We start from the raw sequence: 71,349 nt of genomic DNA on the forward strand, positions 1-71,349 counted from the left end.
GAGTTCTCCGTTGACAGAGAACGCACCCAACGATTCCGCCCTGGGTGTTACTAGTATCGTGTCACTTGCGTCGGTGGTAATGCCCGTGAGCTCGCGATCCTTAAGTGAACGGAATGGTCTGCTGGAACTTGGCTTCAGTCTGACCATTCCACAGGCTCAGATGCCCCCTCTACCTTCTGGTCATCTATTCAACGAAGCTACTATTGGCCATTTTACTACTTACCATCTCTCGGACCTCGAGCACGTCATTAAACTTGAGCCTCTCTTATTTGTAAACTGTGGAGGGTGGTTAATGCCTGCCTCACAAGGTTGTGTCAGAAAGAACTCAGATGAGAAAATATGGAACCCCTTACACGGTGTGTGGCACCCAGTGGGTGAACAATGGGGCTTTTACGAGTCTTAGGACAACTCAAAAATAATGCCATCCCGTGGACTAAGCCTGTGGAGAAGAGAAATAAATCGTGGGATCTCTCCCTGACAGCTCAAACGGTGACAATTCCCATTTCAAACAACAAACCCCTTTATAGAGTTTCCTGCTTATTTTCTTCCTATTTCTGGGGCTCACCTGTCTCATGTCAATGTCCTGGTGCAGGAGAAGCAAGCAGAGAACTGAATTATCCTAGGTCAGCATCCAAGTTATTAATTCGAGAACGCAGAAATGAAAATGATTTCCAAACAATTCTTGTGACCAATTAGTGAATATTAAGCGACCTTTTTTTTTAAGGAGGCTCCACAATGAGCACGGAGCCCAATGAGGGGCTTGAGTTCACGACCCTGAGATCAAGACCTGAGCTGAGATCAAGTTGGATGCTTAACCGACTGAGCCACCCAGACACCCCAAGCAACCTAGTTTGTATTTATTTAATATTTATTTTTGAGAGAGAGAGGGAGCGAGCAGGGGAGGGGCAGAGGATCTGAAGTGGGTTCCGCGCTGACAGGAGAGAGAGCCCGAGGTGAGGTTCGAACTCCTGAACAGCGAGAAATGACCTGGCCTAAAGTTGGACGCTCAGCCAACCGAGCCACCCAGGCGCCCATAATTTTTAAACTTCATATTAGATAAAATCTTGAGGAAAAATGCAGGTTTTAATATGAATAATAAAACAGGAAAATGTTGTTAAACGCCACTATCCAGCAGTTAAACTGAGCTCCTGGAATAGAAATCTCTTGACTGCCATGCATTTTATACATTTATTTATTTTTTATTTTTTTTAACATTTATTTTTGAGACAGAGAGAGAGCATGAACAGGGGAGGGTCAGAGAAAGAGGGAGACACACAGAATCTGAAACAAGTGCCATGCATTTTAGAAGCACTGATGCTTGACTAAAGTCATTTATTTTGACTTTTACACGGTTGTCGACAGTTGAAGTAAATTCTACTAGTGAGCTCAAGCACACCGATAACCTTCATGACTAAAGGTGAACAAAATTAAACTCTAATATAAACACAATTTGAGGGACGCCTGGGTGGCTCGGTCAGTTGAGCGTCCGAGTTCAGCTCAGGTCATGATCTCGTGTTCGCGGGTTTGAGCCCCACACTGGGTTCCGTGCTGACAGCTCAGAGCCTAGAGCCTGCTTTGGATTCGTGTCTCCCTCTCTCTCTGCCCCTCACCTGATCACGCCTTAGTCTCTCTCAAAAAAGAAAACGTTGAAGAAAAAACTTCTTTTTAGGGGCGCCTGGGGGGCTCAGTCGGTTAAGCGTCTGACTTTGGCTCCGGTCATGATCTTGCAGTTCATGAGTTTGAGCCCCGCATTGGGCTCTGTGCTGACAGCTCAGGGCCTGGAGCCTGCTACACATTGTGTCTCCTTCTCTCGTTCTGCCCCTCTCCCACTTGCGCTGTCTCTCTCTCTCAAAAGTAAATAAACATTACAAAAAATTAAAAAAAAAATTTTTGTTTAAACACAATTTGAAAACATCCTGCTTTCATCCCCACCAGAGCATCTACAACCGGGTCTGAAGCTACTGTGCGTCAGTCGTTGGAGTCCGGCATCTTTCTGGATATTCAGACTGAAAACCAACCTTCGTGAACAAATAAGCAAGTTCCAGGGAAAGAGCTCTTGAAAGACCATTGGTCTTACCCGCCTTCTGTATTGCTTTTTGTCCCTTATTAAATTTCCTTTAGAAGCGGGAAGTGGTGGGGGTGCCTGGGTGATGCCTCAGTTAAGTGTTCAACTCTTGATCGTGGCTCGGGTCGTGAGCTCACAGTTCGTGGGTTCGGGCCCCATCAGGCTCATGCTGGCGGCGCGGAGCCTGTCTGGGATTCTGGCTCCTCTCTCTGCCCCTCCCCTACTTGTGTGTACTCTCTCTCTCAAAACTAAATAAAGTTAAAAGAGAAAGGGGGAGTGGTGACTCAGTGTGGCTAAAATTCTGGTAATTTGTCATTTCTAGGTGTTTAATTTAAAAAAAAAAAAAAAAAACATTTAAATACACCTCTTGTTAAGAATAAAGTGAACTCTCCAAGGGGTGGGCACGCAACCCTGTGTCAGGTTCTTCCCCTCCAGTTCTAGGGAACCAAGAACAGGGTTAAAGACCTGACAGGAAAGGTCTATTACTCACCAGATTCCACATTCACAGCCGACACTTAACAAGGTACCCGGGCTTGACCAGGCTTAACTTCTGGAAATAGGTCCAGGAGTAAGGCAATTGGTACACAGTTCGTTAAAACTCTTGCCTTTGGTTCAAACTGGGGATAAAGGACAGCTTTAGAAACATGTTCACAGTCTAAAACATTTGGTGGCAGAAAGTTTTAATTAATTTATTTTTTTTTTGACTCAGTAGCCTGAAAGCTTAAATTATCAATCTGCACGAGACTTGGAAATGTATAGAAAAGAAAAATGGCTGGGAAGTCTGTCCTGGTCCACCCAGTGCCACCAAAATGTGACACCTCTTACTGTTCAGCAGTGTGGCTTCAGATTACGAAACAAGTTGGATTCTGATTTTACAGGTTCTCTCTGCATTTCTAGGGTTACATTTCACTAAATTCCTCAGCCATAGTTTATAGCACAGTGAACATAAAAAAAGGACACAAACCAAATTTATACTGAAATTAAATAGCATGATTTAATTTAGCTGCTGCTCAATCCTGAATCCTCTTAAGTTAAAAAAAAAAACAAAACAAAACACCAAAGTGATAATTAACTATTAACGTTAATGAATTTAAACCTTCCAGAAAACACGAATCCAAAAGGAAATGTCCGACAGGTGATACGAGCCACAAATCTTACGGCCTTTCCTGTTTCCGTCCCAAACGTTCTTAAACATCAACGGAAAAAAAAATTCTCTAGAGTTTTTCAATTTTATTCTAGAGCACAATTTTCTGGCCTCTTACTGAGTACGGTCTTCTAACAGGTACACAATTAACTCATAGGTAGACAACACGATGGCAGTATTCGGTATCTGCCGGATGAGCTGGGCAAAGAGTCCCCTGTAAAAGGCAAGGTAACCTTCTTCCCGGAAGACCAGCCGAGCGGTCTGGATGAAAGACTTGTACTTGGTGCCTTCCTCCCGGAGCCGTGTCCTTATGACTTCTGCAGAGAGAAACACATACTTTATGCTACGAACGGACCGCATTATCAGGCAATACGATGAGAGAATTCAAAGCACACGGCCCCAGGACTGTCAACGTACATCTCCGGCTATTTGCCATCTCGGCTCTGTTTGGACAGCACGGTCACTTCGGAACAATGAGAAGTCACAATCTTTTTAGAACCTTTTCTGACTCTGGGAAATGGTCCATTAGGGACATTGCATGTAATACAAAACTACAAAGTAATTTTTAAGGGATTAAAAAAAGCTTGGTTTGAATGGGACTTCATTTAAAGACAGTCTGTGGTTTTCTACTCTCAATTAAACCAACACTGTAATTTCACGGAAGGTGTAATTTTTATTAAGTGTGACAGTATCATTAACACGATTTTTTTTTTCATGTACTCCCCAACCTTCTCTCCTACTAAAATCCTTCTCCACTCTGTCCAGCTTAAAAGCCGCCTCCTCCATTCTCAAACCTTTGCACACCTGGCCCTCCCCCGCCCAGGCACCCCCAGCATGACACCTGTCACTGCTTGTCTCGCAGACCTCAGTGCACACGCTTCTGTCTCCCTACCCCACCGGAGGTGTCCCGCCCTCTTCTCCGTGAGCCCCGTGGGGCTGCTTCGTGCCCTAGTATGTGATGGGAACTCAATTACCTGCTTGTGAAATGACAGGTACATTTGTCATAGCCGACAGTGTAGCAGGCTTTTGAAAACAAAACCTGTTTTTCGCGGTACAATAAACTAAGCTATTTTTTTAAGTAGGTCAGTGGAACATTACGTCTATAATTCCTTAAAAAATGGACTTAGCAGAGTAGCCTTACTCAGCACAAAGTGGAAGCTGAGAGGTTTGTTGTTTTGTTTTGTTTAGTTTGGCACTCGTATCATTTTTTTAAATCGAGGAATGTTAAATAAAATCCAGATTTTTGGCTTCTTTGAAAACATCTCAAGTTCTACAACACAGGGCCCACATTCTGCACAGTACATTTTGGCCACAATTAGCTGGAACGGAGTAGAGCTGAGTTCCTGCCACTCGTGTAACCTACAGACAGCTGAAGCCAGTTCCACACGTCCCCTGTTACTTAGCACCCGCAGGTGTCTGCACTTCAATGTGAGCTGCGGATACGCTAGATAATACCGCCAAACGCCACGAACCTCACGGCTGTTCTACTGTTTGGGAAGAAAAAGCAAAACACACCGTGTGGATAAGCAATGCAGGAAGCACATCCTTTAGAAATAGCAGCGGCTGCCATAAGTCCAAAAAAACTCGTGGAATTTTTCTCAGTCCCATTTGTAGAAGAGGCTAATGGAGCTTCTTTCAGATACTTCTTTAAACTTTCATAAATAGCAAAACAGATGATGGTTTCTGAAATCCCGGCATACGAGGCGGTTAATCCCCTGTAGAAGCCACGAACGCCTTCCGTCTGGTAAACGTAGCGAGCACACTGGAGTGTGTTCATCTGCTTGGAGCCTCTCACTCTGTGGACACAAGACCAGCGAAAGCCGTTAAAAGGCACACTCACGAGCCCGGTTCCCGTCCCGAGCCGCAAAAACTGAGCGCTGAGCATAAAGAGAAATGATACGCACGGCAGGTGACATGTGTCTTCCTTCTTCTGTGTTTGGCTGAGCCCTAGCCCACCAGATGGGACACCTGATAAGCCCAGAGAACACTACGTGCATCTGTACCAAGAGTCCTAAAAACATGTCCAGAGCTTCTGACCTAATTTTGCAAAGAGCTATACAAAGGAAGATGTTCATCACAGAGGAAAACACAACCGCAATATAATCAGAACAATCCAAATATCTAAAAATAGAAATAGATAAGTAAACCATGATACACACACCAGATTGAAATAGTTGTAAAGGCAGGAAGCTAGGCGGAACCGCGTGAGCAGAAAGCAGGACAAAATTACATGCAGAGTGAAATTACAATCATGGTACAAACAGGTTTTAAGAAAATGCTGAAGGAAACCTCACCAACATTCTGACTGGGCAGTGAGTGTAAGGGAGTGCTTTCTTAACCTGAGTCTCCAGATCCCATTATTTCTCAATTTATGAAATTATGAACATGGAAATGCTGCCCAATAACTAATAAAAGGCCTTAGGCTTGGCTGCTCTTGGCTCATGATAGAAAGCATCCTAAACTGCCCGATGCAAGCCGAATCCTGGGACCTGACCCTGTTTCCACTGGCCCCCATCAAAGACCCCTCCCTTGGGGCTAAAGCCCACCGCTTCCAACCGGTCACAGCAGGCTCTCTCGCTTCTTCACTGTGTCTTTCCACATCCTAGCTGGAGCGACCTTTCTAGCACTGAGCCAACCACACCACTGCCCTGCTTAAAATCCTCTAATGCAGGGCTTCTCAGCCTGGGCACTGACACTCTCAGCTAGATGATTATCTGTTGTGGAAGCTGTCCTATGCATCATGGGAAGTTTAGCAGTACCCCGACCTTTACCCAGTAGATGCCAGCAGCACCCTACCTGAATCGTCACAAGGTCTCCACACACTGTCAAACGTCCCCTGGGGGACAAAGCGTTCCCCACTCCTGCCCTGAACCATGGCTCTAATGGCTCTCCATGGCCCTCAAAATACAGCCCAAGGCCAAATTCCAAGCCCTCCCAGGGTTTTTAAGAATGTGTCCCCCCCCCCCCCCCCCCGCATTTCTGCAGCCTTGGCTCCTCCCCCTGCTTTAGCACGTGCAGGCGCAGCATACTCCAGATGTTTCCCTTCTTTGAGCTCCCTGCGAACAAGGCTTCTCTAGACATTCCCCACACTCCGTTCTCTGCCCGATGCACCTGCCGTGCGGCCCACCCCCAGTTATTTTCCAGAAGGTAAGGGGCCATCACTGCTGGAGGAGGTCCTCCCTGTGCCCACCCTGCCTGGAGTGCACTAGGGACCCTTTGGGGTCCTTACCATTTCCGGCCCCTATCTCGTTAGACTCTAATGCTCTTTATTTCTGTAAAGCTGTGAGCTTCTGGAAGGCAGGGCCTAGGTCTTAATCCCTGCTGTTTCCCCAGTGACCAGTGCACAGCAAGCATCCACGCTCGTTGTTGCAGGACGTGTTAGCAGAGCCCATCCAAACAAAGCTTTAAAATGTCCTCAACGTGGAGCGTTCCCAGGCGGATTTAAAAGAGCGCACATAAAGGCTCTGAGCTGACTTGCACACGGACGTGCGACTAAGCAGGAGTGACTCTGTGTGGCACACCTGAAGTGCGGAGTCATCACCAAAGGTTTCCAGGAGAGGATGCGGCTCAGAAGCCTCAAGGACGAGCAGGTGTTCTTGAGGGACCAGAGGGGGAGAGGGAGTCCTGGCGAGGGACAGCACACGGGGAGACGGACGCGTAAGAGCACACGACAGTTTTAGAAAACTGCAAAGGACCTTGGATGTTAAGCCCAGCAGTTAGGATGTGGCCGTGAGAGAAAACAAGACTCCTGGAAGGAGTGAGCGAGTGATCTGTCCAAAATAATGAGATCTGATACATTCTAGAAGGTTCTTTCGCACAGAATGGCTCGGGGGCAACATGGAATCTGAGACCAATTCAGAGGTTTTTGTGGTCACTAGAAAAGCTAAGGCAGACCCCTAGCTACGCTTCCAGGGGATGTTCTAGTTCTCCCTTTAGAGGTGGCTCAGAGTTAGACTAGACTAGCTGAAAGTTTCCAGAGCCCACACGCATTTCCCCACGACGCAGTCACACAAGAGTTCTAAGAATTCTAGTACAGGGGCGCCTGCGTGGCTCCGTCGGTTAAGCATCTGACTCAGGCTCAGGTCATGATCTCATATCCGGCTCTGTGCTGGCAGCGTGGAGCCTGCTTGGGATTCTCGCTCTCCCTCTCTCTCTCCTCCCTCCCCCCACTCTCTCTCTCTCTCAAAATAAATAAAAATAAACTTAAAACATTTTTTATTAGCTCCCTGGAGGCCTGACAGCACTTGCTGTCCTACCCTTGACCCACCCTTGTCCTACCCTCTGCCCACTTGAGAGAGAGGCCATCTGGAGGAGATCCCTCAGGGCTCCAACTGGGGGTGGGGTCGGCCTAGAGACCCACCAACCATCCGAGAGGAAGTCAGGAGCACCTCAGGGGCCACGGGTGAGTGAACTGCTAACCTCTGTTGGGTGTTGTTTCTGTTGGCCTTCACCTCCCCACGGTGCCTGGCAACACACATCTCAAAACAAAAGGGGTTTCTACATAGGCTTATGTTCAGAAAAAAAACCAGGATGGGGATGGCTAAGGACTCCGTACTCATCACTTCACCACTGGAATCGGGAGGAAGAAAAAGATCCCAAGAATATTAAGGAAGGAACAATTGGTAACTTACTTCCGTTCCAGCTGCATCCGGGTTTTAACCATCCATATAGGATTCATTAAGGTATTTGTGACAAAAGCTGGAAGATAAAATCCAGAAGATATCATCATTGAACACAGTCCGTGTTTATTAAAGTTGTCTATTTCATATGATAAACTTTGAGGTCAGGAGTTAAATGGCTTAATACTAAAAATAGATACGGGCACCGGGATGGTTCAGTCGGTTGAGCATCGGGCTTTGGCTCAGGTCATAATCTCACGGTGTGTGCATTCGAGCCACACATCGTCCCCCATGCTGAGTGTGGAGGCTGCTTGGCATTCTCTCTCTCTCTGCCCCTCCCCTGTGCTCGCTCTCTCTCTCGAAATAAATAAACTTAAAAAAAAAAAAAAAAGGAATAGTAAGAAGCAGTTCTATACTGCAGATGGAAGTTACAGTCCCCTAAAATGTAACATCCATTGTTATGCTGGACCTAAAAGAAATCTCTCAATTTTCTAGAGCCCTGTCAAGTCTCTCCAACCTGTAGGTGGTGCTGTTGATATTTTGGTAAATCTAATCTCTACGGTAAATACGGAAACTATTCTAAACCTCAATTTATAAATTTCAGGTCCAGAAGTATGTTTTAAGAAGCTGGTGATCTAACCCAAAAAGGTCACCTTATATCAAATGTAAAACAGAAGCCACGAAATCTCCACTTATCTGAATTCAAACACCTACATTTTAATACCCAACTCATCACTTCAAGAAATTGAAGTTTTAAGACTGATACGCTTTTAGGAACCATTTTTTTAAAGTCGGTCTTCCTCATCTTAATACTACTGACTGTTCCAGACCAACCAAGACGCACAGTGTCGCGGTGTCAGCCTGACACACAGCGAGTTCTGAATTCCTCGTCCTCTCCACGGTCCGAAGCGGGTTCATTAGGAACCCAGACAGTGGTTTAGAAAACTCCTCCTGGGTCCGCTTTCCTTACCAAAGGTTCCTCTGAGTTAATGTGGCAAAAGTTACAAAACCGATGACAGGGTGGAGCTCCGGGCTCGCTACCGCCCTCGGAAGTGAGGACCCACTGGCTCCCGCTCCGCGTGTCCCCCCGCCCCGGACCTCCATGTTCAGTGGGGTCCCCTTTCTCTTGTGAGAAGCAGCTCTGCGTTCACTATCCTCCTGCTTGGGGTCCAGTAATTATTATCCGTGACTACTCAGATGGGCTACTAGAACTTCGGTCTGGAGCGACAGAGGCAGACAAGACTGGTGGACGCACACCTCACAGGCCGGCAGAAGGCAGAGATTTTTCACAGAATGCCAATTTAGGTTCTCCGAAATACCTTCTATCTACACAAGTCATCAAATGACACTCAGGGGCTCCTGGCTGGCTCGGTCAGTGTAGTGTGTGACTCTCGATCTCGGGGTCATGAGTTCGAGCCCCAGGCTGGGGGTAGAGATTACTTAAAAAAAAAAAAAAAAAAAAAGATCTTTAAAAACAAAAAACGAAAACCGCATACAATATCCGTAAAGACGTAGCCTTCCCTCAGCAATCTGCAAGTCCGTGGTCTTTTCCAAGTATTTCCTGGGGGAATAAATCCTGTTACGAATTTTCTAGAGTAAGTGCAATGACTCCCTCAAGAGAATAGATACTATCTGATCTGGTAGGAGCCTTACTCAAAGAACACTCCACAAGCCCCAAGCCCCCGTCACAGTGTCCAGTTGTTAAGGCCAGAAATGCCAATAGTACACAGGGTAACACTGGACACCGTGGGGAGTCACAAAAAAGCCCTCGAATTTTTCAAATAATTTAATGAAACAGAAAGACATGAAAATGCATTAATATGCCTTTATTTTTATTTATTTTTAATTTTTTTCATGTTTCTGTATTTTTGAGAGAGAGAGAGACAGAGAAAAAGAGTGTGTGTGGGGGGGGGAGGGGCAGAGAGAGGGAGACACAGAATCCGAAGCAGACTCTAGGCTCTGAGCTGTCAGCCCAGAACCCAACGCGGGGCTCGAACGCACAAACCGAGAGATCATGACCTGAGCCGAAGTCGGATGCTTAACCGACTGAGCCCCCAGGCGCCCAATATTCCTTTAAAAGAAACAGAACACTGACCAGCAGTACGCATGGGCACATGTAAATTCTGAGGGAGAATAAAAGTTTTAGTTATTGGGGAAAATGGAACCAAGTTACAAACTATTCTCGAACATTCATGCTTCCTTAGTTCTAACATGAAGCGCCAGAAAAATGGTTTGAGGCAAAAAAGGAAGAGAGCGAATTTCGAATTCCTGGACAAAGCTGCATGGCACAACACGTGCTTCAGGAAAGCGAGAAGCTTGTCTCCACTCACTGGGGGTGACCTACCTGCAGAGCCGGCTGAGAAAATATGCACAGTATTACTGTTAGGCACGAAAATGCCATTGAACTGCTCTTTGGCTTTGGAGTAACACGCAAAGTACACAGCCCTGGTGGAAGAAAGAGAGAACACTACAGACATCGGCATGGCACTATATGCGTCCCTCCATGACCTCTGAAAAGTTTAGGAAATTAGGAGAGAGAAGGTTAACGTGTAACCAAAAGCTGGACCTTATCTGTCAAACCAAAAGCTGCTGCAGGCACCTGCAGAAAGCTCCTGCGTGTCCCTCCAGAAAGTGCCCGGTGATGGTCAAGTATCCAAAATAACTGAGGCCGGTGAGATTTGGGTAATATACAGGGTCCGTTTATATTCTTCATTGTGGATAAATGTCAATCCTTTAAGCATCAAAATACACACCAAACCTTCTAAAATCTCTAATACTACTTCTAAAATACAGCACGCTTGTCCTGTCTTACACCACAATGAGTATGTCCAATGTAATTTGACCGGTTTTTGAGGACTCAGGGTCAGTAGGAACTACCAGCATAAGTGTTTTCAGTGCAGAGCTTCCGCCATCGGACACGCACACCCCCCACCCCCACCGCCACCCCTATAGGTGGAGTCTGGCCTCCCCCACGGCTCTCTGGTCCGGTCTCTGCTTTCCCTCTTCTGACTCGGCTCTTACTGGGGCTGGGGAGTAGGCGCTGGTTGGTATCTTCCCCGCTTCTTCACCAGCAATGCCAGGGAAAAATGCTTCTTTAATTTGGCCGGCCAGTGCATCAATCATAGAGTGTATTTTTCAACTTAGGATCCGGACTACTTATCTGTTATTTAGCATTAGTCTGCTTTTTATAGGTCCCCACTGTTCTAAACGGGTGTGGCAGCCAGGAACCTACAGCAGGTTAACAGGCGTTACCAAACTATCCACAAGGAGATACAACTCAATTTTCTTTATTTGCTATATGTATCCACCATCTATTAATAATGCAAACCCCATATAATCTCACAGACTAGTCCTTGTATTTCTTAAACAGCTTATACACCTATGCTATAAAATTCTGAAGGAACAAAGGGTTTAATAAGAATCTGAATTGTTACAACATTCTCAGGTGATTTGTGTATAAGTTGGGAGCACTGATCTGCAAGAATTCTAGGAAGCTTTTAGTCTTTACCTTGTATAAGACATTTTTGTTTTTTGATCTAAAAAATAACTCCCTTTAAAGTCGACCGGAGTATTATATGAAATAACAGAAGTACCTTACTCGTCAGCCAGCTCCCCGCCGGGCCTCCAGGCCTTTTCTAGAAGCAGTTTCTCATCTACTTTTCACAGATATGCTATACACACACTCACCTATTATTCAGTCTTGTCAAACAGACTTTACAGGGCATTAAGCCTTGTGCTAGAAAGGAGGGTGTTTTAAATCAAGTAAAGCCTAGAAGCCTTGAGAATTGCTTCAGATCAGCGGTTCCAAGCGCATATGAATCACCAGGGGATCTTGTTAGGATGCAGATTATGATACAGGTCTGGGGTACAGTCCGAGCGTGTGCAGTTCTAACCGGCTCCAGGAGACGCCCACAGTGCTGGCCACGCACCATACTTGATGTCGCAAACACTTGTCTAGAGAAGATCCCAGGTGACGTGAGCAGATGAATTTTCATTTAAGAATAAAAGAACTAGATTCTTTCACACACACACAGACACGCACACACGACACACGTGCACACATACCCACACTAAAAGACACACCAGCACTTAGCACTATTCCACGTGTCAGATGTTTATAGGCAAATCCCATACTGAAAAAGACACTGGCCATCTAGAAGCAATGCGCTTCAGTAAGAAAGGAGTCAGTATTATATACTACAGGCAGCGAGCCAGCTGAAAAGTTTAAAGCTTACCTTGATGGTGCCACTCCGACCAAATTTGGACCCAAGCCTCTGAAAAGTGACTTTGGTCCCTCCTTCTCCAAGATCGACCTAAATGATAAGAGAAGATCTTTAAAATCCTGAGGCAGAGCCTAGGCAAAACAATGAGGCGTCAGCCCGCACAGCTCCTTGAAGAAAGAACAGAATGTTTACAAGACCCCAGACTCTTATCGGATTATAGTACAATACAGCATCCGAAATCTGAAGAATACTGCTTTCATATTACAGCGAAAAAGCAGGTTTCAAAAGCATCAGTCTGACGTGTTTTCAAGGAGCCTTTTCCCGGGCTCACACGGGACCGAGATATTCAGGGTCCGTACTCCACACTGCACTCCTACTAAGGTAGGACAAGCATCCGGCAGAGCATCTCATACAGGGAATGATGCCCTCATTGTAGCAAAATTCACTGAGAAACGGGTTCAGAGATCTCTCTGGATGATATTTCTTTGGGATTTTTTCCTGATTTCTAATAATCCTATCTTCCAGATATTGACTTATTGTAGAAGAGCCCCAACCAGGGATCTACAGAATGGAAAAACCTAATGATTTTCATAGGCTGGATGAACGTTACTTAATTTTTCTTCTTGAACATTTATTTATTTTTGAGAAACAGAGAGAGACAGAATGTAAGTAGGGGAGGGGCAGAGAGAGAGAGGGAGACACAGAATCCGAGGCAGGCTCCAGGCTCCCAGCTGTCAGCACAGAGCCCGATGCAGGGCTTGAACCCATGAACCGTGAGATCATGACCTGAGCCGAAGTCAGACGCCCAACCGACTGAGCCACCCAGGCGTCCCTGGATGAATGTTATTTAAAGCCAAAGCATAGTATCTCAGGGTCAAAGAGAATATCCCTTTTGCTTCTTAATTTTTTAAATTCACGGTGACATATACACAACATAAAAATTTACCATTTTAGCCATTTTTTAAGTGTACCGTTCAGGGGCATTACGTATCTCCACAAGGTTGTGCGACCGTCACCATCCATCTCCAAACCTTTTTCATCTCCTACAAACAGAAATCCACACCGGGTTAAACACGAACTCCCTGGGGCGCCTGGCTGGCTCAGCCTTCAACTCAGGTCATGATTTAACGGCCTGGGGCCTGCTTCGGATTCTATCTGCCTCTCTCTTTCTCTCTGCCCCTCCCCTACTTGTGGTCTCTCAAAAAAATGAATAAACATTAAAAAAGAAAAACCACCCCATAACTCCCCATTCTCCTCTGCCAGCCCTTGGCAACCACCGTCCTGCTTTCTGTCTCTCTGAATTAGACTACTTCAGGGACCTCATAGGAGTGGAATTGTACAGTATCTGTCCTTTTGCGGCTGGCTTATGTCACTCGGCAGCGTCACTGAGGTTCACCTACGTCGCAGCAGGTGTCAGAATGTCCCTTTTGAAGGCCGAGTGATACTCCATTGTGTGCCTACCACGTGCGGTTTACCCATTTATCTGTCAACTGCCTCCACCTCCGGCTACGGTGAACCAATGCGGCTACGAACGTGAGTGTCCCAAGTATCCGTTCAGGTCCCTGGTTTAAACGCTTAGGGGAACATGCCCAGAAGCGGAATTGCCGGCTCGCGTGGTAATTTCGAGGTTTGATTTTTTGAGAATCTATCTACCACAGCGGCTGCACCATGTTCCATCCCTACCAACAAGCACAGGGGTTCCAATTTTCCCACACCCTTGCCAACACACTTAAAAAAAAAAAAAAGTGCCAATGTGTTTTCTTCTTTTTCTCTTAAGTAGGCTTCATGCCCAGCGCAGGGCCCAATGCGGGGCTTGAACTTACAACCCTGAGCTGAGAGCAAGAGTCAGACGCTTAAACGGAGCCGCCCAGGTGCCCCGTGTTCTGACTGCAAGCGACTAAGGAAGGACTGTGTAGAACATTCTTTAGAGGCATTTTCCCACTCCAACATAGGATTCAAATTGAAGAATAAATTTGGTTAAATGTATTCTTTTTAATGGCTCGATTTTCATGGTGTCCAAGAGAAATTTACAGTTACATTGAGGTCTTCTCTAATTTAATCTCCTTTTCTTACTGCAGATTTTTCTGCACTCGGTAATTAGGGCCTCCGATCCGACAGCATTCTGAGTTTATCTAGAATTGTCGTCAACAGTTTATATAATGCTTTACCTTCATTATGACATTGAGAGTAAAATAAAAAGGTGTCTTCCCACTTCATGGAAAAGCTATTGGTAAAGTGAATCCTGCCAATTCTATTTCTGCTACCTTCCACTTTTCCCATAGAGAAAGTCTCTAAAAACAAAGCTGAAATTTTTGGTAAAGAGGTTAAATTGATGTTTTGGTCCCTGGCACGCTGGAAAATGTTCAAGTTTTATCCATTCGTAGCCTTCTTTCCTTTTTCAGGTCAATGTAATTTTTCACGGTCTAGAGTCCTTGAATGTACAAACTTAAAAATAGAAATCTTCGCTTCTCGTCTTCAAATTTTTAGATGTTTATAAAACATTTCAATTGCTTAAAAATGAAAGAATATTTGTACCTGTAAGAGCTGCCCTCAAAAGTAGCAGATCAGCAGTTAGGTAAGAAAAAAGAAATACAATATCTAGACTGGAAAGGAAAAAGCAAAGCTATCTTTATTCATACAGACTACATAATCTTATTACATGGAAATACTAAGGGGCGGCCGGGTGGCTCTGTTGGTTAAGAGTCCAATTCTTGGTTTTTGGCTCAGGTCGCGACCTCACAGTTGGTGAGATGGGAGCCCCACGCCGGGCTCTGTGCTGACACCGCGGAGCCTGCTTGGGATCCTCTCCCTCCCTCTCTCTCCCTCCTTCTCTGTCCCTCCCCTGCTCTTGCGTGGGTGTGCTCTCTGTCTCAAAATAATTAAGTTAAAAAAAATACTAAGGAATACACTAAAAAAATTACTATGGTAAGTTCAGCAAGGTTACAGGACACCAGATCAACATATGAAGCAACTGTATTCAAACACAGCGGCAATGAACAATCTGAATACGGAAATAAAAAAACAATTCCATTTATAACATCATCAAGAAGGGTAACATCCCTACCCAGAGAGATGAAGCAGATCAGTGGTCGCCAGGGGAGGGGTGTGGGGCGATGGGAAGGACTATTAATGGGTACATGTTTCCTTCTGGAGTGATGGAAAAGTTCTAGAATTAGATAGTGGTGGTGGTTACAGAACTCTGTGACTACACTAAAACCACGTGTACACTTTAAGAGGATAAATGTTATGGTATGTGAATAATAACTCGATAAAGCCATTATTTTAATCTTTATTTATTTTTGAGAGAGAGAGAGAGAGAGAGAGAGCGTGAGAGCGTGAGCAGGGGACAAAAAGAGAGAGAAGAAGACACATAATCTGAAACAGGCTCCAGGCTCCCAGCTGTCAGCACAGAGCCCGACGCGGGGCTCGAACTCACGAACTGTGAGATCGTGACCTGAGCCGAAGTCGGACGCTTAACCGACTGAGCCACCCAGGTGCCCCAATAAAGCTATTATTTTAAATAAGTAATAAACTAGACCTCGGTTCCACCGAAATACTTAAATTACTTCAAAATATTAGGGAGACAATAGTCTTATTTTCTAATCATAGAATGTTTTCCTTACTGGCAGTTATCAACCCAGGCCCTTTTAAGGGATCCCATGACATACTCTGGTTTGTGTGCAGCCCAGTCTAAACCCTCTGGCCACCCCTGAGTATCACATGAAGGGCCTCTGACACACTGGACAACCAGACAGCACATCTCGCTAGAAGTACAATGGACATTTCTTTCTTTTTTTTTTCTTTCATGGCATCTGGGGAATGTCAGAGCAATGCATTTAAAATGAGACCTAGTTACACAACGTAATATTACTCGGCAATAAAAAAGGAAGGAAGTACTGTTACACAACACCAAGGCTGAACCTTCGAGGCACATTAGGTTACATGCAAGAAGCCAGACACCAAAGGCCGTGTGTTGTATGATTTCACTTATGTGAAATGTCCAGAGGACGCAAATCTGGAGATAGAAAGTAGACGGTGATCGGTTGCCTAGGCTGGGGGCAGGCGATGGGGAGTGACTACAAATGGGTGAGGGGTTTCCTTTTCGTAGGGATGAAAACGTTCTAAAATCAAATTAGGGGTGTTGACCGCACATCCTAAACACAGTTGAATGGTATTCTTTAAGCAGGTAAATTGTATGGTATATGAATTACATCTTCATAAAGCTGTGTTAAACCAAAAAACAACCCAGCGAGGAGGAATGAAAGGCTCACTGAAAAAGGTCTGGGAAGCAGAAAAGATCTTGGCGGGAACAGAGTTTTAAAATTTTGTTCTTCTGTGAAATCAATCACTTATGGTGACTGCTTCACCGGGAGTATGGACTGTAGATCACTTAAAAAGCAGTATATGAATACTGAATGTCTTGAATTTGAAAACCAATTTGAAAATTGGTGACTTGAGGTATAACCAAGTTATTCGTACCGTTTCTGTAACTCTTCCAGAAGTCTGAAATTCTTTCAAAGTAAATAGTTCTTTAAAAAAAAAAAAAAGGTATAGGTCATAGGTTATAAAAATACCAAACTCTTGACGATAGCTCATAAATTCACAGAAGCAAGGGTTGGGGTAAAGCTGGGTTTCTGTAAAGCTAATCCACCAAATGAAGCTCATGCCCTCCGAGTAACCTTTCACACTGGCTGAGAGATAACCGGCTCTTAATCGAGACGTGGCAATTTAGTGTTTTCAACTGTAAATACTTTTCCTCTTTCTCAAAACAGCCCTGTGCTTTTATTTTACTTTTTTTTTTTTTTTTTTTTACTAAGCGCAGCAACTTTTCATCCAGAGAAATCAGGACCGTGCTTTTAAAAAGCCAAGCTGTCTGAACAAAAACTTCTCTCAAGCAACACCTTGAAGTGACCTACAATTCAGAATACAGTATGTAAAAGATTTCAAATGGTCAGTGTGTTCAGACATTTTGAAAGTTTGGACTCGGTCTGTGGCCCCCGTTAATGTGCCCTGGGCAGCCAGGCCCGGGAGTCAGTCAAACACAATTAAGGGCGTCTCTGGCTCCAGGAAGCTGGAAGCCCTCATCTATAATGCAGCAGAGAACGCGTGTCCTCAAGTGACTCAGGCCTTTTAAGAACTGCAGAAAAACGGTCTCCATAGTGACGCATATTAACAGTGGGCAAAAAGTCAAATCTGTTACATAATTCAAACTTCTAACCTATCGGGATGTTTACAAAATTTTTCTGGAACAATCAAGTTTCTACTATAAATGGCACACTTCAAGCTTCATAATAAAGCATGTTGGGATCCAGACTAACTTTCCCACAGTCATATAAACTTTCACGTAGAAAAGAGATACAAAAGGAAATTAGGGTCTTGTTTGGAACATTTCCTTGTCTTCACTAGTTTTAAATCACAGCACGCATACTACGGACTAATCCAGAACAAAGATCTCATCGGAACAGGTACCTAAGTTTTTACAAGATCGAGACTAGCTCGCTAATAAATTACTTTACAGATTAAAAAAGGTACCTGAAAAAATAAAAATAAGGTAATGATGGCATAGTTTACAGAATAGGAGCTCTGACTGAAAAGAAAAAAAAAAGATTAACTCACACGACTGTTTTAAAAGCAGACCTCAGAGATAAAACGGATATATTAATACTCCCTTTAGCAAATCTAATAGAGCCTAAATATGCTAGCATCTTGCCTTTTTTAACTATGAAAAATGTGAAGGTTCCTGGTGCTCAACGGAGGATTCTTTCTTTCCTTACACGAGACACACGCAAACACTGACTTGCAGCTTGAAAAATAAACTCCCCGTAAACAAAGTCTGTTGGCTGTTAAGTCTTCTAAACTGGCACCGCCTGAGAGAGTAAGACTAGAGAGAAGGTGCTGAGTTTTAAATGAATAACCATTTTATTCGTTTGGGTTTCCGGTAGCAGTGCTTCTAAAACTGCGAACCTTGCCGGGCTTTGTGGTCTAGAGAAAAGGCCGGACACCTGTCACTTAGCAGGTCAAAAGCCCAGTCTGCGGACCATCATCGCTGCCCTTAGCTCAGCCGCCCTTAGCTCAGGCGCCTCAACAGAGGAAGGAGGAAGCTACCTAAAGATCTAGGTGCAGGAGGAGGGGGAGCTTCGACCAGGGTGGAGGCGGAGAGTGGCGGAGAGCAAAGTCGTCGGGGTCTCCTGCGCCACCCTGAAAGACCTCTCAGGCCGGCGCTCTCTCTCTCTCCACGCCAGTGCTGAGCAACAGACTGCTTTCGGAACGTGCAACAGGGAAAGACACACACTTCCCCCGAAGAGCAAGTATGCTTTCTTCAGACGAGAATTATGTAATACGATAGATATTTCCCTTTTTGCCTTGGCCACCAAAAAACCCAGTCGTAAATCATGTTAAAAAAGCACAGGAGGTACCTATTGTGACAGCAGTCGGTATTCTTTTTTTTTTAATTTTTAATGTGTGTTTTGTTTTTTGTTTTTTTTTTTTTGAGAGAGAGACAGACAGACACAGCATGAGCAGGGGAGGGGCAGAGAGAGAGGAAGACACAGAATCCGAAACAGGCTCCAGGCTCTGAGCTGTCAGCACAGAGCCCGACGCAGGGCTGGAACTCACAAACTGTCAGATAGTGACCTGAGCCAAAGTCGGACGCCTAACCGACTGAGCCACCCAGGCACCCCAGCAGTCAGTATTCTTTACAAGGCGGGACGTGTGTGTGTGTGTGTGTGTCTGTTGAGCACTTTATACTCCGTATCTTCCCAACAGGCCAAAATTCATTCATTTGATTTGTACTGAAAGCTTAAGCTTACTACGTGACAGGCAACATTCTAGGTGAGTGGCGACACCTCAGGGACCAAAACAAATCAAAGTTCCCTTCTGGTGGGGGTAGAGAGAGAAAATAAACAATATAAATATGTAAACCACACTGTTGGATGGAGGTGAGCGCTGTAGATAAAAATAGAGCAGGAAGAAGGGATGGGGCGTGAGGGGAAGCTGTTTTAAATAGCATGGTCACGGCAAGGCCTTCCCGCAAAGGTGACTACGCGAGCCAGCCATGCAGATGACGTCCGGTACAAAGGCCCTTCCCGGAAAATGTTCCAATGTTCCCAGTTGAAAAGACTGCGAAGGAACAGCAAGGAGGCCAGGGTGGCGGGGTGCGGGCGGGCGACGTCAGAGGTGAAGTAGGAGAAGTCATGGGAGCGGTGGCACCTGTGCGGAGCCTCGTGACGGGGTGAGGGGCGACTACAACTTTGGCTTTTCCTCGGAGGGAGAGGACAGCCCCTGGAGGGATCTGAGCCAAAGACCTCCCGACTGCTCTGTGGAGCACACACTGAGGACTGGGGTAGGGGCGGGGGTGGGGGAGACCACCAACACCGGTGAGATACGGCGGCTTCCATCAGGACAGTGGCGGAGCGAGGGGCGCAAAGGGGTCAGAGCCCGCACGCACTCTGAAGGCGGAGTTGGGAGGTCTTCCCGTGGGACGGCGAGAACACTCTCAGGATGACTCTGGGCTTCAGATCCGCACAGAAGGAAGGATGGACACCGCCTTCGATGGACACAGACAAGACTCTGGGAGCAGCGGGTTTGGGGAAGTTCAGTGGTGCACAGGCTCCGCTCTGGACGCCCGCTAAACACCCGAGCAAACAGGCAGGGGGACTAACGTGCGAGGCTCGGAGGAGAGACACGGTCAGCTTACAGATGGCACTTAAAGCCGCAAGACTCAATGCGATCCACTCCCGGAAGGAGGGGCTGCCGCTCGGGCAGGGCCCTCCAACATCAAGAGGTCACCGGGAGACTCGGAGGCGGAGCAGAGGCAGCGGCCGGCCAGGCGGGACTGTGGTCCCGGGGGACTCTGGCTGGAACTCGGCCGTCTCCACGCGGCAGCGGCGTAGCGTCAGGGGGCCTGCCGTTGTCTACTCTTAGCTGCTTCCGGTCGTTCTCAGAAACAGGTGAATGTACACGGAACGACACTGAGCAAGTTGATTTGCCTTTCCTCATCATAAAACAGGGGTAACACCACGCCAGGGTGCTAACCTCAGGGTTCTTGTGAAAAATCGATGAGATAATACCACATAAGCATAGTCATTTTTTAACTTGAGAGCTAATAAATATCAGTTGAGAATCTTAAAACTATATATACACCAAGTTGAGGGCATAAAGCTTAACGAAACAGCTCTTGGGTAAAAAATGCCACTTTACAAATACTTTTCTGACAAAATATCACTATGACAAAAATTTTACTTAATACTTCCATTACTCCTATTTTGATGTGAATATAGAATAAGCGGTTTTAAAAAGTATTCACGTGTCGAGGCGACTGGGTGGCTCAGTGGGTTACGCGCCGACTTCGGCTCAGGTCATGATCTCACGGTCCATGAGTTCGAGCCCCGCGTCGGGCTCTGTGCTGACAGCTCAGAGCCTGGAGCCTGCTTCCCATTCTGTGTCTCCCTCTCTCTCTGCCCCTTCCCTGCTCATGCTGGGTCTCTCTGTCTCAAAAATAAATAAACATTAAAAAAAAAGAAAGTATTCACGTGTCAGTGATGGCTCTTTTCTGTGTAGCTGAGGCTGCACAAACTGATGGCTGCTTTGGGTCCACAGTGAAAACAAATTGTCTTGTGTGTAGCGTGATGTGGGCACTGTTCCTGTATTTTACAAGATGGACAGGCTTTTTTCCCTTTGATTTACATTTTAATACATAATTGTGCCCATTTTGGGAGGGGGGGAGGACATACATATAGAGAGACAGGCAGACAGAGACAGAGCAGAGATTTACAAGAGATGGAGAGACAGATACCCGAGATATAGAACAGACACCCTAGAAACTTCAACTAGAGAAACATCCTCATGCCACATGCGTGGCCCTGCTGATACCCACAACTTCTGGGTAACAGTTTCCCAGTTACTGTAAATATATAAATCTACTTGTCATGAGTTATTTGGCAAGCACCTAAGAGGAAGTTCTTTTTGGATGTCAGTAAAGTTGGCAAATTACCTGTCTGTCTCATTATGTCCAAAGCACTTTGTGTTCCTCAGAAGAAAGGTGTCATCTGAGACACTGCCACCGCCCAAACATATAAGAAGGCAAACCAGGATGGGGATGTTTTCACAGCCATGGATTTAAGGATGCGGGCTTGTCTCTCTCTCTACTGATCTCGAAGTGTTACCTCCACGTCTCTGTGTTTCTCTTTCCCGGGCCTACCTCCAGGCAGGCTTTCCGCCTTTCCCGTCTCCACTCCTGTCCTCGGTGTTTATCTGAACTAGCTGATCCTCCTGGAGTCTTGGGGACCAGCCTCCTTTTTCTCTAGCTGATTCTCTCACTTGGGTCCTTGCCCTCAGCGGCTGGTTTTGCTGTCCAGTTTTGCTCAATAAACTCAGAGGCTCCTTCATACACATGTCTGGCATGGACACCTGGGTGACTCATCGGTAGACTTTACAAACAAAATGTCCCTAAAAATAAATGAACCACTTTCCAATTCATTCCACCTTATCTGAAATGTGACTGAATTCTGTCCAAAGTGCTAAGTGATGGGGTTATTAAGACAGAACATTTCCATTTTATGGCATCTTTTTCTGATGTTTCCCCAGTAAACATCTACATTGATAAACAGCATTGTCTTCCTTGAACACACCCTTTCCCAGTGATGTCTCAGAGGTCTGACAACCACGTTTAGCTCAGTTCAACGGCACCTCTTTTCAAGTACACAGCCCCCCGCTAAAACGCCGGCATTGCCAGGCGCCCTTCTGAATTTCTGCTTCTGCCTTAAGCATAGAGACTAATAAGCCAAATTCAGCCGATGAATGTTCAGCCACTTTGTAATCAAATAAGACATATTTAATGCAGTAAAAATAATACACCACGAAGGCAGCCTCAGTATTAAACAAACACGGGAAAAAACAATTTCACCAAACAGGTGTTGCAACTTTTCTGTAAATGTAAATGATCTCCAAACAAAAAGTAAAAAACCTGAAACATTCTGTTTCTGTGTTGTTTTCTCTTAAAATAGTCACAACACTTCTCTGGTGCAGCTTTAACATTTTTAACTTCACTCTGCCACCCCAGATCTTGCTGGCCCTCAAAAGATCTGGGGCAAGAGCAACTCTGATGCAACACTTTCAACACGGATTTTTGGTTTGCTCTCTTAGGTTTACTCTGACCATCGCCGGATGATCACAGGCAGCCCCGCTGCCAGGGGAGGTCAGAGCTCAAAGGTTCTGGTACAGAAACCAGATTCTTCAGTTTGGACAGAGACTGCAAGCGGACCGTCTCATCTGACGGGCCCGATGAGAGCGGGGGCAGGGGTCCAGAAGGGGAGGGAACTTACTTCAGAACCTGGAAGAGCCCAGGCGTCACCGATGCTGGTCTCACCATTCCAGCCCCACTAATGGTCCCCAGATGAACCTGAGGATAATAGACTGTCCGAAGAGCTAATCTGGAAGACTGCAACCGTGTCTTAATGACTTCCAGCGGACAAGTGAAAATAGCACCAACCGTGCCCCCACACCTGTCAGAGAAGAAATCACAATCGCATCAGAAATGCTATACCATTCCTTGTACAAAGAAAATGTAAAATTTAATGTTCCCCTATTAAGAGAAAAGGCACCGAGGTTTATTTCATAATTAGAACATGCTGGGAGGGCAAAAGAATTTGTTGAAATCCCAGCAGGTAAAGAGAGAACCATGGTTAACACATTAGCGCATCCTTTAGGGTTTTCATTACTGACTTTTTAATCCCCATGCCGCCCCCCCCCCCCCTCAACTTACCTGGATGCCGTGACCGTCTCTGTGTGTCACATCCACACCTACATCATCACTTGTAATGACAACGTACTATCACTCTGTGCCAATGTTTAACATTTTAGCCTGTTACTGTTAGTCTTTTCCAACTTCACTTCCATGCTGCAACGAATATTCTAGAAAATGCAGCTTTTCACAGTCGAGTATTATTCAGGTAATGCTACTATTTTGAAAAATCAACGTTTACCACAACACAGACTTCTAATAAAATAGGATTGATTTGGGGGTGCCTGGGTGGCTCAGTCAGCTAAGTGTCTGACTCTTGGTTGATCTCACAGTTCAGGAGCTCAGTCCTGCATTGGGTTCTGTGCTGACAGCGTGAAGCCTGCTTGGGATTCTTTCTCTCTCCTTCTCTCTGCCCCTCCCCTGGTCATGCTCTCTCTCTCAAAATAAATAAACTTAAAAAATGAAAAGAAATAGGATTGATTTGAGGGCGCCTGGGTGGCTCAGTCGGTTAAGTGTCCAACTCTTGATTTTGGTTCAGGTCATGATCCCAGGGAGCTTTAGTTAAGTTCCTTTTTTTTTTTTTTTTTTAATGTTGTTTTTTTTTTTAACATTTATTTATTTTTGAGACAGAGAGAGACAGAGCATGAACGGGGGAGGGTCAGAGAGAGGGAAACACAGAATCTGAAACAGGCTCCAGGCTCTGACCTGTCAGCACAGAGCCTGACGCGGGGCTTGAACTCATGAACCGTGAGATCATGACCAGAGCCAAAGTCGTACACTTAACCGACTGAGCCACCCAGGCACCCCATAAAGCTCCTCTTAATGATGAAGTCCTCACGTGTCCTTCAGTCTCCCTGAATCAGGGCTCTCCTAATCACCCTTTACCATTTGTTCAAATCAAAATATTACCGCAATTAAGAATTTAAGTATTTTTCTTCAAAACAACTCACCTGTTTATCCTAAAATACTCACTTTCACTTTTCTTAATAATATCCATGAAATTAGGAAACAATCAGCAAAACTAAAAGGCAACTGACGGAATGGGAGAAGATATTTGCAAATGACATATCAGATAAAGGGTTAGTATCCAAAAATCTATAAAGAACTTATCAAACTCAACACCCAAAAACCAAATAATTTAGTGAAGAAATGGGCAAAAGACATGAATAGACACTTCTCCAAAGAAGACATCCAGATGGCCAACCGACACATGAAAAAATGCTCAACATCACTCATCATCAGGGAAAGACAAATCAGAACCCCAATGAGACACCACCTCACACCTGTCAGAATGGCTCACATTAACAACTCAGGCAACAACAGATGTTGGCGAGGATGCGGAGAGAGAGATCTCTTTTGACTGTTGGTGGGAATGCAAACTGGTGCAGCTGCTCTGGAAAACAATATGGAGGTTCCTTAAAATCTAACTACCCTACGACCCAGCAATTGCACTACTAGGCATTTATCCACGGGATCCAGGTGTGCTGTTTCGAAGGGACACATGCGTGTTTACAGCAGCACTATCGACAATAGCCAAAGGATGGAAAGAGCCCAAATGTCCATCGATGGATGAATGGAGAAAGAAGATATGGTGTATATATATACAATGGAGTATTACTCGGCAATCGGAAAGAATGACATCTTGCCATTTGCAACTATGTGGATGGAACTGGAGGGTATTAGGCTAAGTGACATTAGTCAGTCAGAGAAAGACAAGTGTCATATGACTCCACTCATATGAGGACTTTAAGAGACAAAACACGAACATAAGGGAAGGGAAACAAAAATAATATAAAAACAGGGAGGGGGACAAAACAGAAGAGACTCTTAAATATGGAGAACAAACACAGGGTTACAGGAGGGGGTGTGGGAGGGGGGATGGGCTAAATGGGTAAGGGACATTAAGGAATCTACTCCTGAAATCATTGCTGCACTATATGCTAACTAATTTGGATGCAGATTAAAAAAAAAAATCCATGAAATTGCACGTTTGACATGCTAGTTATAATTAACAACATGACATATCATCTAAAACCATCCTACCACCACAAATAAATGTTTTATTCTTTGGAAAACACTGATGATCAAGATCCGAGTCTGAATCATCTTTGTATCCCTGGCATCGGGACTCACAAGTTCACAAACAGTATTTGCTAAGCAAAGGAATTATTAAATCGAGATTTCAAGGAGAATGTCTTTCAAGGGATCTAAATGTTTGAAAACGGCACATACTCTCTACCTTCTGTCACAGGCTCCCTTAGCCCAGGAGCTCCGCGTGGGGAGGGACTGTGTATTTACATGTTCTCGCACTTCAAGGACAGCACCTGGCAGACAGGTGGCTCAATAAAAATGATAAGCACCAGCACCTGTGACTGGGAAACAGTAACAACAGGAAAGGACAGGCGCTGGCAGACACAGAATTACTGAAGTTAGCTTCCCTACCCCACCAGAAAGAAGTGTTGGAAATCTGGAAGCGAATCCAGCAGCCGGCACAGACCCTGAAGTCGTAAAACCCCACACAGTAGTAGTAGTAGTAATAATAATAATAATAATAATAATAATAATAGTATTACTATTTTGAAAGAGAGAGAAAGCGAGAGCATATACATGGGGAAGGGGGCAGAGGGAGAGAGAATCTTAAGCAGGATCCACATCCAGTGAGGGATTTGATCTCACAACCGTGAGGATCATGACCTGAGCCACAATTTTGGCTTAAGAGTCGCACTTAAGATAAGTCACACTTAGCCACCCAGGTGCCCCTTCACAGGCAGTATTTTAAAATCAAGAGCCCGAAGTTTGATAGAGCAAGTGAAATATAGATAACTAAGAGTTGGAAGCTAACTAGCTTCCAGTGATTATTTGTCACTTTAAATAATAGCATTATTGCCAATGACTGATTACGGTAGGCATTCAATCCTCCAACAAGCCTATGAGGTAGGAGTTATTATTTACCCCAATTTACCATGAGGAGTATGAATGGTAGAAAAAGAAAACGATATATACAGACTGGGGGGTGGGGGCTGTGGGAGGGTGGAGAGGAAAACAGTAAGTTTTGGCTATTTAGGCAAACCTGCTTTAAAAACATGATAATAACACACCGTAAATGACGCTGTTCATGCAGCGGTGTTTTCTGAACTGTGGGCCAAAGCCCACCAACCATAGATGCAATTTAGGGGATCACAATCGGCACGGGAAGGGAGAAAGGCAGGAAGGAGCTGAAGTATCAAACCACTATCATTTGACCCTCACGGACTTTGCAGGTGGCATTAGCCTTACCTTTTAGATGGGGAACATGGGTCTCAAGGAGGTCACACACTTTCTCAAAGTCACAAAGTGACTACGTGTCTCAACGGAGACCCAAATCCAGACCGTCTCCCTCCAAAGTCAGCGCTCCCCTCACTATACTCTTCGGGAGTATGACAGAAAGATGGTTTTGTTGGCTCATTTAGGCTATTTACTTTCACACTCAAAATGGGAAACGGCTGATTAGACAACCAGGCCTTTAAAACTCTGTGTTCTTTTGCATCAAGAAAAAATTGTGAGCCTAACTGAATACTGGCCTGTGTAACTTGCTCTAAGCACTGGAATATATCCAAAGAAAATGGGTCACCACTAAAGAAAGTGGTGGTGGTGAGGTGTTAAAAAAAGGGATAAAAATTAACTTTCTAACTCAGGTATATTCACACAAAATAAATAACCCTGACTTATGAGAAAAATGACCACGTGCTTAAAAGGTGTAACATTTGGAAATACTGGAAAACTTACACACTGCAGAGTAAGATAAAGAAGTATCTGCAATCTATTCATGTTCAATAACCCCACTCCACACCGCGGGGAAAAGACAGAACTTCTGGGTAGTCTTTCATAAGAAAGTCAGTAAATTCAAACACAGGTCAACCACCTTTGCTTTGCCCCCATGTCAGTTACGTTCCTTCGTCGGCCGACCATCAACCAACTCCACCACCGATCAAAGGAGGACCCCCTGGAAGGTGCGCTCACCCAACAAAGCCAAGTGCCCCACTGAGAGCAGGGCGGTGACCTCTTTGAGGGCAACAGACCACACTCAACGCCAGTCACCTTTTGTGTTACACACTGTGCCTATGGCAGGAGGGGCAGGGGTGTGAAAAGGCCCTGGCCTTCTAGACCACTCACCAGGCGCCTCTTCTACCAGACAGAGGGGATGCCGCCTCAGGCTGTTACAGGAAAAGACTAAAGGGAAAAACACTGCCAACTGTAAACAATGGTAAGAAGTCACTACTCTGGGTGAGGCCCTCCCTACCTACTAGGAAAAAAGCCCCTCAGATGAGAGAAATGACCATCTATTTTAAGACTTCTTTTTTTAAGTTTATCTATTTTGAGAGAGAGAGAGAGAGAGAGAGAGAGAGAGAGAGCATGAGCAAGGGAGAGGGAGACAGAGAGGGAGAGAGACAGAATCTCTCAGTGCAGAGCCTGACATGGGCTGGGGCTCGGGCTCACAAACTGAGCTCATGATCGGAGCTGAAACCAAGAGTCAGACGATGCTTAACTGACTGAGCCACCCAGGTGGCCCTAAAGTCATGTTTTAAGTCACTAGAAAACATTTTAAGTTATTAAGCTGTGATGGATACATAGCCGCTAAAATACTCAATTTTAATTAGAAGGAAAGAAGTTCCGATACTGAACTGAAATTCCCAAGGAAGATTCTTCCTGAAATTCAGGACATTTCATAGCAGAATTTTTTAAAATACCTTTCAGCTCAACTTTTTTTTTTTTTTTCCTTCATGAACCAGCAAGTATAAGACCTTCACCTGTCTGAGAATATGAATAGAAATGTGGACTTCTCTGAACTGGCTTTCCAACTTTTTCGAAAAATATTTAATCACGTTGGGTCCAAAGCACTTATGATTACAACAAATTAATTACATTAAATGTAGGAAAAAGTTGCTGTCAATTCTCAATTCTACGATACAAAGACGACCTGTAATATTAGCTTGGCTCCTAACCGCGGTCACCTCAGCTCGGATAAAGCCCTGTCCACCGTGACTCTGTATTTATTTTTTTAAATGCTTATTTATTTATTGTGAGAGAGAGAGAGAGAGAGAGAGAGAGAGGGAGAACACGAGTTGGGTAGGGGTAGGGAGATAGGGAGAGAATGCCAAGCAGGCTCCACGCTCATCAGCACGGAGCCCGACGTGGGGCTGGATCCCACAACTGTGAGATCATGACCCAAGTCGAGACCAAGAGCCAGACACTCAACTGACTGAGCCACCCAGGCACCCCATACAGTATTTTTTAAACTGGGCTCTTCCTGAGTCTCGGTTCAGAAAAAGGCATTAACTCTGTCCACCAGCCCTCTCCCATCTCTGCTCTTCAGGTGCACTCTACTGGATTCCCCCCTTTCTTATCTATGACAGACACCGTGAGCAGATTCCATGATTTTTCCAGTAACTTTCAGACCCTCAAATTCAGTCCTAAAACTTCAATCCCAAATCTGATCCAAAACGTCCCTCCAGCACCGCCAGCTAGAAGTGTGGCTTGATGGGACTCGGTCCGCTTTTTCTTCCCTTTCTTCCAGGGTGTTCTGGGCACGAGGACAGAGAGGAGCGCGGCGGTCTTCCGCAACTGGTTGGTCTTGCCGCGGGTCCACCTGGCTGTGTGTTACGTTAATGGCCTCGGCAAATGTTACGATTCCAGCGTAGATGCTGTGCAAGCCTGCCTGGAATGGTGTTCGATCTCCACCGCGAGCCCCAACACCGGGAATCCTCCTACTGGTCCGACCAGCAATTCGTCCCCCGATTTCCTTTCAGCTTTACCTGCAGGCAGCACTAGGCGCCTTTCCTTCCTCTGCTCCCCATGCTCCGTGACGCCAAGCCAATGGGCCCACCAGAGTATTCTCCCATGCCAGTCAGGGGGCAGCAAAACTGGCACTTGGTGGGAAGACACCCCCGTGTCCGCCCTAAGCACACCACACCGGTCCCTTCTCATCCATCTGGCATGGCTAATGCAGCAGCCTCCCACCTGCAGGGGGCACTGGCCATAGCGCAAGGTACCAGTCAGTCCTTTTTGCTTCTAGTCCCCTCGAACTATAGCCCAGATCAGTAGGGACCGGGACAGGGTATGGGACGGGACAGCAAAACCCTCTCTCAACACTCCACATCGCTGACAACTATAACCTGTCTGCTCCGTATATACAGTGTGGGGTGAAGTGGTCAGCGGCAGTCAGGCAGATTCTGCCCCCTTTTTCTAAGTTTTAGGATAGACTCCTCTGGGTTCAGCTGTGGGGCGAAGGCAGCGGACGCACGGACAACAGGAAAAGTCACACCCATGGTGACAGTGTTGGCATCACATCGTCAGGAAAGCAAGTCTGACTGGATACCAATATTTAAGACCACTCGTCTCCAAAGCGGGGGACATGCTCTAAGTGTGCACAGTGGAATACAGGAAAATAATTACAGGAAAAATAAAATAAAATTCCAGTTTATTTCTAATCTCCACCATTTACTTTCTATGTTGTGTATACGCTTTTTAATATGTATGAAATCCACAGAATATAAACATATGCAGATTGCGCAAACATTTTAATCATAGGGCTGTGCGATCAAGATTTGCAGAACACTACTCTAGGCCGGTGGTTCCCAACTGTGGCAATGATGCCCCCATCCGAGTGACATCCGGCTGGGTCTGGAGACATTTTTAGCTGTTGCTCTTGGGGGAGGGGGTACTGGGCATCTGGTGGGGAGAGACCAGGGATGCTGCCACACATCCTGCACGGGGTGCACAGGAAAGCGACAGTAACACCCTGCCCCTCCCCAAAGGATGATCTGGCCAAGGCTGAGAAACTCTGTTCTGTATCAGCAAACTGGACGTTATATTTGAAGGCAGTAGAACCAATGTGGAGGGCACTGCTGTTTGCCTCGCCGGCCTCCACTCCCCTCTTCTCTGTCTTCATAAGACGCCTAATTTCTTAAGTCATGCAGTTTGGACCATATCGAACCCATTTCTGATTTTAGCCCTGACTCACTCAATCAACGTAATACCATCTATGTTGCCATGTCATCTGTTCGGAGTTGGGCACATGATTCGGCCCAAAATAAACAGCATAATCCCCTGGGAGCAGTAACTGGTTTAGAGATGGGTGCATTAGAGTCGGTCCAATCAGATCAAGCTCAAGACTTTTCAATGGTGGAGAAATACTAGGAGCTTCTGGAAGCCATTCTGCGTTCATGATCTCCAATCTTGGAATCATGCGGATATTTCTGGAACACAGGAATCACTGGGGGGTCCTGCAGTGATGATGTTGAGCCGTTTAAATAAGCCCTCCCCGAAGCCTGTTCTCTCTCTAAAATTTAGGTGTATGTGCCAATAATGAAGCCAGTTGGAAGTGAATTTTTATTACTTACAAATGAAAGCCTCCTAAATGAGCCTAGTCAATAAGAAAAAATTTACACCCTCACTAATTCAAGAAACCACTTACAGAATTTTGAGTATTATCAATAATCTTCCAAAAAGCAGTTAGGACTTGTGTTTCTAGGAGGCTATGTTTCTTCCAACAGTTATGAGGAAACTCCCTGGATAGGATTTTGATTTTGCTCCTAAGGTAATACTGCTCTAACTACTGATGCCCAAGTTCAGAGATAACTCTCTGTGGGATATCCCACTCAGTGAAACCATGGAAAGGGTTTGAACAGGGTAGCAGAAAGGCCATGAGCAGCGAGCGGTTAAATTATGTCTTGAAGCGGTCATGAGAGCTGCTCTCTAGAATCTATTTGCCCAATTTTCTAAAAAATCTATTACCTGGATTTTTCTGTGTCTTCTCCCCCTTACTAATTATTCTTATATGCACCCCCCCCCCATTCCTTCAGCCCAGAACTGAAGTCTTGTGTTTATCACATAAACATGTATTTAACCTTTTCATTTTACCCGCATAAGCCGTACCTGATTATTTTCCCGCTATGGACTAGGTTTCTCTCTTCCAGTTTATGCAGAACAAAGCTAGACTATCACTATTACAACATTCACACTAGATTTTTTTCTATCTTTATTAGACCAGTGACACAAAAAACGTTTAATTATGCAAATTTTTACCTTTTAAACTCTGAGTATCAAGTAACAAGGACACCTTTCAAAAGCTAGATGTTTTCAACAAGAACCGGTCTTCTACATACACAGTCACTCATCCTAGACACTAAAGCCGAGATCAATATGCTTTTTATTATAATTGCTACCCAACTGAGAGTAAACTGTTTTCCAGATTCACAGCTTCTACATAATAGCTACAACGTGGATTCCACCAACAAATGATACCCGCCAGACAACCTGTGATCCCAATCTATGGAGTTTTCAGTAATTCCCCTCTTCATTGGCTACCTCTATAGTCACGACTTGAAAACACTAGTACCTGTTTCTATATAATATTCTGGAATGTCTTATTTGAATACCTGGCATAAGGCTTAGAAGATTTCAGTTATGCAAATTCTGTATTTACTCAAAGCAAAATGCATCGTTTTTATGCAGCTAATTATCTTTTAGATGCTATTTCCTATATTCTGTATCATTTAGAAAGAACATTTAAATAGCACCCTACTTTCTTTTTTTATTTTTGAGACAGAGAGAGAGAGGGCATGCGAGCGAGCGCAAGTGGGGGAGGGACAGAGAGAGAGAGGGAGACACAGAATCTGAAGCAGGCTCCAGGCTGTCAGCACAGAGCCCGCCGCAGGGCTCAAACTCGGGAACCGCGAGATCATGACCTTGGACACTCAACCGACTGAGCCACTTAGGCGCCGGTAAATAGCGCCCTACCGAATGAAAAAAAAACTCTACAGTATTTTCTAAACCTGAGGAGAATCATTTTTAGCAAGTCCACGAATCCAAAATAATGTTACTGTATGCCAATTAGAGTTTCAGCAAATCTTAATAGAGAACCATGTTCCCAATTCATAAATAATCAAAGCACTACTTTTATTTGGGACAATTTAACAGAGCACATAAATCTAAACCCCAGATAAGCCACACACTACCTTTTATTCAGTTAGTCAATCATTAAGTAAGTATCGATTAGGCATCTGTAACAAGTGTGATACTGTACTTGACGTGTACCGGTGATGAAAGGTGATGAAAACCGACACGGTTGCTATTCCCATGAAGGCTACTTCCAGCGGGAATCCCTCATACAAACACCACACGGCCTTTAAAACCGTCTGTCACAGGGGTGCCTGGGCGGCTCAGTAGGTTGAGCGTCCGTCCGTCCTCCAACTCTTGATTTTGGCTCAGGCCCTGATCCCAGGGTCTCGGGATTGAGCCCTGCGCCGGGCTCTGCACTGAGCATGGAGCCTGCTTGGGATTCTCTCTCTCCCTCTCCTCCCCCCACTCTGCCCCTCTACCCCGCTCTCACGCACTCTCTAAAATAAAATTAAAAATTAAAAAAAATGTCTGTCACATATGTAAAATACACTGAAGAAGCAAAAGCCAACGTATATTCTCGATATACGTAAGTCTTCTATAAAATATTATGTGCACACTGTGACGTGTCTTTTACCAAAATTTCTTTCAGCACGGCAGGCCCCGTCAAACACGTGCCTCACACTCCCAAGGTGACCATTAGCTGATACAGATTACATTCCTAGGCACAAGCAAAGTACAAGTACACCAGGTGACAGATGTCCATAATGCAGGCGGGGGGGGGGGGGGGGGGGGGGTGCCGGGGCGATACTCAATCTTGGACACACCTTGGATTACCTATTTTAAAACCTTAAAGACATACTATAGTCCCACTAAGATACATTTTAAAGGCTATGGTGAGTATATTTGACGACAAAGGAAAAAACACATGCCACCAAAATAGGACTAAAGCATATAATCCAGGTCATCTGCCTCTAACTCCCGGGACAGCTTAGCCCGGCTCTTCCAGGTGCTGAGCACGTCTACTAAGTCGTCGCCTGGCTGTCACTGCTTCTTCAGCAGCTGAAGGGTGTCACTAACATTATATGGACTGCCAGAACCCCCGAGACATCTGAGAAGGAAAGTTTAAAGGATTTTTCTTGTATTTTTTTTAATGCTTATTTATTTTTGAGAGAGAGAGAGAGAGAGAGAGAGAGAGAGAAGGGGGGAGGGGCGGAGAGAGAGGGAGACAGGATCGGAAGCAGGCTCCAGGCTCTGAGCTATCAGCACAGAGCCTGACGCGCGGGACTTGAACTCACCTGAGATCACGACCCGAGCGGAAGTCAGACACTTAACTGACTAATCCACCCAGGCACCCCATTAAAGGATTTTTCTTAATAGGTATAACGTCTGGACCCAGAAGGGCCACTCCAAAGGATTTCGGTGTTTCTCTTCCTGAGAATGCTTAAACAGTAGAAAAGGAACCACGGGTTTTGTTATGTAGTAACAAAATCTGTTTAAATATATTTTTTATTTTGATAACAATACAACCCAGATTTGGGGACGAGAGGGAAGAAAGCAGAAAACTGCAGTATCCCTAAAGATACTAAAAATCAACATCCAACGAATGACGTTCACCCATGCAGAAGTAACACATTGTAAAAGCTGGTTACGAATGAATGTGCGGGTAGGTGTCAAAACCTTAAAGATGGGTTTTGCCTCGGTGATTGTACCTTTAATGGTTTATCCTAAGAAACCAATCAGAGACCTACACATACATGTACACGTAAGGATGTCCAGTTATTTGTTTGTAAAAAATTAGAAATAAGATTAAAAAGAAATTATCATCAGAATAAGTTAGGGAGCCCTGTCATAAAATTACTTTAACATCCTCACTGAACTCCAGTCACTGGGCTTGGAAATTGTGTTCACCTTTTTCATGGCAACCACTGAACAGTAGAGTGACTACAGGTACACTCAGAAAATTCACTCCTGTGCTGTCATTAAAACTCAATATATTACTAAGAAGAAAGCAATTTAAAGAATACGAGCCTATTTTAAAATTAGCTATGAGGGGTGCCTGGGTGGCTCAGTCGGTTAAGCGGCCGACTTCAGCTCAGGTCACGATCTCGCGGTCCGTGAGTTCGAGCCCCGCGTCAGGCTCTGTGCTGACAGCTCAGAGCCTGGAGCCTGTTTCAGATTCTGTGTCTCCCTCTCTCTGACCCTCCCCTGTTCATGCTCTGTCTCTCTCTGTCTCAAAAATAAATAAAAACGTTAAAAAAAATTAAAAAAAAAAATTAGCTATGAAATTACATTTGGTACACATATACATGCAGAGAACCTTTTCCAAAGAGCTTATTTTTAGGTGTTGCTTTGTGGGTGGTTTTTCCTGCAGTTCTCTTCTTTAAGGGTAACACTGTGTTAAAAAGAGGACTATTACAGATTAATGTAGGAGTATTTTTTGCCTTTGCAAAGAACCCAAGAAACTGTCTTTAAAAACAAAGTGAAAGAAACTTAAAGGACTAGGAGTTGTTTGGGACGCAGTTTTTATTTCCCAGGCTCTAATGTTAATTTTCAACTTAGTCGTAAGCCTCTTAGACCTGATAAACATAGTTCTTCGATATCATTAATTACTGATAAGTTAAACTTGCTTGGTATTAGTTCCCAAAGGCTATTCACTAAATGGGAGGAACGTGACAAATTTACAAACAAAGGGCTCTGACTTCCTTACAAAGATAATGAATCTTAGAGTTTTGGAAAGATGCCAGCTTCACAACAGTGGAAACTACTAGTTAGAGCAAAGCAGGGAGTCTGCCTTTGGGCCAGGTGGCCCCACTGGGTTTACTGATTTTAACTATATGACAGACTCATGTTCTTTCATAAAAGGAAAGGGAAGTAACATACATATCTTAGGCTAGTGGGAATGTATCAAAATCCAATTCGTTACTGCCAAAACAGCCCTTCGAAGATTCATTCTGTCTTGAGTATCCACAAGAAATCCGGAGCTGCTGTAGAAGATGGAGCTGAAACCTGTTAAATACGATGGCTTCAGGCACCACCCTAATCAACTCTATATTTTAATCAGTCCGTGTGAGTTGTGCCGGCTGCTGCAATCTTCCTCCATCACCAGGGAAGAGGCTGGAGCTCCAGTAGGAGAATTAGCAGCCAGAGGGCACTGTGAAGGGCAGGTAGGGAAATTCATCAAGACAGGGCGATAGATTTTTGCAGTAAGCCTCACAGAAGCTGCTCCAGACCAGGTAACTCTCCTAGTCTGGGATACAAAGAATTTTTTTTAAAAAACCACCTCACTAAAAACAGGAAATCAAAATTACGGAGTAAGAAATCATTTTTAAAAATTACCCTTCTTGGCTTGAGAAATGACTTTTGCACGGCCAACCTGTTTCAAACTCCCCAGAATGAAAATTAATACACTAGATTAATTTAGGAATACACCCCCATACCCGTTACTCTCAGGAAACACTGGGGGATGATGTGACCAGATGGAGAAGGAAGGACAGGTTAGAGATGAATGAGAAATTCTTCCTATCTATGAAGAACCAAAACTTTTTGGCTGGAGAAACAAAGTGGGTGATCACCTACATAAGAACAAAGAGTTCAGGAACATTTTCATCCCTTACTTTTGGGTAGGTTAAGTTCTCAACCGTTACTGGTTTGTAATAAGGAGCACACTTCAGGCCAAGCTGCAACTAAAATACTCAAGTCAAGATGATAATCCACAATAAATTCTATTTTATGCAGACTGTCCCACACTTAAAAAATTGCTGTGCCAGGCCTCTTATTTGAGGTCCTCAAATAAGACCAAATTCCTGGAAGACTGCAAAAGGACCCAAAGCCACCAGCTGTATTAAAAGGAAAAAAAAAAAAAAAATTACTAATACTCAAAAATATTTTCACTACTATTTTCCGAAGAATCGAAAGATCAGCTCCCTTCCTAACCCCCCCTACCACCCAACCTCCCTAAAACCGCGTTGCCACCGCTGAAAAATACAAGGTGCGTGACGATCAAAAAAATGCAGAGCTCTCAAAACAGGGCACATCTTACGGTGGACGCGTCCACCGGCAGGTGAGAAGCATTTCAACACACCGCCCTGACCTCATCCCCCCACCCCCACCCCAAGGCCCCCAGAGGCCCTCCCGCCGGTTGCGGGTCAGCATCGCGGCTCGCCAGCGCTACCTTCCAGGCCCCTGCTGATGCCCAACACCTGCAGCCCTCTAGGCTGGCTGAACTCGCCGCGGCGCGACCCCGAGGACCCCCCCCCCCCCCCGGGCCCACCCCAGCACCCGCAAGACTGCCCAGGCCCTTGGGAAACAGGCCCTGGAGCACAATCCGGGCAGAAGGACAGCGAGTGCAGCACAGCCAGGGCGGCCGGCCGGGAGGATGTGGGGCGGACCGCGCCACAGTGGCCAGGCAGGACCGCCCCCGAGTGACACTCGTCACGCCAGCCTCTGATTGTTTAAGAGGAGAAAAAGCCAGACTCGCCGAGGCGGGGGAGAAAGGGCGTGGGAGCGCGGCGGGCTCGGGGTGAAACCACCCCCGGGGGATGCGGCCCGAGGTGGGGGAAGGCCCGCGCCCCCAGGGCCTCCCCACCGCCGGGACTTCCTCCTCTGGGAGCCGGCGTTCCGGCCCGGCGAGGGCGGGTAACCGGGGGGCAGGGGGCGCCCCAGGGCGTGGGGGGGGGAAGGGGGGCGGGGACGCAGGGTCTGGACGGGACGCTCACCCGCCGGCGAAGAGGTGAAGCAGCGTGTTCTCCTTCTGCTGCGTGCCCGTCGCCATGGCCGCGCCGGCTCCACGGCCCGCCGCCTCCGGGTGCCCGGGGAGCGAGGCCGCTGGAGGGATGCGCGAGGTGGCCCGCTCCGCTCTCCCCGCGGCCCTCAGGCGGCTGCCGGCGCCGCCCCCATGCGCGCGCGGCCGGACAACCCGCTCCCTCGCCCAGCGCCCTCCGTGGCGTGGCCGCCGGCGCCTCACCGGCCTCTGCGGCGCGAGCCCAGCACCAGCCGGAGCCCGGCGCGCGGCCGTCACGTGGCGGGGGCCGGGCCGTGACGTCACGCGGCGGCGCGAGCCCGGGGCGGCACGCGGCGGGGGTGTGGGCCCGGATCCCGCGCGCCCATTGGCCGGCATGTGAGCGTGGGCGGGGCGACGGCGCAGCCTGGGCGGGCGTCTGCTCCGAGCGAAAGGCTGGGCGGGGCCGGCCTGGGCCAAGGCACTGGGAGCGAGAACCGGCCGACGCCGCTCGGTCCGCGCTCTGATGCAGACAGAGCCGCCTTGGCAAAGCCTAGGGGGACCCAGGGCCGGGACTCTTCCTTTTTTTTTTTTTTTTTTTAGTGTATTTTTAGTTTAGTTTTTGTGATACGATGTGCAAAAAGGTGTGTAAATTACATATTGCATCCCGCAGCTCTGTATTCAACGTCCAGCTTAGGGAAAACACATAAAACAGCCTAACTTATTTTTGATTTTTCTGTAATTAGCATTATGTCCTGCAAAAACGCTTTTGGCCTATCCTTTCTGATCATCCGCCACCCAGGCTTCTGAGCTCCAAGCTTCTATATTCAAGCTGCTTCTCTACTTGTCCTTGGGTCACTGTCAAACTCAGCTGGCATCTTACCTCCAAGTCTGATAGGCAGGCCTTCCCTGGTCGCCCTGCAGCACCCTCTATCACATGATTCCACTTCATTTGCTCACATAGGCTCCTGCAGTTACTTTGCTGATTTATTCCTCTAAGCTGACCGTCTACCCCTGGAGTGTAAGCTTCAGGAGAGCAGGGATCTTGTTTCTTATTTCTGGTTGTTCCTGACAAGGTACCTGCCGCCAGTAATGACCCGAGAAGCTAATGAATACTTGTGCCGAACTGAACTCATCTTTCCATTCTTCCCCTTCCCCAAACCTGCCCTGCCTCTTGTATTTCCTGTCCCGGTGGTGACACCAGCATCTGCACAGACACTAACACCAGAAACTTTCCTGTTACCTTGGACTCCCCACTCTCTGTTTCTCTCAGCAGGCCCTCACTCACCTGGCATTTCTGTCTCCTGAAATTCTCCCAAAGCCATCTCCTTCTCTGTGTTCCTTCCATTACTGCTGTTGAAAGTTTTCATGCCTCTCACCTACTCTGCAGTAAAAAAAATCTGCCCCTTTACCCAGTCTGTCATTCCCTGCTTCCATCCCCCTCCAGAGCACTACGTACAGAATATACCATGTTTTCAATCTCCAGAGTTGCTAAAAGCAGTACCTTGACCTAACCAAGCTGCTAGATGTCCAGTGTGTAAACACAAAGAAAGCTTAAGCAGAAGGGAAATTGTGTGCAAACACAGGAGCTGGGTATTTGATTGCTGGGGCTCTTTAAAAACAGCTTTTAGGAGCAGTCATCCAAAACGCAAATGCAGTGAATACTCCATATTAAAACCATTACTCCCAGGCTTAGAAAGAGGGAAAGCCATACGAATGCTCCATGATATGAGGAAAAAGAGGAAAGGAAGGAAATAAGGCAAACAGGAAGAAAAAAAAAATCAAGTTTCTTCGTGTTTCCTGGATCTCCCAGATCCCTTGCTTTAGCTGCTTGTGAAGTCAGCGTTGGTCTTAGCTGAAGATGATTTATGGGGCATGAGTACAAGGAAGGAGAAAGTAATACAACCCTGTTAACCAGGAAGGAACCTCTCTCATCTAGGCAGGATTCTAACCCGAGGGGATGCCATCCTTGAGACACAGCCCTCCACATTGGCTGCTCTCACGGAAGTGTCTGAGGCTGGGACCCAGGCTTCTAACACCAGGGCTGGGTGCCAGCCTCTATTTATTTATTTATCTTGGTGGTGACTCCACGCTCAACGCAGGGCTCGATCTCATGGCTCTGAGATCAAGAGTCACATGCTCTATCAACTGAGCCAGTGGGGTGCCCCAGCCTCTGGCTTTTTTTTTTTTTTAAGTTTATTTATTTTGAGAGAAAGAGAGAGAGAGAGAGAGAGAGAGAATGTGGACGTGCAAGTGGGGAGGGAGCAGAGAGAGAGGATCCGAGGCAGGCTCCACACTGTCCGCGCAGAGCCCGATGCAGGGCTCGAACCCATGAACTGGGAGATCACAACCAGAGCAGAAGCTGGATGCTTAAAAGACTGAGCCACTCAGGTGCCCCCAGGCTCTTGCTTTCTTTTGCTCAGCTAGCCTAGGCTGTGCTGGACGCATGCACAGCCCTCCCCACCTCCTTGTTAATAGTAACTCTGCCTTCATGTTAGAGTTTTTCCAAGGTCTTTCAGGTATATTGTCTTGTGGGATACTCACCATGTCTGGCAAGCCCTGTTGTTTTCGTTTCCTTTTTATGGATAAGCAAGACAAATTTGCCCAAGGTCACACAGCTAGTTAGTGGCTGATGCAATGCTCTTTCATGCCTCCGTGCCTTAGAACATGCTGTTGCCTAGGATGACCCCTTCCTCTGCTGGCCCGATGCCTTCTGGACCTCATTTGAGACCAGCTCAAAAAATCAGCTTTTCTGTGAGGCCACTGCTGTTCCCGTGGGGGCATCGAGTGCTTCCCTCTCCTGTTACCTGTCACTCAGCAAAGGGATCATGGCTGTGGCTACCAGGTCATGTTGCTGTGCATTCTTGCAGTGCAGGGCACCAGTGTTCCCTCCCTGCCTGGCATACGGGTTGGTGGGAGTGAAGGCTGGGACAATATTTTCAGAAGGAAGTCTGGACGTTTTGCCAAAGTGTTGAAATGTGCACATCCTTTGACTGCTGCCACGTGGAGGAGGAGATTTCATTCATTCATTTATTCAACATCTATTTATTGAGCATTTACTCTGTTTAAGGTAGTGTTCTAGGCTCGGGGTACATCAGGGGTTAAAATGGGTAAAAATCCTTGTCAAAACAGGAGCGCTCAGATCCAGCGACACATGAAAAGGATTATGCATCAAAGCAAGTGAGAGATGTCCCCAGGATGAAAGGTTGGTTAACATTTGGAGGTCAATCAATATAGCATAGGAACAGAATAAAAGAGAAAAACCAGGTGATTGTGGCAGTAGATGCAGAAAAAGCATTTGACAAAACTGAATACCCATTCCTGAAAAAAGCTCTTGGCAAACTGGGAATATGAAGGAGTTCCTCTCCCTGAATAAGGGCGTCTACAACAAATCTACAGCTAACTTCATACTGGTAGTAAGATTGCTTGCCTGCCTCCCCAAGATCAGCAACAAGACCATCTATGCTTACCACTTTTCAGTGTGGCACTAGAGGTCCCAGTCAACGCAATAAGTCAAGAAAAATAAATACGAGACGTAAAGATCAGAAAGGAAGAAGTAAAATCGTCTTTAGTCACAGATGATATAACAGTTTACTACGGAGTCCTAATGAATCTGTATAACAAGGAATAGAACTAGTTAGTGAATTTAGTCAGATCACAAGAGACAAGGGTAATTATACAAGAAAGAAAGAATTTTTGCTAGCTACGAGCAATTTGAATATGAAAAAAATTTATTTTAGTGTTTATTTATTTTTAAAGGAGAGAGAGAGACAAAAAGCATGAGCGGGGGGAGGGGCAGAGAGAGAGAGGGAGATGCAGAATCAGAAGCAGGCTCCAGGCTCCGAGCTGGCAGCACAGAGTCTCGGATGCGGGTCTCGAACTCATGAGCTGTGAGATCACAACCTGAGCCAAAGTCAGATGCTTAACTGACCGAGCCACCCAGGCGCCCCCCAAAAAATTCTATTTACAACAGCATTTGAACAACAGCAACCATAACAAAGAAGTCAGACATAAAGGAATGCATGATTCCATTTATATGAAAATCGAGAAAAGGCAAAACCAACGTATAGTGACAGAGAGCAGATCAGTAGATGCCTAGGGCTGGGGCTAGGAAGGGGGTTGACTGCAAAGAGGCCAGAAGACATTCTTAGGGTGATGAAAATGTTCTCAAGCCTGATCGAGGTATACATACTTGTCAAACTTCAGTAAAATGGTTGCATCTTATTGTACGTAAATTATATCTCAATAACATTGATTGGAAAGGAAAAAAGCCAAGCAGACTACATGTATAAGCATACGTCCAACATATCAAGTTTAGGGATGAGGAAGGGCACAGACAGATGGTTCTACAGGGAGATCCACTTAGGCGCTAACCCCATTTAAGCCACCACTCCCAGACTTGGTGGGTGGGGGAGGAGAGGCTTGTTTGGGTTTTTTGCAACTGTTCAAATTTTGAAGGGCCTGAGGCTCCCTGCTGACCCGTTGCTGGTTTCTTCTTGCTTTCTTCCTCTGATTGGTGGCTGTCAAACCTCTAATTGCTTCTTTAATCCTTGTTTTTCTGCAAAGCTGCCCGCTCCTGGGAAAACACCTCCCACTGCACCCCCACAGGCTGGGATTTCAGATCTTTCCAGGGAATTGTAAGGAGCATTTTGCTTCCTTATTAAGCCTAAGGTTGGAACAGGGCTCTTTTCCCTCCTGAGAGGCCTCACCTAGAACGAGCTGATGTTCAAGGCCCCTGTCTTCCCAGGGGCTGGTGGGTAGCAGGGGCAGGGGGTATGGTTGGGGGGCAAAGGACAATTGCCCTGCAGGCTGCTGCGCTCTTCCTTTTGTTTCTCCTTAAGAAATCCAGCCAGAGCCAAGTTTCTGCCACAGTCCTAATGAGGCTCTGCCAGCCCAGCCTCCTTGCTCATAAAAGGCCTGTGTTGTCCCGGCTCCCGCAAGGATAAGCCGCGGCCAGCAAGTTGCCCTCTTCAGGTCCTCCAGGCTGGAACCTGTTTGTCCAAGCTCTTTGTGAGCCCATCGCCCCTGCCCCCATGCTTCCCTGTTCCTTTCTTAGAAGGAATGCACTGTAGGGGAGGCAAAAGAAATTTGCTTCTGCCCCTCTAGGTTCTTGGCTGTGACACCTCCTGTAATAAAAGAGAGATTCACAGGAGAAAAACGATTTAATTTCATACGTTTGGGGCCCCCAAAGACATCAGACCCAAAGAAGTGACCGGAGCAGATAGGTTTTCTACCTTTTTGACAAGGAAACCATAAAATTTGTGAAGAACTGACCAGACAAAGAAGTTTGGGCTTTTTTGGAAATTGGAAAGGAAGTACCAAGGTTTGTTTATCTGGCCTTCAGTACTGAGCAGCAGACCCTGTTACGACGATTCTTAAATTTTTTTTTTTTTTAACGTTTATTTATTTTTGAGACAGAGAGAGACAGAGCATGAACGGGGGAGGGGCAGAGAGAGAGAGGGGGACACAGAATCGGAAGCAGGCTCCAGGCTCTGAGCCATCGGCCCAGAGCCCGACGCGGGGCTCGAACTCACGGACCGCGAGATCGTGATCTGAGCTGAAGTCGGACGCTTAACCGACTGAGCCACCCAGGCGCCCGTTACGATTCCTCATACCTATTGGCGGCCATTGAAATGCACAAGAAGTCTAGTTCCAGAGTGGGCTGGAGACAAAGAGGTTAAGGACCTGTGTCACCCTAAAAGAAGGGAGGGTTGTCTTTAAATGACACCCCCAGGGCACCACACCCTCTTCAAGCTCCAAACGGTTTTGAATAGTTCTCCTTCCTGGGATTTAACGACCCCCTGTAAATGGCCTCCCGGTCAGGCAAGGTCAGGGTTTGCCATCAAATGGGGCGGACCAAGGTCAGGCTCGGCGGCTGCTGGGGGAGTTAGCCTCCGGGGCTTCAGGGCCGGAGGCTCCTCACGGTTCCTCCAAGCTCCTCTCACAGATGAGCAGACCGAGCTCAGGAGAGGCTGAGGACGCTACCCCTGCCTGCAGAATGGGGGCGCTTCCCCGCCAAGCTGAGGCCGAGGTGAGCGCGCCCACCCTAGAGTCAGGCCGTGTGGGCTCAAGTCCCAGAATCTGGGGCAAATCAGCCTCTCTGAGCATCTGTTCCCCAACTGCCAGAGGAGATGATAAATAATAGTACCTGCCTCCCGGGGTTGTGGTGAGGATGATGTAAGGTAACGGCGCCTTGGCCAGAGGAACACAAGCCTCGTTACAGTCCTGCTTCTGGCTCCCCAGCCCCTCAGTATGGGATCAAGTCACATTATTGGTGGGACGTGGCTGGCAGCTGGAAAGGCTGTATAGGGCAAGAATCTATGAGGACCCTTGGTATAGGAAGTGGGGTCTGGGTTCTCGTCCCCAGCGTGGGGCCCTGAACTGAGGAGAGGCCCGTTGCCCTCCTCAGCTCGACAGCGCTGAGTCCTGAGGGATGCTGGGCCGGGAGCGTCCACATGGGTGTCGCCGTTTCAGAAGCAATGGTGACCGGACCCTCAGCAGCTTCCCCCCGCTGGGGGGGGGGGGGGGGGGTAGGGCAGGGCAAGAGAGAGAAATGGGGTAGACACCACTCACTCACTCATTCATTCCACGGGACAAATGCTGCCTTGTCCCCCACTCTGTTGTATACCCGGGTATGGCATGGGGCATCCGTGGCGGGTGAACTTCACGGTCCCGCCTGCCTGGAGTTTCGGTCTTGCAGAGAAGAAAATCCCGGGTGGGGAAGAGTTCTTCTCCGGGCAGCTTCACCTCAGCTACACCTGACAGAGTTTTGACAAGTAACAGCTCTCTCTGGCTTTCTGGAAGACAACACAGAGTTGCTAGGCAAAGGATGGAGAACGGGGCCTGGAGTCCCAGCGGCTCAGGGCACGGGTCCCCACCTGGGTCCCGGAACCGTCGGTGAAGCAGAACGAGCTTTTTTTCTGTTTGTTTATTTAATTTAATTAATTAATTTATGTTTAACCTTATTTTTTTTTAAAATGGCTTATTTATTCTTAAGAGAGAGAGAGACAGAGAAAGAGCAGGGGAGCGGCAGAGCGAGAGAGGGAGACACAGAATCCGAAGCAGGCTCCAGGCTCCGAGCTGTCAGCACAGAGCCCGACGCGGGGCTCGAACTCACAAGCCACGAGATCATGACCTGAGTGGAAGTCGGACACTTAACCGGCTGAGCCACCCAGGCGCCCCTAATTTATTTATTTATTCTTGGAGGGAGAGAGAGAGAGTGAGAGCGAGCAGGAGTGGGGGAGGGGCAGAGAGAAGGGGAGAGAGAGAGAGAATGAGCAGGGGAGGAACAGAGAGAGAGGGCAGTGCGGAACCTGATGTAGGGCTCGAACCCACGAACTGTGAGATCATGACATGAGCTGAAATCAAGAGCCAGCTGCCCAACAGACTGAGCCACTCAGGCGCCCCCGATGGGTCCCTTTCCAATGGGCTTTTTTTCCGGGCCTGCCCGCTCAGGGAGGCAGAACCAGGCCACCCTTCAGAGGGCTGAAGGGGTGATGTGCCAACAAGCCCTGGGGAGTTTGAAGAATTCATTAGCTCCTGGAAACAATCCCAAGTTCACCGTGCTCCCTGGGGAGCCGGCTCCGGTTGCCGGCCTGACGTTGCTTCGGTCTAAGTAGGGCAGAGCTGGGATGCCGGGGCCCTGGCCCTGGTCAAGGGAGGGGCACAGGTCTGCAAAAGGGACCCAGAATCCTAGCTAACATTTATAGAGTGCCCATGCTTGTGTTAAGTCACCTGACTATTACAACAGCACGGTCAGGGGGAGATTATTATTATTGTCCCCATTTTACAGAGGAGATCACTGAGGCCCAGAGGATTTCAACCAGTATGTTTTGGTTCCAGGGTCTGTACTGCAACCTCCTCCCAGGACTGGACTAGAGGCTCTAAGCAGAATGCATCCCTAGACTTTCTCCCTCTGACATTCAAGTTAAGCTGATCTGTGAGCCACTTTTCTTGGCGCTGATATGCAAACCTGTTAGAAGTTAGGGAAGAGGGAGGCAGGGGCAAGGAAGGAGAACAGGCGGGGGTCTCATTACCACGGGCTTTATCTGCCATGGCCGTGGCCATCCACATCAAAGCTAAAAATAACTGGGGTGGGGGCAGAGCCTGGGTGGCTCAAGTCAGTTAAGCAGCTGACTTCTGCTCGGGTCGGGATCTCATGGTTCTGGAGTTCGAGCCCTGCATCGGGCTCTGTGCTGACAGCTCAGAGCCTGGAGCCTGCTTCCGATGCTGTGTCTCCCTCTATCTCTCCCCCTCCCCCACTCATGCTCTGTCTCTCTCTCCTTCAAAAACAAATAAAAATTAAAAAAAAAAAAAAAAGATAGCTGGAGACACCTGGGTGGCTCAGTTGGTTAAGCGTCTGACTTCGGCTCAGGTCATGATCTCACGGTTCGTGAGTTCGAGCCCCGCTTCGGGCTCTGGTCTGACAACTCGGAGCCTGGAGCCCGCTTCGTATTCTGTGTCTCCCTTTGTCTGCCCCGCCGCTGCTTGCACGCTGTCTCTTGCATTGTTTCAAAAATAAATAAACATTAAAACAAACAGACAAACAAATAAATAAAATGCTTGCCTCTCACCAGGTGATTCAGAATCTTCCCAGCACAAACCCGCTCTGAATTAGAAGCGGCCCCTCCTGCTTCCTTGAGGCTCAGCCCACTGTTTCCTTATAGATCTTATTTACCTCCGGGCCTCTCCCACTAAAAGGGTGGGGTCCAGGACAGGGCGTAGTGTTCCCCAAACCAGTGCTCAAGGGCACTGGGGGAATGTGGTTTGACTGTTGACAGATAAGGTGGGTCATGTGGCCCGTGGCGATTTTACAGATGGGGAAACTGAGCTCTGGGAGTTGCAGGTTACTGAGCTATACAGCTGATAAGGGCAGAGATAAGACGAAAGCTGTCTTATCATTCCAGATTCCAGGCCCCTTCTGTCCTATCCTGATGCCCACCCCCAAAGGGGTTGTTCTGGGCAGTTGACAATGTGGTTTAAAATGTGGTTCCGGGGCGCCTGGGTGGCTCAGTCGGTTAAGCGGCCGACTTCGGCTCAGGTCATGATGTCGCGGTCCGTGGGTTCGAGCCCCGCGTCGGGCTCTGTGCTGACAGCTCGGAGCCTGGAGCCTGTTTCCGATTCTGTGTCTCCCTCTCTCTGACCCTCCCCCGTTCATGCTCTGTCTCTCTCTGTCTCAAAAATCAATAAATGTTAAAAAAAAATAAATAAATAAAAATAAAATAAAATAAAATGTGGTTCCTACAGCTCAAATATTGCCAAACTTCCCACTCTGTGATTGAGGGGCCACACCCTCTCCCTGGGTGACCTTACCCAACCTGATAAGACTTTAAAAACCATCTATCTGGCCCCCTATGACCCCACCTCTTCCCTGAGATCTGTTCTGGAGTATTCACTTACACACACAGGTTGCTTTCTAGGTCTGCTCTTAATGGTGTCATTGAATCATGAAAAGTCTGAGTTATATATATGGTTTTTGGGGAGGGTATACCTTTTTTTTTTTAATTTTTTTTTTTTTTTAGCATTTATTTATTTTTGAGACAGAGAGAGCATGAACGGGGGAGGGTCAGAGAGAGAGGGAGACACAGAATCTGAAACAGGCTCCAGGCTCTGAGCAGTCGGCACAGAGCCCGACGCGGGGCTCGAACTCACATACCGCGAGATCATGACCTGAGCCGAAGTCGGACACTTAACCCACTGAGCTACCCAGGCGCCCCCCCCCCTTTTTTTTTAAGCTTATTTATTTATTTGGAGAGAGGGAGTATGAGCGGGAGAGGGGCAGAGAAAGAGGGAGAGAGAGAGAATCTCAAGCAGGCTCTGCACTGTCGGGATAGAGCCTGACATGGGGCTCAAACCCACAAACCACGGGATCATGATCTGAGCCCAAACCAAGAGTTGCAGGCTTAGCCAAATGAGCCACCCAGGTGCCCTGGGAGGGGTAGAACTTCTGCCTGAATTCCTCCTGATCTGGGCACTAGGGACTCAGGTAAGAACAAGGAGTGATTCCCATCTTCGTGGAGGTCAAATTCCAGTTGGGGAGACTGTCAACCACAAAGAAACAAACGGTACATTAAATCATTCCCTGGCGTCCAATACTGTAAAGGAAATAGGTAGGTTCTGGGATGGTTAAGGGTGTGACGTATCTAACATTCCCTTTGGAAAGGGCGGTTAGGGGAGAACACTCAGCAGAGGTGCTGAGGGACTATGGGGCCCTCCACTCTTTGGTTCCAGAGCCTCTGCCCCTGGGAAGTGGCTTATTTGGGATCCCAAAAGACCCCTCGCTAGAAAACTCCTCCCAATCCAAGATGAGACACAACAAATAACTTTTATTTACTTTTAAAAAATATTTACTTATTGGGGGGCGCCTGGGTGGCTCAGTCGGTTAAGCGCCTGACTTCGGCTCAGGTCGTGATCTCACCGTCGGTGAGTTCGAGCCCCGCGTCAGGCTCTGTGCTGACAGCTCAGAGCCTGGAGCCTGCTTCATAGTCTGGGTCTCCCTCTCTCTCTGCCATCCCTCGCTCATGCTGTCTCTCTCTGTCTCTCAAAAATAAATAAACGTTAAAAAATTTTAAAAAAATTACTTATTTTGAGAGAGAGAGAGAGAGAGAGAGAGAGAGAGAGAGAGAGAATCCTAAGCAGGGTCTGTGCCGCCAACTTGCTCCCACGAACTGTGAGATCGCGCCCTGAGCCGAAATCAAGAGTTAAAAACATTCAGCCGACTGAGCCACCCCGGCGACCCCAATAACTTTTATAGCACAAACCTGAGTTATTCTCGGCTTCATTTATTTTTAAGAATAATAACACGGATGCAACAAAACTTGCCATTGTAACCATTTCTAAGAATACCGCTCCATGGCATGAAATACACTCACGTTATTGCACAGCCCACACCAGCATCCGTTTCCAGGACTTTTTTCATCTTCCCGAACAGGCACTCTGTCCCCGTGCAGCGCTAACTCTCCGTGCTCCTCCCGGAGTCCCTGGGAACCACTCTTCCACTTTCTGTCTCTGTGAACTTGACAGCTCTAAGTGGGTGGAATAATACGGCCTGTCTCTTTGCGGCTGGCTCGTTTCACTCGGCATAACGTGTTCCCGAGGTTCATCCGTGTCGCAGCAGGTGTCAGAGTGTCCTTTCTTTTTAAACGCTGAATACTCGACTGCGTCGTATGGGTCAGCCACACTTTGGTTGTCCATTCGTGCGTTGGAGGTCACTTGGGTTGCTTCCGCATTTGGGCTGATGTGAAGAAGGCTGTTAGGAACACCGGGGTGGGGGTGGGGGTGGGGGCTACAAATAATCTGTTCGTGATACAGCTTTCAGTTCTTCTGGGCATGTGCACAGTAGTGGAATTGGTGGGTCACGTGGTCATCCTATGATTACATTCTATGATTCTATGATTACTTGTTTGGGGAGCTGCCATAGTTTTCAGTAAAACCAGGGGAAACCTCCAGGGGTCAACAGGCAGCGAGCTGTGGCTCCCCTCTGCTTGCTGAACTTTATAACCCAGGCGTTCAGGGTCAGATGGTTGCGGGAATAAGGGTGCAGGCGGGGTCTTCCAGGGGCCACGGGCTCTCTGAAGGGTGGACTTTAACCCATCTGCCAGCAAAGGTAGGTGAGGAGGCTCGTCTGTCATCTGGATGCAAGGAGGGGGGAAAAAAAAAAGCTCCTCTGGAAATGGGCGTTCACAGGCTTGCCCCCATGTGAGTTTGGGGCTTGAATTTGCACCGCCTTGTGATCCAGAGAGAACCAAATGGGAAAATTGTGCTTGCCTTTGCTTTTCTCCAAAGCACGGATGGGACGGTGATCCCAGGCATTGGAGTGAGATGAGGGAAGGAGGAAGGGGGTGAAGGGGGTGCCAATGAGCTGTTAGCACTGGGGGCACAGGGGGCCAAATCCTCCTGGGACCCCAGGGAGGCTGGGTGGGACCTCAGAATGTCCCCCTGAGGGACCTGGAGGCTGGGTGTCTATCCACCAACACCTCTTTCTCAGGGGCCCAAGGTTGCTCCCATGGGGCTGACTCCTGGATCCCTCAGACTGCCGGCGACTGGCCTCCCGGAAGATTCAGGAAGCCACAGGGGCCTGCCTAGGTAGTGTCTGCCCTGACTTTTGGGGCTGGCCGGGGACACAGGTGGGTCCCTGACAATGTTTGATCCATTAAGCTAATAGCCCCGGGGGGCGGGGGGGCAGTGCTGGAAGGTCTGACGGAAGCCCCACACCTCCCACAGTGGTTTTACAGGGTTCCCATCCTTCAGCGCTCAGCTGAATGTGAGCTCAAACCCACCATTTCAAAACACAATCTGCCTCTGGCAATATTTCCAGATTCTTCTGTCACGGGACACTCCTGCATGCCTCGTGCCTTCGTACACGCTGTGCCCTCTGTCTGCACCCCTCCCCTTTCCCTGCTGGTCCATCTACCTCAAATGTCACCCCCCCCCCCCACGGGGCCCTCTGCTGTTCTGCCCCAGCTTTGGCTAAGCATTTCTCCCCCCCCCGGGGGTCTCTGGGTACCTCTGCCGGAAGTCCCAACCCGGGCAGGAGCTTTTGTTTACATTTGTCTTTTCTGCTTTAGTTTTTCCTGCACGGCCTGTGCCTCGGGAAATATATGGAAATGAACAGACAACAGAATTGTCTGGTACCTTCTTCAGGAGAGCCTTGCTACACAGAAGCTGGCCAACTTAGTTTCGATAACCCCGTGTCCTCGAAACTCATAGCACTTAATTCTTTTTTTTTTTTTATAAATTTTTGAATTTTTATTTTATTTTTTATTTTTACATTTATTTATTTTTGAGAGACAGAGCACAAGCAGGGGAGGGGCAGAGAGAGAAGGAGACACAGGATCCGAAGCGGGCTCCAGGCTCCGAGCTGTCAGCACAGAGCCCGACGCGGGGCTGGAACCCACAAACCGCAAGATCATGACCTGAGCTGAAGTCGGACGCTCAACCGACTGAGCCACCCAGGCGCCCCAGCACTTAATTCTTTAAAACAGTCTGGGGATTTTAGATCACAAAGTGTGGGTATCAATGTTTTTGTTTCTGTCTTTTTTTTTTTTTTAACGCTTATTTATTTTGAGAGAGAGAGGTAGAGAGCAAGCAGGGGAGGGGCAGAGAGAGGGGGAGGCAATCCCAAACAGGTGCCAGGCTGTCAGCACGGAGCCCAATGCGGGGCTCAAACTCACCAACCATGAGATCAAGACCTGAGCCAAGCTCAGGAGTCAATGCTTAACTGACTGAGCCACCCGGGAGCCCCTTGTTTTTGTCTTAAATGAGCTCCCCCTGCTACTCAGTGGGGTTTTAAAAACAGGCAACTCTGGGCTCAGGACTCAGAGCTCCCCGGGCCCATCCCTGGGACACTGGCTCCTCCTGGCAGTGGCCCAGGAACTCGCTGTTCTGTGACAACAACGTGGAGAAGCTTCTTCCCCAAGGGCTTTCCCCTCCGGGAGGGCAGGGGCTCGGCTAAAACTCTAGGACAAGCCTGGGGTTGCCAGCACTCCTCGGAGCAACCTCGGGGACAAGCCAATCTTTCCACGGAGAGGCACGGCTGGCACTTCAACCCTGGTTGTTAAGGACACCGGGCAGGGACTTGGCCCCTGTCTGTGCCCTCACTCGCAGCCCTGACAGTCACAGATCACGTTGCGATCCTGAGGCCTTTAGGAGTTCCTGAATGGCAGATTCAGTCACAAAAGTCTTCCGTGAGGAGTGAACTGGGAAAGGGAGTTGGAGTGGGTGTTTTTTTCCTTTCAAATGTTTGTTTTTGAGGCTGGGGGTGGGGGCAGGGGCAGAGAGAAGGGGACAGAGGATCTGAAGCAGGGTTTGCATTGACAACATTGAGCCCGACGAGGACATGGGGCTTGAACTCACGAACTGAAGTCAGACACTTAACCGAGCCACCCTGAATGGGTGTTTTACCCCAAGTCCCCAGGTAGAGAGTGGAGGCGGGGACTCCAATCCCACAGAGACCGCCCAGCTGATCTTTATGTTTTATAGCTCAGATTTGACATCAGGAATCATATCCATCAACAAGGACTGAAACAAACAAAACCCTGATGAATTAGACTTAGGGTCATTTCATTATACATCTGGCTTGATTATTATTCTGTTTTTTAATTAGAGTGTCCTCAAACTATAGCCGCAAAACCTGCTTTTGTACCACCTGGGCTTTAAAAATGGCTTTTACATTTGTAAATGGTTGGTCGGGGGAAACACTAGAAGAATATTTCACGACAGGTGAAAAGTATAGAAATTCAAATTTCCCCATCCTTAAAAAAATTTGTTTAAGGATTTTACTTTTTTTAAATTATTTTTTAAACATTTTATTTTTATTTTTTTATTTATTTAAAAAAAAATTTTTTTTAACGTTTTATTTATTTTTGAGACAGGGAGAGACAGAGCATGAACAGGGGAGGGTCAGAGAGAGGGAGACACAGAATCCGAAACAGGCTCCAGGCTCTGAGCTGTCAGCACAGAGCCCTACGCGGGGCTTGAACTTACGGACTGTGAGATCATGACCTGAGCTGAAGTCGGCTGCTTAACCGACTGAGCCACCCAGGCGCCCCATTTTTTAAACATTTTAATGTTTATTTATTTTTGAGAGAAAGAGAGAGACAGAGTGTGAGCAGGAGAGGGGCAGAGAGAGAGGGAGACACAGAACCCGCAGCAGGCTCCAGGCTCTGAGCTGTCGGCACAGAGCCCGACGTGGGGCTCGAACTCATGGACCGAGAGATCATGACCTGAGCCGAAGTCAGATGCTTCACCGACTGAGCCACCCAGGCACCCCGAAGGATTTTATTTTTAAGTAATCTCTACCTATGCTCAACGTGGGGCTTGAACTCACAACTCCCGACATCAAGACGGCAGATGTTCTCCTGACTAAACCGGCCAGGCGCCCATCGAATTTCCCCATCCTTAAATAAAGTTTTACGGGGACACCACCATGTCCATTCAATTACATAGTATCTGTGGCTGCTTTCCCTACAAAGGCAGAGGGCTGTGTAGTTGAGACATAGATCGGATGGCTATAAAGCTGAAAATAGATACTGATTGGTACTTTACAGAAAGTTCACTGAGGCTTGGGTTAGAATATTGGTGCTAAAAGACTTAATGCTACCCATCCGTAGCACCTGGTAAAATGCTGGGCGACCCTGAGCATTCGGTACACGTGTGGTGAAAAAGAAAGAAAGAGAGAGAAAGAAAGAAACAAAGAAAGCAAGGAAGGAAGGAAGGAAAGGAAGGAAGGAAGGAAGGAAAGAAGGAAGGAAGGAAGGAAGGAATGAAGGAAGGAAGGAAGGAAGGAAAGAAGGAAGGAAGGAAGGAAGGAAGGAAGGAAGGAAGGAAAGGAAGGAAGGAAGGAAGGGAAGGAAGGAAGAAAGAAAGAAAAACAAGGTAACTTGGTCTCACACAGAGGTTTAAATACGGTTGTCCCCAGATCCCGGCTGCACCCATGCTGGGGCTCAATACAGGAGTGCTGGTCATGGAGGGCAAGGTTGAGCCAGTGTGCTGGGCCTCCGGGCCTCAGGAGACTGCCCTCTGGAGAGTCACCAAGTCAGCTTTGCTGGGGACCACACCTGTGCCAGTGTAAACGCCACTCCCTGACTCTCAGAGCTAGGAATGTCCGGCTACGCTGACATTTGCCCCGCCTGCCCTAACAAGTCCCGGATGCAGGTACCACCAGGTTTGGCTTTCATGGGAGGCCTCTCTGCTTGGCTTGCGGTGGCTCTCTTCTCCCTGTACCCTCCATCGCTGGAGGGTACCCTGTACGCTCCATGAGTGGACACCCCTGATGCCTCTCTCTCCTTGTGAGGACACCGGTCAGTCCTATTGGATGAGGGCACACCTCTATGGCCCCATTCAACCTTGATCACTTCCTTACGGGTCCTGTCTGCAAATACAGTCACGTTCCGAGGTACCAGGAGTTAGGATTCAACATGAATTTGGGGGAGGGGGGGGGAAACACAGTCCATTACACTTAATTTTCTTTAAATCAAAGTGTAGCAGGCACTGCAGCCCCCCCCCCCCCCGCCCCTCCCCGCTGCAGACGCCCTAAGGGTGTTCTGAGGCCCAGACCCTGGGGCCAGGACCTGAGGAACTTGGGTCTTGCTGGCAGCTGCCGATCAGCGGCCCTGCCTCCCAGCCACCTTCTTCTGGGGGAAGCCGGAACCCCATGCCCGCCTCCTCCAGGCAGTGGTTCCTCGACGGCCCTCGTCGGCCCTCCTCTGCTTCCCTCAGCCCCTAGCCTCAGACAGTTCAACGTTTTTTGGAAACAGAAAAAAAAAAACTCTGAGCTTTGTCCCAGAGCAGAGAAGCCCTGAGTTTCCAGTCTCAGAGCCTGTGTTAAGGTGGGGAGAGAGAGGAAGGGAAAAAGAATGGCAATCGTTCTTCCGAGAGTAGGAAAACAAAATGCTCATTGTTCGGCAGCTCCCTAGGTGATGCCCCGTCCTCCTCTGGGTGTTCCCCTCCGCCCCGCAGTGGCCTCTGTAAATGTCCTTTTTGCTCAAGACCCCACCAACTCTTTCTGCCTCCAGTGAACACTAGCTTGGCTTCAAAGAGAAAACAGATGTTGGGGCTGCTGGCCTCCAATTCCTGGGGCTTCCCGCCAGGGATCCACTCAGCGTCAACCCCTCTCCTTCCTTCCATGCAGTGGGAGGGGGTCCTCCCTGTCTCTGGCCGATCGCTCCCCCCAACCCCCTCCAGCTCCACCGATGATCTCTTCTGCATTTAAGCTTTTTTTTTTTTAATTAAAAAACATTTTTTTAATTAAAAAAAATTTTTGTTAACATTTATTTATTTTTGAGAGAGAGAGACAGAGCATGAACAGGGGAGGGTCAGAGAGAGAGGGAGACACAGAATCGGAAACAGGCTCCAGGCTCTGAGCCGTCAGCACAGAGCCCGACGCGGGGCTCGAACCCACAGGCCCCGAGATCATGACCTGAGCCGAAGTCGGACACTCCACCGACTGAGCCACCCAGGCGCCCCGGTGTTGTTTTTTAATAAAACCTTTAATTTTAGAATCGTTTTAAATTTACAGAGAAGCTGCAAACATAGTACATCGAGTCCCCCCCCCCCCACCGCCGTTCCCCCACCGCCAATATCTTACATGACTATAGTCTGTTTGCTACGACTAATGAACAAGCATTGATACATTATTAATAACTTAGGTCCAACCTTTATTCACATTTCCTCAGCTTTTACCTAATATCCTCTTTCTGCTCCAGGATCCCCTCCAGGACACATGACATTCATCGTGATGTTCTCCTTAGGCTCCTCTTGGTTATGACAATCGCTCAGACTTCTGTGTCTGATGACCTTGACAGTTCTGAGGAGGACTGACTGATGAGGTGTTTTGCCAACCGTCCCTCCATTGGGGATTATCTGATGTTTGGCTCACGATCAGACTGGGCTTGTGAGTTTTTTGGGAGGAAGACCACAGAGGAGCAATGCCCTTCTCATTACATCATATCAAGGGTAACTGCTATCAGCATGACTCACCACGGTTGGTGTTGATCTTGGCCGCCCGGCCAAGGTAGTGTTTACCAGCCGTCACCACTGCGAAGTTCCTCTTTTCCCCCCTTCTGCGGTGTCCTTGTTCGCAAAGATCACTGTGCATAGCCCACACTTAAAGGGTGAGGGTTATGCTTCACCTTCTTGAGGGCTCAGTGTCCACATCCATTATTTAGAACTCCTCTGTACGTGTTTGTCTCTCCAATGTAGGTAATTATTCAATCGCTTATTTGTACCAGTATGGACTCACTGAGCTTGGTTTTATACTTCGAGTTGTTATCAATACTACACTATTTACTTTGTTGTTCAAATTGTTCTAGAGCTAGCCACCAGGAGCCTCCAATTGGCACCTGTCTCTTTGACCCGGCCCCATGGTTTTGCTTTTCAAGCACCTCCTTACTTTCTGAATCTACAAGACGCTTTAACTTGCTCTTACCTATTCCCCCCTCCCCCCCCCCATCCTAGCACCAGCCACCTCTCCAAGGAGCCTTGGTCCCTGCCGTCGAGGAGACTGGGATCAGAAATCCAGGTCCGGGAGCGCCTGTGTGGTTCAGTTGGTTAAGTGTCCAACTTCAGCTCAGGTCATGATCTCACGGTTTGTGGGTTCGAGCCCCGGGTGGGGCTCTGTGCTGTCTGCACGGAGCCCACTTCGGATCTCCTGTCCCCCTCTCTTTCTGCCCCTCCCCTCACTCGTGCGCCTACTCTTTCTCTCTGTCTCTCAAAAATAAATAAACGTTGAAAAAATGAAAAAAGAAAAGAAAAGAAAGAAACCCTGATCCGGGAGCTACGCGTGCTCGTAGCCAATGGGTGCCATTCCCTCTAGCCCTCCTCCGGGACAAAACTGAAGATGTACCCAGAAACACAGTAACCTGTGCAAGTATGCATAGCTACGATTTGCGTGTTCATCCACCTGTACTTACACGAGGCTGAACTTGAGTCCCTACTGATGTCTCCAATGCCAAACCCACACCGATCGCCTGGTTTGTTCCACGTTTTCCCGGGGCTTGTCTGTCACTGCCGGTCCATCAGGGAGAACCTGGCTCCCACCGTCCACCAGGCACTGTCTTGTTCCTTGAATCCCGGCACACGCGTGTGATGCTGGAGAGCAGTTGGCCCGCACAACGTGAGCAGCGACTTCAGCGACCAGAGGGCAAGGGCTTTTCCCCTGTCTTTAGTCCTGTGTTCTCTGGTGTGTTAGGTGACTCCAGGCGGGCACCGCCCTCAGCGAGCTCGCGTCACAGGTTGTAACACGGTCAGGTTCTTTCCTCACTGTCTACCTTCCATTCTGGGATCCCCCAACCTCCCCATTGAGCTTTGAAAATTTTGCCTCCATTAAGGGTGTCCCCTCGTGCCAGTGATCTTGAAATACAGTGCCACACGGAACAGGTTTGCTGCCCCCGCCCCCCCAAGTCCCCTGTGCATCACCTACTCAGCCTTCCTTCCAACCCTGGCAACCACTGATCTGTTTTCGATCTCCCTCCTCTGTGTTTTAACTGAACTTGACTTTCCCTGTGGCTTCCTGTCCTCTGGCATTTAGTGTCTTTGAAAAACCTTCTCCCCCAGCACCTTGGGTTCCTCCCACCGTGGCACCACATGTGTCCCCCCCCCCCCCCCCCCGCCCTTTAAAAACATTTTTTTTTTTTTTCAACGTTTTTTTATTTATTTGTGGGACAGAGAGAGACAGAGCATGAACGGGGGAGGGACAGAGAGAGAGGGAGACACAGAATCGGAAACAGGCTCCAGGCTCTGAGCCATCAGCCCAGAGCCTGACACGGGGCTCGAACTCACGGACCGTGAGATCGTGACCTGGCTGAAGTCGGACGCTTAACCGACTGCGCCACCCAGGCGCCCCTAAAAACATTTTTTTTAATGTTTGTTTATTTTTGAGAGAGGGAGAGACTGAGTGCGGGTGGGGGAGGGGCAGAGAGACAGGGAGACACAGAATCCGAAGGAGGCTCCAGGCTCTGAGCAGAACCGGAAGCGGGGCACGAACTCACGAACCACGAGATCACGACCTGAGCCGAAGTTGGACGGTCAACCGACTGAGCCACCCAGCTGCCCCTTGTATCCCCCTTTTACAGCCAAACTCTGCATGTGGCCTCAGCCTGACTTCTCGCCGCTGAAACTGCTCCTGCCGCGGTCACCAATAGCTTCCTTGTTGCTAAACCTAGAGGGCCCTCCGTCCGCCCCGTGGCCACCTCCCGGTGCAGGAAGCCAGCCCCCCCTTCTCGCTCTGCACTGTCTCTCCCTGTGACTCATTTCCTCTTGGGTAATACGCACCCACGTGCTGGGGCTCCCACGTGGACACCTCCGCCCAGACTTGTTTTCACTGAGCTCCTCCTACTCTCCTTGCAGGTGCCTGTGACACCACGGGACCCGCAACAGCCTCAGTCCCTTGTTGCCCGTCCCGATACTAGAAGTCACCACAAGGTGGGCGACAGGGAAAAATTGTGTTTAAATCCAGAATTAAAAAGTCACTTAAAAGTTAATCCGCTGGGGCCGGGGTGGGGGTGGGGGGTGGCGCCTGGGTGGCTCAGTCAGTTAAGCCTTTGACTCTTGGTTTCAGCTCAGCTCCTGATCTCCTGGTTCATGAGTTCGAGCCCCACGTTGGGCTCTGCACTGACAGGGAGGAGCCTGCTTGGGATTCTTTCTCTCTCTCTCTCTCTGCCCCTGCTGTGCACTCTCTCTCTCTCAAAATAAATGAATAAATTAAAAAAAAAAAAATACAAGTGAATCAGCTGGCCAGCAGCCTGCTGCATTCTTCTCCCTGCATCTGGCCGCACGGTCTTGACCTTGCCAACCGCTGTCACCGTGTGGGGTGAACTGCTGCGAGCGGTGGAAGGATTTCTAGAAGCCTTTTCTGCCGTCACTTAACATACACAGACTTGGCTACGGACCATATAGACAAACTCCATGAAACCCAACCCGGCGACCTCCCCTCACCAGACCCTGGAATATGGCCTGCAGTCATTGTAATAAACCCTGAGAGACGGGGCGGTGTGGGGGGGGGGAAGGGCGTTGAGTTGGGGGGGGGGTCTCAATAGGAAAAAGCAATATTTAACTGACTGCAGTTGATTACATCACGTTTGCAAATTTTGCAAAGTTTTGCAAAAACATTTGACCATTCCTAGGGTGCTTGCTGCGGAATCTACACCCCCCTCTGTGTAGAGAGGGCCCCTCTTTCCCTGGAAAGAGTTCATGACCCAAGCTCTCCAGATGAGTGGGCCAGATGGTGCCCACGATTCTCTCTCTCTCTCTTTTAATTTTTAAATGTTTATTTATTTATAAATATAAATGTTGATTCATTTTTGAGAAAGTGAGAGAGAGAAAGAGACGGAGCGTGAGCAGGGGAGGGGCAGAGAGAGAGGGAGACACAGCATCGGAAGCAGGCTCGGGGCTCTGAGCTGTCAGCACAGAGCCCGACGCGGGGCTTGAACTCACGAACCGCGAGATCACGACCTGAGCCGAAGTCGGATGCTTAACCAACTGAGCCCGCTAGGCGTCCCTGCCCATGGTTCTCTTAAGGACATTTGCACATTTTCTGCTTGTGGTCCCAAAAGAAATGCAGTATTTTACAGACTTATTTACACGAATACTCACAGCAACATTATTCATTAGCCAAATAGCATAAAAACCCAAATGTCCATTATCCGATGAACAGATAAACAAAACGTGCTCTATCCACACGATGGAATATTACTCAGCATAAAAAGGAATCGAGTACTGATGCCCGCTATAATATGGATGAACCTTGAAGACATTACACCACGTGAAAGAAGCTGGACACAAAAGGCCACATATTATATGATTCCATTTGTATGAAATGCCCAGCCATGGGCAAATCCATGGAGATGGGAAGGAAGTAGATTAGTGATTGCCAGGAACTGAGGGGAGACAGGGATGCCTGGGTGGCTCAGTCGGTTGAGAGTCCGACTTCAGCTCAAGTCATGATCTCATGGTTCATGAGTTCAAACCCCGCGTCGGGCTCTGTACTGACAGCTCGGACCTTGGAGCCTGCTTGGGATTCTGTGTCTCCCTCTATCTGCCCTTCCCCCACTCATGCTCTGTCTCTCTTTCTCTAAGATAAATAAACCTTAAAAAAAAAAAAAAGAAACTGAGGGGAGACAGAATTAGGGGGCAATGCCTAAGGCTTCTCTGTGGGGTAGAGATGTTCTAGAATTGATTGTGGCTCTGGTTGCACCTATCTGTGAATATACCAAAAGCAAACGCTACGCTTTAAGTGGGTGAAACGGACGGTATGTGAATTACAGCTCCATAGAGCTGTCGCTCAAAACCAAAACAAAATAAAACGCTCACTGCTTTAAGACAGTCTTCATTTAGAGGAGTAACACTTCTACTCACAACCGGGAGGTTGTCACTGGGTAACTTCTCAGGCTGACTCAGTGACAGTCGTTTTCCTGACAACCCCCCCCTTGGGTGGAGCCGCTTTCGATCAATCTATGACCAGCGGGTGGAGGCCTATTCAAGGGTGTGTAAAACCGCCTGGCCCGGGGCGGGGGTCGGGGAGGAGGGACTGGTGGTATAAACCTGTGAGGTCCTGGAAACTGAGTGGGAATAAAAAGGGAACAGGTTGTGCACAAACCAGAAACAGTCACCCGGTTCAGCTTCCGATTGTCACGTCTCTCCCCTCTAAGGCACGAATTTGGGATTGCAGCCTGGGACAGTTTTGCAAGCTACAGAATTTTCACCCCCTCGGCAGAACCCTTGACCTGCCTTGGAGGGAGGCCACTTTCCTTTCTTCTTTTAAAAAAAAAAAAATTTTTTTTTTTTACATTTATTTATTTTTGAGAGACAGAGAGAGACAAGAGTGTGAGTGGGGGAGGGGCAGAGAGAGAAGAGACACAGAATCGGAAGCAGGTTCCAGGCTCTGAGCTGTCAGCACAGAGTCCGATGCGGGGCTCGAACCCAGGAACCGTGAGATTATGACCTGAGCTGAAGTCAGCTGCTTAGCCGACTGAGCCACCCAGGTGCCCCTCTTTTCTTTTAACTGAAAAAAATTTTTTTTTTTTAATTTTAGGGAGAGAGAGAGGGAGCACAAGCAAGGGAGAGGGGCAGAGCGAGAGAGAGAGAGAGAGAGAGAGAGAGAGAGAGAGAGAATTTTAAGTAGGCTCCAAGTGTGGAGCCAGACACAGGGCTCAATCCCACAACCCTGGGATCATGACCTGAGCCGAAATCAAGAGTCGGAAGCTCAGTGGACTGAGCCACACAGGCACCCCGGGAGGCCACTTTCTGCCGCCAGATCAAACACAGACATGGTCACAGCAGCTGAATTTAGGAAATAGCCACAAAGCAGCCAAAGGATTGGACTGCAGAGGCTAATCTGAGAGGGAATGTCTCTCACACACAGCATCAGATGCATCCATTCTCATTGAGAGTGACCCATCACAGGGGGGTTGAGGAGAGAGGTCTGGGGGTAGGGGGGAGCTCTCCCTGCAGACCTTTCCGCTTCGTTTGTGACCTCTCAGCACGTTCGCGGTGAATCCGGGCACCGTGTGGATTCCTGGTGCCCCGTTCTCCACGTTCACACCCATTGGACACTGAAGAGGCTGGTTTTAGCGTCCCTTTCCCCATTAACTCACCTGGGCATTAGGCCTTGTGCTGGGTTGAATGGTGACCCCCAAAACGTGTGCATTCAGAACCTGTGAATGTGACCTTATCTGGGAAAAGGATCTTTCCAGATGCCACTAAGGATCTCTAGATGAGACCGCCCTGGATTATCTGGGTGGCCTTAAGCCCAATGACTGGTGTCTTTATTCAAGAAAACAAGACACACACAGAGGAGAAGGCCATGAGTAGGGGAGGCAGAGGTTGGGGACCGTACTGTCACAGGCAAGGATGGCTGGGAGCCACTGAAAGCCAGAGGAAGTAAGGAAGGATCTTCCCCCCAGAGCCTCTGGAGGGAGCGAGGTCCTGTGGACGCTTGATTTCTGACTTCCAGGCTCTGTGGCTGTGAGAGAGTCCATTTCTGTTGTTTGAAGCAGCTCAGTTAGTGGTGATTTGTCACAGAAGTACGGGAAATCAATACGGCCCTTCCGAGCCTCTGTACCTCATTTATAACAAATTTATCTTAACATAAAGCTGCATTCACCACATGCCAGGAACGATGTGGGTTAAGCATTAACCTACTTACGCCATCTAATCCTCGGGATAACCTGCACGGTGGATATGTTTCTCTACTCCCGCCCGGCCGTCGTGGGAGGCAGGTGCACACAGGTTGAGTGGCCTGGCCGTGGCTGGATCAGGACTCGAGGTATCATCAGCTCCCCCAGGGCTCCTGCCTTTGACTGCGTAATCCTCAAGCCCTGGGAAGCAAACACAGACACCCTCTGTCTTTGCCTGTCCCTGAGATCTGAGATGCTTTGTACCTGCTAGTGCTGCAGGGACCCGAGGGGCCAGGGTGGTTCGAGGGCTCAATCCAGGCCTTCAGTGCCCGGCCTGGAGATGATCCCGGGGGGTCTCCTGCCGCCTTGCCCAGCAGCTCTTCCCGCCCCTGCCACCCCCCTGACGTGCCCTAATCAGAGGAGAAATGCTGAGTCAGGCGGGAAACCAGAGGAAGTGACCCTGGGCCCCACCCTCGCCTCGTACACGTGGGAGTCTGGCCCGGAAGGCGAGACGCTTGTTGGCCCCTTGCTGTGTTTCGCTGTGTGTGGGCAAGAGTGATGGCAAGATGTTGCAGGCTTGGCGGGCACAGACGGGGCCCGGTCACAGGGACAGGGGCCATGCACAGTGCACAGGGAGGGGGCGGGCTCATGCCACCCCTGCCTTGGGAACGGAGACTCCTTGTCCCTGCACAGAGACCCCGCTTCTAAAGGTGGATGGCTCTTAGAAGGCGTCCAGATGTATCCCTCATTGCTCATCCTTGCATCCGGGAAGAAAGCAGCATCGGCTGTTAACAAAACACTTAATAATAAAGTAAACAAGTGCGGGTCCCGGGTCCCAGGGCTCTGACGGACACCCATTCAAGGCAAGTAACTTTAGCCGCGTGACCTTTCCCACGCCGGCCAGGAGCACAAGTGCATCCACGAAAGTCATCGGAGCCTCCCCCGCCTCCTCCCCTCGCGCTCGCAGCAGCCCATGGACGCCAAAGGGGAAAGCTGGGCCTTCGGGACAGAGTGTGTGCACCAGCTTCTGCGGGGCCAGGCCCAGAGCCGGTATTTATAAACCCTGGCTGCCGCCCACGCTCCTGGATCAGACGGGTTTGTTTGAGTCTCCAGCGCCAAGTTTTTTCTCTTCTTGTTTCCTTTTCCAACGAGAATCTGAACCTGAACAGAGTCAGGTGAACCCAGAATCGAATCGCTAGATCGATACTTGCTCGCCACTCACAGCCAAGGCCTCCGGGGTTCAAAAGCATCTTTGCCTTCCATACCCTCCCCCGGGCACAAATCCCTTTATGGCGGACAGGAAGCAGAGGGGCTGTGGGCGAAGGGCCGTGGGCTCCCAACGGGCATCTGCTTAGGACCGGTCCTGGGTGGCGTCCTTCTCAGGGAGGGACATAGTAGAGCTTCGTTGTTGTTTACGAAGTAGACGGAGGTTCCCACCTCCGAGCAGGTGCGCGGTGGGGCTCGAGGATGGGCCAGGACTTCCAAGGGCTCTGGGCGCTTTTGCTTCCGCGGGTCTTTTGTTCTCCATAAAGAAATCATTAAAGGTTATATTTTATAACCGCATCAGTATGAAGACAGACATAATTCAGGCTGGATTTGCTATCACGTATTTATTAGTAACGTATTCACTTTTTCTGATTTCATAAAGTTACTGAAACCTCTTTGTGAGCTCCCAAAAGTAGCAGGGCCTTGTGTCTCCTGCGCTCTGCCCGGGGCTGCGGGGGCCCCTCGCCCACCGCTGTTTTATTCTTTAATGGAGGTTTCCTGTGCTCGGCCGTCTACACGCAAACTCATATTTCTTCGCCACGACAGGCCCCTGGGGTGGGTACCCTTGCTACCCCACCATCCACGGATGTGGAAGCTGAGAGGTTAGCTGACTTGTCCGAGGTCACACACAGCTAGGGCTGACCCCGTGGCTTGCACGCTCCACGAACCCCGCTCGTCCTTAACCTCTATGCTGGATGCCTCTCTACCCACATTTGACTTTGAAAAGTTCACGGCCCGCAGCTCATTGTAAAAGCCTCACGCAGGTGCCTAGAGGCCTCCGTTAATCAGTAGCCACCTGCACCTGGCCCAGCGGCCACCGCCAGGGCGGAAGGCACAGCTCGAGGAGAACCGTGGCGCCGTGTCTTCCTGCCCACCCCCTTCTCTCGTCTTTGCTGGACCCAGCGTCCTCAGTGTGGACCAAGGTGGCTTGTTCCCTCCAGCCTCCGCTACCTCAGGGCCAGGGCCATTGCCCTGAGAGAATCGGCAAATGGCAGCCCTTCCTCAAGCCCCTCAACTGTCAGGAAATCAGTGCAATAAACATACAGCACGGCCAGCCCAGCATGGTGCGAACAACACCCTCTTTTAACGTGTGCTGTGCACATCCTGCCCATCCATACAGGGTGACGCTGCTCAGGCCTCCAAAGTGCCTCAGCGCCATTGCCTGCTTCCAGGAGTCCCGGATGTCAGTGATGATAGGCCAGTCCTGGGAGGAGGCTGGCGACTGAAGCGTTTGCTGCAGGAAGAAGGGGGAGACTGGGAAAGTGACGTGGTGGCCACATAGGGACACTGGCCAGCACTCTACTATCCCAGGGAGTTGTACTTGGCATCAGGACCGTCCAGGATAGTGTGCACTGGAGGTGGGGCTTGAAGCCTGTGCCAAGTGCTATAAAAACAAAGATGAAGAGGAAATTAATTCTGCTCGGGCAGAAGGGACAACCAAGAAAGTTTTGGTGGAAGAGGGAACATTTGAGCTGGGCTTTGCAGGATGAATAAAAGTTTGCAGTGTTAAGAATCCAGGATGAACATTTTATTTTATTTATTTTTGAGAGAGAGACCGAGAGAGAGTACAAGTGGGGGGGGGGGCGGGCACCAAGAGAGAGGGAGACACAGAATCAGAAGCAGGCTCCAGGCTCTGAGCTGACAGAACAGAGCTGGACGCCGGGCTTGAACTCACAAACCGCGAGATCATGACCTGAACCAAAGTCAGATGCTTAACTGACTGAGCCACCCAGGCACCTCCAGAAAGAACCTTGTAAAAGGAGTGTAGAGGAGAAGGAATGGAGAAGCTGGGGACTGCAGAGCCACCCCTGTTGTGGCACTGACCCCCCTGTGTTACTGGTTTGTTTACTCAAATATCCCTCCCACTGCACTGTCAGCTCCCGAGGGCAGGGACTGGGTCTGTTGGCCTTGTATCTCAGAACCGGACTTAGGGTCTGGCACAAAGGGGCTCTCGGTACATATTTGCAGGGTGAATGAGCCACCTGTTAATTTGTTGTAGCCAGATTTTAAGGGGCTGGGGGTTGCAGGGAGGACGTAAGAGGAAGCAAGGCTAAAAAGGCAGCTCGAGACATCGTGTGGGTCTGGGGGCTCTACCATTGAGCCTGGGTCTCACCATGTAGGGGATGTAGAGTCAACAGAAGGGTGATCCAGACTTGCCCTTCCTCTGTCGCATGGGTTTGGGTGGCCCCCAGTTCAAGTGGGCAGACCCCGAGCGTCAAGTCCGGAGATGCAGAGGAGAGAGGAGGAAAGTGGCAGGACTATGGGCTTCTGGCCACATTTACCTGCTCTGAAATGGCGGAAAGAGTCCCATCGAGGGGAGAAGGGAGTTCTCCAAATTAGAGGCCTGAGTCAGGAAAAGCATCACTTTCTCCTGGGTCAATTTCATTGGAGCAGGTGGGTGTGGCCTAAGGCGTAGGGGACCCATAACCTGTCACAGGGCTTGTGCGTGAATTATTCACTCAGCACCACAATCAAGTAGGATTTATCTCGGGTGTACAAGGCTGATTCGACATTAAAAAATCAGTTGAGGTAGCCTGTGACGTTGATAGGCCAAAGAAGAAAAATCGCATGGTCATATCACCAGATGCAGAAAAAGCATTTGACAAAATCCAACACTCATTTGTGATTAAAAACTCTCAGCAAACTGGGAATAGAGGGGGACCTTTTTCAACTTGATAAAAAATGTCCACAGAAAACCTACAGCAGGTATCATATTTAATAGTGAGAAATTTGAAGCTTTCCTGCTAAGATCAGGAACAGGGCAAAGATGTCCCCTACACTATTTCTTTTCAACCTGGTACTGGAAGTCCTGGGTAATGCAATAAGACAAGAAAAGGAAATCGGGTATATGGGTGACATGATTGTGTAGAAAATCTGAAAGGGTAGACAAAAAACCCTTCCCGGAACAAAGAATCAATTTTAGCAACGTTGAAGGATACAAAGTGGATATATGTCAGTCAATTGCTTTAAGGTATACCCACCATAAACAAGTGGAATTTGAAATTAAACACCTATTACTATTTACATTAGCACCACCACAAAAAGAAATACTTAGCTATCGATCAAACCCAGATCTATAGGAGAAAAACTACAAAACTCTGATGAAAGAAATCAAACAGGAACTCAATAAAAGGAGAGAGTTCCATGGTTATGGACTCAACAGCGTCACGATGTCAAGTCTTGTCAAACCTGATTCATCTATAGATTTGATGCGATCCCAGCCAAAATCCCAGCAAGCGAGTTTGTGGATATGGATAAACTGATTCTAAAGTTTACACGGAGAGAAGCAAACGATCCAGAATAGTCAACTCATCCGTGACAAAGGAGCAAAGGCAACACAATGAAGAAAAGATCGTCTCTTATACTCTTCTAAAAACGAACTCAGAATGGATGATAGACCTACATGGAAAATGCAAAGCTGTAAAACTATGAAACAGGAGAACATCTAGAGGACCTTGGGCACAGTGACGAGGTTTTAGATACGATACTGATGACGCTATCTGTAAAAGAAAGAGTTGATAAGCTGGACTTCATTAAAATTAAAAACTCTGTGAAAAATAATGTCGAGAGAATGAGAAGACAAGCCGCAAACTGGGAGAAAACATTTGCAAAAGACATTTCTGATAAAGGATTATTATCCAAAATTCACAAAGAACTTGTACAACTCGACAATAAGAAAATTAACAACTCCTGGGGCACCTGGGAGGCTCAGTCGGTTGAGTGTCTGACTTCAGCTCAGGTCATGATCTCACGGTTCACGGGTTCGAGCCCTGGGCTGACAGCTCAGAGCCCGGGGCCCGCTTCGGATTCTGTGTCTTCCTCTCTCTCTGCCCCTCCCCTGCTCACACTCTGTCTCTGTCTCTCGCTCTCAAAAATAAATAAATAAACGAAACAAAAACCCCCCACAAAACCCTGCACAGAGATGTTCATGACAGCTCTATTCATAAGTGCCGAAACTTGGAAGCCACTGGGATGGCTTTTCCGTCCATCAGTAGATGAACGGAAAAACGAACCGTGGAACATTCAGACAATGAGGGTTCACAAGAAATGAGCTATCACACCATGAAAAGACACGAAAGAACCTTAAAGGCATCACTAAGTGAAAGAAGCCAGTCTGAAAAGGCTCACGCAGTCTGATTCCAACTATGTGACATTCTGGAAAAAGCAGAACTATGGAGACAGTGAAAGGATCAGTGGCTGCCCCCTGGGGGTTTGGGGGAGGGAGGGACGAATAGAAGGAGCACAGGGGAATTTTAGGCAGTGAAACTACTCTGTAAGATGTCACCGGGGTAGCATGTCATTATATATTGGTCGAGACCCTCAGAATGTAGGACACCAGCAATGGGCCCCAAAGCGACAGACGGACTTCGGGTGATGGTGTCTGAATGCGGGTTCACTGACTGCAACGAAGGCACCGCTCCGGGGCGGGGGGGGGGGGGGGGGGGGGCTGCGGATCGCAGGGGAGGCTGTGCATGTGTGGGGGCAGGAGAACGTGGGATCTGTCTGTGCCTTCTGCTCAGTTTTGCCGTGAACCTCAAACTGCTCTAAAAACGAAAGCGCATTAAAATAAATTATTCACTCAGCCAAAAACCTCTCAGCGAGTCCCCCTTACCTCCCCCATCAGCACCCCCCCCCCGCCCCCCCAGCTGGGAGTGGAAGAGAGGATGGGGCTTGAGGGGGACGGTGGGGGGGGGGTCGCTGATGGTGACTGTAAACCTGGGAAACTGGGCAAGTCGGCGTCTGTCTGTAAAATGGGTGCAGTTTTTAGGTCTCTCATCCGCGCGGGTGAAGGTCACCGCGGTGACACAGGACCAGCGCCCTTGGAGGATTTGCCGCCGTTCCCCCGGGCGCCACTTCGCCCCCTGGTGGCCACGTCGGGGAGCGGCCGCTCCCGGCTGCTTGGGGCAGGATCACACTCGCCCTTGCAGCTTCCTCCGCTGAGGCTTTGCCAGAGGTGGGCACTACGGTATACCGATCGAGCGTCCCCAAAGATGGCCACGTTGAGTCTCTTCCCGATTCCTCTCTCTCAAGTCTTGGGCCATCATCCTCAGGACAGGGTTGGGGGATGCTTGGGGGTCCGTATGCGGGATGGTGTTCCAGACTCCTTCATCCACGCATAACCAACCTCACCTTGGATGGAGAACTTCCTCTCTCCTACGCCTGCCCTTCCCTGTCCCCCACCTCCCCCATGCCCCTCAGGCTGTGCCAGGACTCAGCCCCAGAGGTGGAGGGAGTCAACCCTTCTCCCCCTGGAAAGCCTGCACCAGCCCAGGCGGGCCAACCCCACCAAGCCAGTTGCTAGGGCTGGATACACAAAGATGTCCTCTCTTGGGGCCCTCCATCAAGGGGTAGGAAAGTCCAGGGAAGGGCGCTGCCATTTGGTTTTTGAGTAAGGCCAAGTGCCAAGACTTGGGGTGGGTGATGGGCAAGGAGCGAGAGTAGCAGGGCTTTACCCACACCCCCATCTCCAGCAGCCCCAAATAAGGATGAAAAAAACTGGCGAAGTACGTGTTTCAAATTCCCGAGTTGACGGTACTGTTTAATTCATGAAAGGAAGAAGTTAAGAGAAAGCGATAATCTACTGGTGAAATAATTGATTGGCCATGAGGGGAAAATTCTAGATTCCATTAAAAAAAAAAAAACCCTATTAGATAGCCAATTTGTGAGGATAAAGTATTTACGAATAACATCTTTCTGGATTATTTCCTAGTGCTGCCTTCAGATGACTGATGACACATTTCACGTAGCTCGAGCCCGTTGAAATAGCCACCCTGGAGCCCTCCGTGCAAGGACCCCCTCCCCTGCCCCCATCCCCACCCCAACCCGGGTCTTTGATCTTAGTAAAGGTCCTGAGTGCCACTGGATTCTGGAGTAAACTGGAGAACTGGCCGTAAACAAATGGAACCAACCCCCCCCAGCTGGGAGAGCAGGGTGGGACCGCAGGGCAGGGAAAACTGGAAGGTACTGTGTGCCCGTGTTTGGGTTCGAGTCTAGACCCGAGCAGGTTGTGAAATCAGGGCATTTGAGCCATGTTTGTCTGAATCTCGAAGGGCACAGTTGGCCCACAGTGACACCTAGGTCAGTGACAACATTGAATGTCATCGGTGTTGTCTTAGACGTCATGATGCTACCAGCACGCGGGCCATGTGATGGCGCCATCAGGGATCAAGAATGGAGGGTCGTTCTGGAAGGACAGCAGGGCATCCGAGCTCAGGGAACAGGGGCAGCTGAGAGAGAGGGGTCGAGGGCTCCCAGTGTAGACTGTGGCCACACGAGGGGAGTTGAGCGAGGGCCTCACCTGCTCAAACCCAGACTCAGCCTCTTCTGATTCTTCGAACTTCACACCCCTGTGTCTTCATGGACAGAATTATTCTTCACGGGCTCAGAGATCTCAGGACTTTGACAAATTTTGGGTTCAGGTCATTTGAGAGAGGTCCGTTGGGCCGTGCTTTTCAGTTTTTTTCTCTGGCAGTGTCTCAGGTGCATTTTCTGTTTTTACAGATTTGTTTTTCTATGATAAAAGACCTAGAACCATAGAGTCACGGGAGCTGGGGGACCTGGGAGAGAAAGGGCCAGTAAAACCTCGGGAGCTGCAACCGTAAAACTCAGCTGGAATGTGGCTCGGTTCCCTCTGTTCATTAACATGGCTGCGATCCCAGGCCACTTGCAAATTTAAATCATGTGTTAAGGGGCGCCTGGGGGGCTCAGTAGGTTGAATGACCGACTTCAGCTCAGGTCACGATCTCGCAGTTCATGAGTTCGAGCCCTGCATGGGGCTCTGTGCTGTCAGCTCGGAGCCTAGAGCCTGCTTCAGATCCTTCGTCCCCTTCTCTCTCTACCCCTCCCCTGCTCATGTGTGCTCGTGTTCTCTCTCTCTCTCTTTCTCCCTGTCTCTCTCTCACAAATAAATAAACATTAAAAAAGATTATGTATTCAAATAGAAAGACACTAAAAGAACAGATCTTCAGTGTTCTCAACACACACACACACACACGCACACACAGAGGCAACTCTGTAAAGTGATGGGTATGTTAATCAGCCTGATTTTGGTCATCATTCCACAATGTATACACACATCAAATCTTCTTCACCTTAAATATAGACATTTTTTTTAATTTGCCGATTATATCGCAATAAAGCTGGAAAACATAGGAAAGCAAGTTTCTTCAACAAGTTGCAGGATGAACAGAGAGGCTGTAGATAAAGAGACATTTGAATGGCACATCAACTAATCTCAGTGGATCCGGAAGCAGATTGTTTGAAAAAAAGAAAAAGAAAAAGAAAGAAAGAAACATGTTTGGCATTGACGCAACTGTTGATAACATGACACTGTAAGTGTGATAATGTTGCAGAAAATTATTTTATGTGTGATAATAGTATTGTGGTGATGTCAGAAAGAGTCCTTATCTCTTACGCAAATATTTACGCATAAATATTTACAGATACGTAATGTGCTCTCTGGGATTTGCTTTAAAATAATACAGATGGAGGGAACTGTACTGACCTCCATCCATTCCCTTCATCTGTATTATTTGGGGTCAAGATGAAATGAGAATGAGATTGGCCACCAGGTGGTCAATCATCCAAGGGAGGTTCATGGTGGCGGTTGGTTTATTAGACCATTTCTGTATTTAAAAAAATATTTTTGAGATTCTCCATATAAATGTCTCATAATAATAAAAGTGGGTTTACAAATTAAAAAGGGGGCATCTTTTGGTGCAAGGGGGCCCAGTCCCCCGAGTTATCCTTGCGGGCTGGGAGGGAGCCCTGGCTGGTCCCTCCAGATGCCCCTTTCTGTGGCTCAGTCCCCAGTGACCGCCAGGGGGCGGCCAAGACCATGTTAACCCACCCAGGCGCCGCCCCGTCCTTCCCGCCCTCCTTTCTGTCTTCCTTTCCCCCACCCTCTCTGAGATCTGCGGAGGTTTCCGACTCCTCCAGGGGGGGAAAGTTGAGGCACAAACCTAAGAGATGTGCATGAGGTCAAGGCCAAGGCCAAGACTGCAGGCACGCACTGCAAACCTGGACTTGAAAACCGGGCTTTCCTACTGTTTTCTTAGCCCGGGGTCCCTCCGGAGAACTTTATTTCTTCGGCTTCTGCCCCAGAGTTTTTCCAGTCTCCCTTGTGTGTGGGTTTTATTTTATTTTGTTTTTTTTTGAACGATTATTTTGGGGCTATAATTCACAGGTCATACAAATCACCCATTTAAAGTGTGCGCTTCGATTGTTTTTAGTGTATGCAAATACATGAAACTATCACCTCTGTCAACGTGAGAAGTTTTTATCACCTAAAAAGGAAGCCGTGTCGCCTTTAGATCCCCCTGTCTATCCCCCTATGCCCTGCCGCCAGTCCTGCGTAACCACTGATCTACTTTGTGTCTCTAGATTTCTCTATTCTGGACATTCCCTTGTGGTTTTGATGAGCAAGCAGGCTTTTTTTTTTTTTTTTTTTCCCACCCTGGAAATGAGAGCATTATGGGGGCTCCTGGGGCCTCCTGCCCCTTCTCTCAGTGAACTTGATCCAGATCATGGAGCTTGCAGGCGGCCATGATAATCCGTAGCCTGCTCAATGATACTGGCTTCTCCCAAGTTTGAGTCTAAAGAGTTAGGGTTTGTTGAAGTGGATCCCCCCCAACCCCCACGCACGCGTGCACGCAAAAGGGATTAGATCAGGGCAGTGAGCAGGTACAGTTCAGAAAGTCCCGACCACCCTCACACCCGGCTGGGGGATTGTAAAATGGTGCGGCCACTGTGGGAAACAGCCTGCCGGTTCCTCAAGAAGTTAAACATAGAGTCTCCATATGACCCAGCGATTGTACTTCTAGGTATACACGCAAGAAAACTGAAACCAAATGTCAGTGCTAAAGCTTGCACACAAATATTCGTAGAAGCGTTATTCGTGATAGGCAAAGAGTGGAAAAAACCCAATGTCCATCAACAAAGGAATAGATAAACAAAATGTGGCACAACCATACAATGGACTATTTATTATTCAGTCATAAAAAGGAATGAGGTCCCGATACATGAATGAACCTTGAAAACACTACGTAATGTGAGAAAGCTAGGCACAAAAGGCCCCGTGTTGTACGATTCCACTGATATGAAATGTGCTGGTCATGCGAGTCCATGGGGACAGAGAATAGATCAGCGGCGGCAGGGGTCAGGAAAGGCCGAAGGGCCTGGTTCTTGGACCCCTTCCCCTCTGGTCACCCCCACGTGCCACCCAGCCATCAGTCCAGCCTGAACCGTCCACTGACTCCAGACCCCCACGTCCACCGGTCCCGCAGCCTTGCTGGGATGCCCAGTCGGGAGCTCAACCTTAATTTCTGCAAAACCACTGTCGCCTTCCCGTCTGAGCCTGCTCCTCCTGTAGCACTTCCTGACCGCTGTCAACAGCAATGCTGTCCTTCCAGTTGGAGGCAGCTGTGGGTGGAATATAATTCCCTTGTTACCAGAAGGACCGGCCCCCTTGGGTCCTGTGACGATCAGGCGCGAGCATCGAGAAATTGCGGCTTCCGGGGAAAAGGTGAAGGTCTTGGGTTCAAATCCCAGCCCTACTTCCTGACTGTACGGCTGTGTTTGGTTACCTACACCAGCCCAAACCTTCTCTTCCCTGTGATGGTGGTCGTGAATCTTCTAGGATGGTTGTTTCAGAAGAAATAACATGGCAGAGCCCTCTGGTGGGACCTGGCATGTGGAGGATGCTCCGTTGACTCTCGCGGGGGTCCTGGGCTGCCGGAATGACCAGTGGGGTGGTGGGGACGGGCCCAGGGCTCCAGGGGACCCCCTGAGACCCACACTTTGCTCTTCAGGTTGCCGGCGCTTGAGGCAGAAACAGAGAGATCGTGACACGAGGCAGCTTCCTCGTGGAGCTTGAGGAAAGCATCCCGGGGGCCACAGACACATTCCCCGGGCTTGACTTTTTACAAGATCAAAGTCATAGGAAGTGGTCTGCGGGGAGCGGCCACCACCTGCCCGCCGTCCGCGAGCTCCCCCTCCCTGCCTCTCTCCCGGGTTTGTCGGGAAACGCCGAGGTGGGTTTGCAGCCTGGCTCCTGGGGTTGCGGGTGGGCTCGGAGGAGAGCT

General features: G+C 48.3%; 1 protein-coding gene across 2 annotated transcripts; it reads right to left on the reverse strand.

Annotated features, from left to right (window-relative positions):
• Window positions 1-2,738: 2,738 nt before the first annotated feature.
• SLC25A33 (solute carrier family 25 member 33) lies at window positions 2,739-36,679 on the reverse strand. Of its 2 annotated transcripts, none has more exons than XM_060622286.3 (7): window positions 36,388-36,679; window positions 22,374-22,553; window positions 12,064-12,141; window positions 10,173-10,273; window positions 7,841-7,907; window positions 4,725-5,005; window positions 2,739-3,526 (listed from the first exon to the last, which is right to left on the reverse strand). In XM_060622286.3, exons 1-7 carry the CDS (start codon window positions 36,441-36,443, stop codon window positions 3,324-3,326), a joined length of 966 nt encoding a protein of 321 aa, XP_060478269.1. In that variant the 5' UTR covers window positions 36,444-36,679; the 3' UTR covers window positions 2,739-3,323. The 2 variants fall into 2 exon arrangements, with proteins under 2 accessions (XP_060478269.1, XP_060478270.1); XM_060622287.3 differs by lacking the exon at window positions 36,388-36,679 and adding an exon at window positions 12,998-13,094 and having other exon boundaries at window positions 22,374-22,485.
• Window positions 36,680-71,349: the final 34,670 nt, after the last annotated feature.

This window comes from Panthera onca, chromosome C1 (genome assembly GCF_046562875.1).
Source record: "Panthera onca isolate mPanOnc1 chromosome C1, mPanOnc1 haplotype 2, whole genome shotgun sequence".
Lineage (NCBI taxonomy): Eukaryota > Metazoa > Chordata > Mammalia > Carnivora > Felidae > Panthera > Panthera onca.

What these genes read in the sequence shown, in the direction of transcription:
- SLC25A33 (XM_060622286.3), bottom strand. Translation starts at nt 36,443, where the DNA reads ATGGCGACGGGCACGCAGCAGAAGGAGAACACGCTGCTTCACCTCTTC. An exon ending in CTTCACCTCTTCGCCGGCGG is followed by an intron (nt 22,554 to 36,387) that starts GTGAGCGTCCCG and finishes CTTCTCTGACAG; the next exon opens with GTGTGGGGGCACGGTTGGTG. An exon ending in GTCGGAGTGGCACCATCAAG is followed by an intron (nt 10,274 to 12,063) that starts GTAAGCTTTAAA and finishes TTCTTCCACCAG; the next exon opens with GGCTGTGTACTTTGCGTGTT.